Source organism: Pituophis catenifer, unplaced genomic scaffold, assembly GCF_029215685.1.
Source record: "Pituophis catenifer annectens isolate HBS135680 unplaced genomic scaffold, rPitCat1.0.hap2 SCAF_7, whole genome shotgun sequence".
Taxonomy (NCBI): domain Eukaryota; kingdom Metazoa; phylum Chordata; class Lepidosauria; order Squamata; family Colubridae; genus Pituophis; species Pituophis catenifer.
This window is the reverse complement of record NW_027256887.1, coordinates 78,183,497-78,255,585: the sequence shown is the minus strand read 5'-3', so window position 1 is coordinate 78,255,585 and position 72,089 is coordinate 78,183,497. Positions and strand designations below refer to the sequence as shown.

Sequence of the window (72,089 nt, the reverse complement as noted above, 5' to 3'; positions counted from 1 at the left end):
GGATGATTGCATGAAGGTCGAGCAAAGTAGGAACTGAATACTGATACTCCTCAATTTACTTACCACAGTTCATTGTTACAACAGCAGTGGAAAAAAGTGACTTATGGCCATTTTTCACACTTATGACCATTGCAGCATCCTCATGGTCACATGATTGGCTGCTTGGCAATCAACTCATATTTATGATGGTTGTAATGTCCTGGGGGGGGTATCACGTGATCCCCTTTTGCGCCCCTCTGACAACCAAAATCGATGGGGAAGCCAGATTCATTTAACAACTGTGTTACTAATTTAACACCTGCAGTGATTCACTTAACAACTGTGGCAAGAAAGGTTATAAAATGGGGCAAATCTCACTTAACAAATGTCTCACTTAGCAACAGAAATTTTGGGCTCAATTGTGGTTGAGGACTACCTGTAATAACAAAATAGGTCAGTCTTTTTTGACCCAAGACCACAACTTACTGAAGCAACCAACTTACCCTATAAAATTGACAATGTTTTTGATGGAGTTATTTTTTTTAAGAGATTTAACTGGTCTCATTAAGCATCCAAAAACTGCAGAAAAAAACAACTAAATGAATCAAAGATGCAGCTAAAATTGCTTGTCGCTGTATGTAAGCAACAACCTTAATTAAGGGCTCCCTGATCTCAACAGTTTGGAAAGAGCCAATGACAATCAACTTCCGAACCACTGCAAAGAAAACAATATGGAAGCAATCTCTAAAGTCATCAGGAGCCGAGATCAATTTGAGCATCTTTTTATCTTTTATTGATTTCATGATCTTAGTTTAGCCAACTCGCATCATGTCACACACCAAACCCTGCATGTGCCAAATGTATGTTTTATGTTATCACTTCCATGACAAGAAACACATTTCCTTTCTGTTTATAAAAGTGACTTTACTAGCTAGCAAAAAATATAATAATTAATACTCAATACAGCAGTTTTCTAGAAACCAGGATTCTTGCTACTTGCTACTGCTAGGAATTCTGGGAAATGTAGTCTGCACATTTTGAGGGCACTCAGAATGGAAAAGACGGTTCATTATAGATCACTAGACAAGAAATTACATAGGAATTATAGGAAATTACATAACGATAAGTGGCCACTGGTCAATCAGGAAAAGTAGGAGCGCCACTGTTGTGCAAAGCAAACTAAAAGGGCATTACAAATTACTCCTGTTGCAATAAGATGCAGGTACAGCTCCTTAATGAACCATATTTATATCTTCACTAAGAACAGGGGTCAGCAACCTGCAGCTCTGGAGCCGCATGTGGCTCTTTCACCCCTCTGCTGCGGCTCCGTCACTCAAAATATGCGTCACAACAGCCAATGGGTGACACCCACTGGCACGCGATTTATTGAGCTTTTCAACCGCTGGTAGGCCAACCATGGATAAATCCAAGAAAAGAAAAGTTTCAGAAGAAAACAGAATGTTTAATTCAGCTACATATGCTAGTTTTGTGGCCGCTCAAGAAATAGTCAGGCACAGGAAGGGTTTTGTGGCTCCCGGTGTTTTCTTTTCTGTGGGAAATGGGTCCAAATGGCTCTTTGAGTGTTCAAGGTTGCAGACCCCTAACTTAGAAGAGGGAGCTACAGCTATATCCTTACCTTTTTAAAATAACACTCCAAAACACAAATACAATCTTAAAAAAAAAAAATCATAGGAGCCTTACATAGGAAATGTTCTCCAATTTGATATGCATCCAGATGTGCCCCTAATTACAGCCACATCAAGCCCATCCAGCGTATTCAACAGATATTTATTGTGTTACAGGCCAACATTTCTGGGAAATGTTCATTTACACAAATGTTTCTTTCGGATTTGTTTAAGAAATAGTGGGAGATTCAAAAGATGAAAGGGATTGGAAGATGGGTGATCTAGAGTTGTTTTTATTTCCATGAGTGATCACCAGGGATGGAAATCTCTGCTGGGCTAGTTCAGGGGTCAGCAACCTGTGGCTCTGGAGCCGCATGTGGCTCTTTCATCCCTCTGCTGCGGCTCCCTGTTGCTGGTCTGCTCCACAATTGATAGAGCTTCCGGTTAGGACAGGTAGAGGAAAAAGAATGCCGCGCTAAGAGGAGACTCTATGGTGTGGGGAACTGACTTCCACTCGGCTCCAGAATTGAGTGGAGGCTTCCGGTTAGGACCTTTGTGGCTCTTTGAGTGTTTAACGTTGCTGACCCCTGGGCTAGTTCAATATATTAGTGAACTGTTGGTGCAAAACATAAATGTCAACTAAAGTTAGTGTCCAATTACTTCAAATACTTGTAACGTTAACTAGTTGACCTTTCTACATCCATCTACATTACAAAAAAGGTGTTGAGACTTTGGAAAAAGTGCAGAGAAGAGCAACTAAGATGATTAAAGGCCTGGAGACTAAAACATATGAAGAACATAGACATAGCTACAGTATATTTCCTGTATCAAAAGCCGTAAGGCACATTTGGAAGATGCTGAAAGAGACAATGTTCATTTACATGAAAAACTGCATTCCAGAACCATCCGTTTCAAAATAGTTGGTAAACCTTACTGGCACAGGGAAATCATGGGCAAATAGTACTATTAATAATGTAGATCAGCAAGGAGGGGTATTTATTTTAAAGCAATAAAAAAAAATCCTCTTTTTTTCCCCTAGAATGCCCGTTTTCCGTGGGAATTTATCTGCTTCCAGCAGAATTTGGCTGGCAGCATTACCAGATGGACTTTTATTCCCCTTTTCAAACCACTGTCATCCAAGGCAGGAGACATTAATTAAAAGGGAAGAACAGGGTCAGCTTTTGGGAGAAAGCACACAATGCAACTGCGATGGCAGGAAAAGGGAGTGAAAAGGGAAATCCAGGCCAGAACAAAAAGGCAAGTTACCAAGCAGCACTTATGTCCTATTCGAGTCCATCTGCTCTACCTATCCTGGTAGTCTTGACCAAATACAGGTAGTCCTCGACTTACAACCACAATCAAGGCCAAAATTTATGTTGCTAAGTGAGACATTTGTTAGATGAGTTCTGCCCCATTTTAGGACCTTTCTTGCCACAGTTAAGTGAATCATTGTAGTTGTTAAGTTAGTAATACGGTTGTTGACTGAATCTGGCCTTCCCCATGGATTTTGCATGTCGGGAGGTCATAAAAGGGGATCACATGACCCCGGGACATTGCAACCGTCATAAATATAAATCAGTTGCCAAGCATCTGAATTTTGATCCTGTGATCATGGGGATGCTGCAGTGGTCGTTAAGTGAAAAAAAATGGCCATGTCACTTTTTTCAGTGCTGTCACTAAACGTTTATGAACTGTTGTAAATTGAGGACTACCTATATAGTAGTAATTGCTAGGAAACAGCCAGATCAGCGGTGAAATCGTCTGAAGTCTGCTACCGGTTCTGTGAGTCTGCTACTGAGCGCACACTTTGCACGAGTACGCACCTGAGGCACACCCACGCAGCGCTAAAAAAAGGAACATTTTTAAGCCTTCCGAGTCTGCAAAGGTAAGTAGAACAGCGAGGGGGGGAATCCGCTGTGCCACGCGATTTAGATTAGCTAGAAAGCAGGAAATCCGACAATTCTAGCTAATATAAATCGCACGTCACAGTTGATTATCACCCAGCTGATCATCGGAAATACCAGTTCGGACGAACCGATAGCATTTTTTACTAATGGTTCACCCAAACCGGTCCGAACCGGTAGCATTTCACCCCCTGAGCCAAATCTAGATTCTCAGAAATTCTCCAACTCAATATTTTAAGGGATTTCTTCTGAGTTTATTCGTATTTCCCTTTTAGTTCCTTAAACCCACGCTTCGTTTGAAGGAACAGAACAAGAACTGGCACATAGACAATATGCAAGCAACCTGTTTCTAAGCAACCTGCTTCTGTTCTTTCGCTTCTATCTAAGCAACCCATCAGCCACACTAACACCATAATCCAGGATTGAGACACTTTATGGAGGGAGGGATTATGGAGGACTTTGAGAGTAGAAGACATGACCTAAATGTGGTAAGAGCCCCATGTTATAATTCTTAATCAATCTTCACCTTTACAGCATTCCAAAGACTTGCATATGTTTTGCAGCATTAAGACATGCTTATATAATTAGAATTTGACAGGTTGATCCAATATTGGGAAACAGCACGTTTAAGTAAGCTTCACTGAAGAAAATCATCTTAAAATTAACATTACAACACAGAAGATATCGTTTTACTTCTCAGGAGGGAAAAACCTCATCTGAAATAAAAGATGCTACTTGCTCAAGGGGAACAATGATGAACGAAAGCTGGCTCCAGGGATGACCCAAATCAAATAAAAACATGCAAGATTTGGAGACAAAACTAGCATTTATTTACTAGTAAATGAACGCTAGAGTCTGTCTTACTCAATTTCCAAGACTTTGTACAGAAATGGCTTACAGCAGGAGTCTCCAATCCCCGAGTTGTTGGCCCATATCAGTCTGTGGCCTATCAGGAACCAGTTCACGCAAATGAATGAAGCTTTACCTCCACAGGATCTAGGTTAATACCATTTCCAGTCTGTGGAAATATTATTTTCCATGGAACCAGGGATGCTATTCAGCAGGTTCTGACAGGTTCTGGAAAACCAGTAGCGGAAATTTTGAGTAGTTCGGAGAACAGGCAAATACCACCTCTGGCTGGCCCCAGAATGGGATGGGAATGGAGATTTTGCAATATCCTTCCCCCAGGAGTGGGACGGGAATGGAGATTTTGCAGTATCCTTCCCCTGGAGTGGGGAGGAAATGGAGATTTTGCAGTATCCTTCCCCTAGAGTGGGGTGGGAATGGAGATTTTGCAGTATTCTTCCCCTGCCACGCCCACCAAGCCACACCAAGCGCACCAAGCCACACCCATAGAACCAGTAGTAAAAAATATATGAATTCCACCACTGCATGTAACCCATCCTTGGTGCCCCATAGGCTGGGAATTGCTGCCTTGCAGGTAGTCCTCAGGGCTTAGCAACCATTCAAAGTTACAATGGAATATAAAAAAAGTACTTATAACACAGAACAAAAGTTCCAACAGTCGCCCATCTGAACACTCACGTGTTTGAATTTTGGGTGCTTTTATAGCTGTTTGCAGCAATCTATGGTCACATGACCTCCCTTTACATTTCCTACCCCTCCCCCAAATCTGGCATTTGCTTCCAGTTTCCAGCAAAAACGCCCATTGTGAACAATAACTGTGGCAGTTATTAAGAATGTCATTTAATAACGGTGGCATTCGCTTAACAACTGCTGCAAAAAATGTAAAATCAGGTCAATGAGGCAGTAACTTGCTTAACAACCAGCACTGACTTACTACCATCATTTTTGACTCAATTATGGTCATAAGCCGAGGACTAATTGAACCTTCTTGGTGATCAACCTAATTAATGAGACTCCTTGTGACTCCTTCTTTGAGTTTTATTGTTAGTGAAGGACAAGGGAGTAAATTTAAGGAAGCAGTGAAATGATGGTAATAAACACTCCAGAATGTGTTTCCACACCACACACACACACACACACACACACACACACACACAAACACAAACACAAACGTCCAAAGCAGCCAACAGGTGCTGTGGGACTCCCATCCAGAAGCTTTGGATCTGAATGTTACACACCTCTAAAGTCAGGCTTTAAGTAGGCAACAAAAATGAAATCCCTTATATTTTACAGCCGTGATTCTTAATCTGAGGTTAATTTGGACATCCTGGTGGTAATGGAGCTATTTGTAAATTGCTTGTTTGTGAGTTAAGGATCCAGTTTGGGACTTCCACTGCAGAGATGTTTCTGTAAGACTCAAAGGTTTATTTTTCTTCTTTTGTTGGGGCATTATTCAAAACCGTGAAAAGGAGTAATTGGGTCAAACCGTTTAAAGAGCCACTGCTTAAGGAATTGGTCCAGGGGCTACTAAGATGAAAAGCAGTAAAAGTGGAAGCTAAATTGGTGATAAAAAGTTATACAAAAGTTTTGACAGGTTTCGCCCATCAGATCTTTTGTATCTTTCTGGGCGGGCCATAAGTATCTACTGTGTTTCCCCGAAAATACAACCTCCCCCGAAAGTAAGTCCTAGCTTGATTTTTTTACGTGTGCCCAATATAAGCCCTACCTCCCCCCCAAAATAAGCCCTAATTAAGACCCGCCCACTCCAAGGTGCACAGGTAAAAATTAAGATAGGGTGGGGATAGGAGGGTGGAGCCACCCTACTACTTACCTTTGGACAGTTGCAGCCAGGCCTCGCACACCCTGACACCTGCCTTTCCGGCTCATTTCTTCTGCAGCCAGCAAGGCCGGCAAGACTTTCTTGAAGGCCTCTGCAGCCGATAACAGAGCTCCGGAGCTCTATCATCTGCTGCAGAGGCCTTCAGGAAAGCCTTGCTGGCTGCAGAAAAAGTTCCTGAAGGCCTCTGATGGTGAAAAGGAGGCCAGTGGCGATGCACGCAAGTGAGGTAAGTCAATGGATGACATACACACACACACACACTGAAAATAAGAGCTGGTGCCTTTTTTGGAGGCAAAAAAATATAACACAGGGTCTTATTTTCGGGAGAACATGGGTATTACCAATGCTACCCATGGCATCGTTCTTTGCTATCCCCACTTCAAATGGCATACAACAGGAATAGACAAGCTGGTCTCTATTTTTCCCTACAATTTCACCAACTTCGGCCAACAGACTGATCAGGCAGGTTTCTTACAGTTGGCGCTTGATTATTATAAACTATTTCTTACAGAAAATAAATCATGTCTAAGATTAGAGTAGCCTGGTGGAGAGAGAAAAACAAGGATTATATTTAGCTGAAGGAGTTTATGAGCAGAGTTTAGATTCAGGTGTGTTGTTTGCTTTTGGATTAGTATATGAATGCTAATCCAAATGCCATTAGCAGTTTGTAAACCACGAATCAGCTCTTAACTTACGCATAAACCAGGCCATCAATTGCCACCAAAGCAAAAAGTACACACTATATTGCTAGGTATTTATATAAATATTTATATTTATATTTATATGTATATTTATATCTGAAGGTGCAACTGTGCCATAAACAGCACTCTTGAAAGTGCCAAGGGTAAATTGAAAGTTATTCCCAATTCTCACCTCTAAAAATCCCAAAAAAATTTGGAGAGGAGAAACCATCCTAATTAAGCAAATATAACAACAACAGCATGCGTATATACTTTTAACAAGGTTTTCTGGCATTAGAGAGCGCCATAAATGACAAAATGACACCACGTTCCAGTAAGGCTTCCGAATTGCTATATTGAAGAGGCCTCACTAAATCCTGAGTCACAAAGTCTGCAAATAATGTGAAATCTACTCCAATATGAATCTCGATAAGCTCAGAAAACTCTGACTAAAAAGTATATACAACCAACTTTGGCTACAAATATCCCAAGAAAATTCTAAAGTATACATTTTTAAACCAATTATTTTTAACGGTTCTGGGGGAAAGAAACACTTCAGCAGTAGTAATACTACACTCAAAATCTAATGGTACCTTCCAGATGCTTCAGAAGAGCCCTTGTGCTATTTCCATGGGCAGAAATTAACACAGTCTTGCCTCTCTTGACTTCTGGTGCTATCCTTTCATTCCAGTACGGAAGGAGTCTATCCAATACTTCTTTTAAACTCTCAGACTTAGGAAGCTTCTCTTTTGGTACATCACAGTACTTATACCTGCGATCATTATATATTTCGTGATAGTAAGGGTGGACCTCACTGATGGGAGGTGGGCTGACGTCGTAGCTCCTTCTCCACCTTTTCACTTGCTCCTCACCATGGTTCAAAGCCATCTCTGTCCTGTTGAGGCCAATCAGCGCCCCGTAATGTCGTTCGTTCAGCCTCCAGGAAGATTCAGTGGGGACCCACTCCTGCCCCATCTCCTCAAGCACAAGCCACGCAGTCTGAATAGAGCGGCTAAGAATGGAAGTAAACACAAGGTCGAACTCGAAACCCAGCATTTTGAGGTGCCTCCCACAGGTCTGAGCTTCCTTCACCCCATCGGCGCTCAGTTTCTGGTCAACCCAGCTACAGAATCGATTTTCCTTGTTCCAAGCCCCTTCGCCATGTCTCAGCAAGATGAGTCTGTACTTGGCCATCTTGATCGGAGCTCTCTTGAATTTGCAGAATCTACAGAGAAGGCATCTACGTGGAAATAAAAGAAATCAATCCATCAAATGCTTTGGATCACTAGCAATCAACAACAAACTCTTATCTAGAATGTCTTGAGGACATCATGAGTAGTCCAAGGTAAATTGTTACTTGCGACTGATCTTCCCCTGATACAAAGGTTCTTCTAGGAGAGGACCACTTGTGCTCTGGAGCTCATTTATAGTCCCACCAAAGTAACAGCAAGACCTAACAAGGTTAGCCAATGTCACGTGTGAACTGGATGGGAACATGCCCACCATCCAGAATCTTGGGCCAGTTCCTACATATGGTAGATATGCAGCAACTACTCACTGGCAAGTTCCCTCGAGGAGCACCCGGAGGCTCCAGCTGGTCCAGAATGCGGCCGCGCGGGTGGTTATGGGAGCGACATGGTGCTGCACTGGCTCCCGGTGGTCTTCCGGGTGCGCTTCAAGGTTTTGGTTACCACCTTTAGAGCGCTCCATGGCATCGGACCGGGGTATTTACGAGACCGCCTTCTGCTACCAATAGCCTCTCACCGACCAGTACGCTCCCGTAGAGAGGGGCTCCTCAGGGTGCCGTCGGCCAAACAGTGTCGACTGGCGGCCCCCAGGGGGAGAGCCTTCTCTGTGGGGGCACCTACCATCTGGAACGAGCTCCCCCCAGAGATACGGAGGATCCCGGACCTGCGCACGTTTCACCGTGCTCTCAAAAGTTTTTTATTTCAGCAAGCTGGCCTGGCCTAACTCCCCTCTTTTAAATTTTTTAATTCGTGATTTTATAAATTGGGTGTTTTAATCTGTGTTTCGGCCAAAATATTTAATAATTTTAAGGGATTTTTAATATTTGTATTATCTGTATTTTATCTTGGCTGTTCACCGCCCTGAGTCCTTCAGGAGTAGGGCGGTATAGAAATTTGATAATAAATAAATAAATAAATAAATAAATAAATAAATAAATAAATAAATAAATAAATAAATAAAGTTGAGTAAGAATTCTCGGACAAAAATCACTAGGCACAACATACTGCCCTAAAACGGTACATTTTAATACCTTGTTCCAAGATTTTGCTCCTAGAAAGAAACTCAGGGCTGAGCCTGAATGAAATGACAGCAGATTTTACTCTTTACACTTGTGGGTTAGAGGACAATTTTGCTTCCAGATCTAAGCATTCAACCTATGGTCCATTTTTAGCATTCTTTATGGACAAGCCATCTCAATAATAGTGGATTGCATCTGACTCCTTTCAGAAAACAATTAAGAACAACTACAGTCTGCCTGGGATCAAACCATAATTTTCATGGTGATCTATAGAAATCTGAAGAGAAAATTTTCAATTTCTTTTTTGCAGCTTCATAGGGAAAGGCAAGGAAAGGGATAAGGGACTGACACAGTCTTATTTTGGTAAACTATGGTTCTCTATTACAATGAAACAAAGGAAAAGGGCTAATTGGATAGGATCTTCTCCACAAGAGCACCAAGACTTTGGAGATTCTTCTCAGGAAAAATCCAGTGTCTGTTTTTTCTATCAGCTTATTTTTCCCTAGGAGATAATGGGGTCCTCTTCTGTTTAGAGCAAGGGTGGGGAACTACGGTCTTTTATGACTTGTGGACTTCAACTCCCAGAATTCCTGAGTCAGCCATGCTGGTTCAGGAATTATGGGAGTTGAAGTCCACAAGTCATAAAAGGAGCCATAGTTTCCCACCTCTGGTTTAGAGAATAAGTTTCTCTTTTCAGTGATGTTTAATTAGTCCGGCTTCAGGCCTGGGTACAGCACGGAGACGGCATTGGTCGCATTGGTGGATGATCTCTGGAGGGCTCGGGACAGGGGTTGTTCCTCTGTTCTGGTCCTGTTAGACCTCTCAGCGGCTTTTGATACCATCGACCATGGTATCATGCTGCGCCGGCTGGAGGGACTGGGGGTGGGAGGCACCGTGCTGCGGTGGTTCTCCTCCTATCTCTCTGACCGGTCGCAGTCTGTGTTGGCAGGGGGGCAGAGGTCGACCTCGAGGCGCCTTGCTTGCGGGGTGCCGCAAGGGTCGGTCCTCTCGCCGCTCCTGTTCAACATTTATGTGAAGCCGCTGGGTGAGATCATCCGTGGTTTTGGGGTGCGATGCCATCTGTACGCTGATGACACTCAGCTGTACACTTCCACCCCAGACCACCCCAATGATGCCCTCGAAGTGATGTCCCAGTGTCTGGAGGCCGTGCGGGTCTGGATGGGGAGGAACAGGCTTCGGCTCAACCCTTCCAAGACCGAGTGGCTGTGGATGCCGGCGTCCCGGTATAGTCAGCTGGTGCCATCGCTGGCTACTGGGGGCGAGTTACTGACCCCCACAGAGGGGGCTCGCAACTTGGGCGTCCTCCTGGACACACGGCTGTCTTTAGAAGAGCATATGACGGCCGTGGCCAGGGGGGCTTTTTATCAGGTTCGCCTGATACGCCAGTTGCGCCCCTTTCTGGATCGGGACTCCTTGTGCACAGTCACTCATGCCTTGGTTACGTCACGCCTGGACTACTGTAACGCTCTCTACATGGGGCTCCCCCTGAGGAGCACCCGGAGGCTCCAGCTGGTGCAGAATGCGGCCGCGCGGGTGATTATGGGAGCGACGTGGCGCTCCCACGTAACACCTCTCCTGCGCGAGCTGCATTGGCTCCCGGTGGTCTTCCGGGTGCGCTTTAAGGTGTTGGTTCTCATCTTTAAAGCGCTCCATGGCTTAGGGCCAGGGTATTTGCGAGACCGCCTGCTGCTACCGATAACCTCCCACCGGCCAATACGCTCTCACAGAGAGGGCCTCCTCGGGGTGCCGTCGGTCAGGCAATGTCGGCTGGCGGCCCCCAGGGGGCGAGCCTTCTCTGTGGGGGCACCCGCCCTGTGGAATGAGCTGCCTCCTGGAATACGATTGATCCCGGACCTCCGGACCTTCCGTAAAGCCCTGAAGACATTTTTATTTCATCAAGCCGGCCTAGCCTAAATGGTTTTTAATTGGGATTTTAAATTTTATGGATTTGGGGTTTTAAATTGGGTAGCCAATGATTTAATTCTTTTAATTATCTTAACTTTTGCATTTGTATGTTTTTTAATTTTGGCTGTTCACCACCCTGAGTCCCTTCTGGGAGAAGGGCGGTATACAAATTAAATTAAATTAATAAATAAATAAATAAATTGTGCTCAAACCACACTCTACCTCTTCTGGCAGTTTTAGGTATCTTAATGGATTAATTGGTTTTTGATGGATATTTTGTTCATTCACATCTTAACATTGAACAGATGGTGTGCACTGGACTTATCCTTCCCTACATATACAAAGATCATGCTTGCAATTCACTAATCGATACTCATCGCTCTCAGTATGTGGCAATAGCATGGTGAAAGAGGAGTGGAAGTAGCAGAGATAAGAACAAGTACCTCCAGACCAGGGGTGAAATGCTCCCGGTTTGGACCGGATTGCCCGATCCGGTAGCAATGGCGGTGGGTGGTTCGGAGAACCAGTAGCAAAAATCCCTGCGCCCCCTCCTCATGCCCAGCTGAGCCACGCGAGGCATTTTTTTACTTTTAAAAGCATTTTTTCTACAACCTCTTTGGCCGAAGAGGCTGTAGAAAAAAAAAAAGCCTTTAAAAGCCTCTGGCGATCCCAGCTAACTTGCCTGATCGTCAGAGGCTTCTAAAAGCATTTTTTTCTGCAACCTCTTAAGGTTGTAGAAAAAATGCTTTTAAAAGTAAAAAAAAAAAAAAAGTTGGCCACAACCACCCAGTCACATTACCCCCCCACCAAGCCACGCCCACAGAACCGGTAGTAACAAATTTTAGATTTCACCCCTGCTCCAGACTTAGTTATTTGCTTTGTAGCATCTGACGATTCCAATAAAGTTCTTGAATGGCTGCATTGGCAGACAAAAGCAACCAAAATTCTGGAGAAATTACATTTACAGGAACAAGAGAGCTCAGCTGGTTCTATTTAACCATTCCTGCTGACAAAGTTCATCAAAAAAGAAAACCTGAAAGCTTAGAAGAGAGGTGCCCGATCTTGGCAAAATCAAGACCTATGGACTTCAATTCCCAGAATTTCCCAACCAGCCATGAATTCTGGGAGTTGAAGTCCACAAGATTGCCAAAGTTGGACACTCCTGGCTTAGAATGTCATTCTAATTGATTTTCAAGATTGGATGCTCCCAAATAAGCTAGGATGGTTCAAGTAAGAATTATCGGACAGATAAGAGCCAAATCAATTCAGGACCCATCAGCATTCATTTTGGGATTTGTTGGTCACTCATACTAGATGGAGGACCCAACTGAAAACAACTAGCAGAGGGTACCACAGATCACTTGCAATTAGCTAGGATATTCCAGAATTTATTAGGTTTAGAGCTTACAGTAGTAGCAATTTGCTCTTTTGATAAAGGCCACTCAGTCATTTAAAATTATGATATATATTCAATAACTTTAATTTTGAAGAGAGTTGTAAAGTCCCTGTTTATTCACATTGTACTCTATTTTCAATTCTTTTCTTTGGATTACTTTTTTTTCTTAAAATATCTAATAAAAGCCTATTTGGCATATAAGTTTAATAAATAAATGAAAAATATTTTTAAAGATGACACATGGTAGAACATGGCAAACTAAACTCAGTAATTTCTATCGCATGTACTACTTTCCAATTTCTTCCCACGTATTGATGAAAATCAAACCACTTGATCTTTTAATACCTGTTTATTAACCACACCCTATAATTTTATCTTGATGATCCATCAATTAAGAAGAGTACACTGAAGGCACTCTGAGCAAACTCACTCAACTCTTCCACAAGAAAATGCTGTTGATCCCGATTTAAATAATGCAAATAATTTTTACACTTTTCTCACAAAGCTTCGGAAAATAGTTATCTTGCACTATTTTGGGCTTTCTGTTTCAACCTTCTTGACATTTTAAATTATTTGATTATTGGATGCTATTTTTTGTACTCATGCTACATTGAGAATTCTAAGTACTACTTAAAGTAACATTGTACAACTTAACAACCATTCATTTAGCAAACATTCAAAGTTACAACAGCACTGAAGAAAAATGCTTGCAACCTGTCTTTGTACTTAAGACTGTTACAGCATCTCCACAGTTCACATGATCGAAACTCGGCTGGGTGACTTTTTATTTACTTATTTATATCTTGCCCTTATTATTGTTACACGGTAACAATAAACATATTCAAAACACCTTCCTCCTCCTATTTTCCCCACAACCGCCTATGAGGTAAGTTGGGCTGAGAGTGAGTGGCTGACCCAAGGTCAACTAGCTGGTTTTCATGGCTAAGGCGGGATTTGAACTCACAATCTCTTGCTTTCTAGCCTGGTGCTTTAATATTAGACCAAACTGGCTCTCTTTCATTATCAGCCGAGGTGATAATGAAGAGCCCAGGTGGCGCAGTGGTTAGAGTGCAGTACTGCAGGCTACTTCAGCTGACTGCTAGCTGCAGTTCAGCAGTTCAACTCTCACCGGCTCAAGGTTGACTCAGCCTTCCATCCTTCCGAGGTGGGTAAAATGAGGACCCAGATTGTTGGGGGTAATATGCTGACTCTGTAAACCGCTTAGAGAGGGCGGTAAAAGCACTATGAAACGGGATATAAGTCTTACCATATTTTTCAGAGTATAAGACGCACCTTTTTCCCTCCTAAAAGGGGGTGAAAATTTAGGTGTGTTTTATACACCGAATGTAGCCCCGCCCACCGACTGGCCTCCACCTGGCCCCCACCTCCTTGCAAGCAAACAGCAAGAAAAAACAGCTCCTTTCAGCTTCAGCACAGCCTAATTAGCACAAGTTGATTGGATCGCCTCCCGACTCTCAGCTAATTTGCTCTCAGCTGTTTTGCGCAGGGCTCTGCTGCTTGCTGCAAAGAGGTAAATTGCTGGAGCATTTTTTTTTTTCCTTGTGCTAATTCAACACGCTGAAAACGAAAATGAAAGTAAAGCAGGCTGTTTGCTGTAATGAGGCAAAATTGCTCAGAGGCAGAGGCAGAGGCAGAGGCAGAGGGAGATTTCTTTTTCTTCTTTTCCTCACCAAAAAAGGTAGATGCATCTTATACTCCGAAAAATATGGTAAGTGCTATTGCTAAGTGCTATCAGTGCCAGTGCCTCTTGCCAACTCAAGGTAAATCCAATGGACAGGACAAAAACTCAGGATATGTGGCTAAAAAGTCATTCATCAATGCATCCCCTCTCTCTGTTTTTGCAGAAACATACTAAGAGAAGAGCAAGTTCCAAATACAACTAGTCCTTGACTTATGAACGTAATGGTATCTCCCTGTTATAGTCGCAAGTTATGCCAGTTGTAAATCGGGTCACCCAGATGACAGATCCAATTTTCTTACAGCAGTTGTTAAGCAAACCCGCTGTTCGCTATGGGACATTTTTGCCAAAAACTGGAAATAAACACCAGAGTTGTCTTTTTTGCAAAAATGTCATCAATCATAGACACATGACTGCAGGCAATGTTGCTGCAAACAATCATAAATGCAGACTGGATGTTGAGCATCCAAAATGCTGTCACATGACCACAGAGGAGTGCAAGGCAATGGACCAGATTGTAAGTACCTTTTGGGGAATCCATTGTAACTGCAAACAGTTGCTAAGCTACAGGTCATAAATTCAGGATTACTGCATTTCATTTCCTAAAACCGAAGAGGCAAATTTGCCATGTCAGACATTAAAACAGCTAGGAAATAGTTGACACAATGTTTTAACTGATGATGTTCCCTAATTGGGTAATGAAATGTCTGCAAATAACCAAGCTGAGAGCACCCAGAGCCCCAACAAGTTAATCCTGAACTACAAATACCATGTTTCAGGGGTGAAATGCTCCCGGTTTGGACCAGATCACCCAATCCGGTAGCGATGGAGGCGGGTGGTTCAGAGAACCGGTAGCAAAAATCTCCCCCCTCCCCACATGCCCAGCTGAGTTGCACAATTATCAGAGGCTTTTTTTTTTATTTTTAAAAGCATTTTTTCTACAACCTCTTCGGCTGAAAAAATGCTTTTAAGAGTAAAAAAAAAAGCCTCTGATGATCGTGTGGCTCAGCTGGGATCGTCAAAGGCTTTTAAAAGAAAAAAAGCCTCTGCTGATCAGGCAACTCAGCTGGGGTTGTCAGAGCCTTTTGAATGCTTTTTTTCACAACCTCTTTGCCGAAGAGGTTGTAGAAAAAATGGTTTTAAAAGAAAAAAAAATTGGCCACGCCCACCCAGTCACATTACCCCACCACCACCAAGCCACATCCACAGAACCGGTAGTAACAAATTTTAGATTTCACCACTGCCATGTTTCCCCCAAAATAAGACCCTGTCTTATATTTTTTTGAACCCTGAAATAAGTGCTTGGCCTTATTTCCATACACTCAAAAGCCCGATTGGGCTTATTATCAGGGGATGTCTTATTTTGGGGGAAACAGGGTATTTTTTCCAGTGGTAAAGATTTTAACCCACCTCCAGAACTGCAACTATAAGTCACATAAGGAGATTCAGCTCCGAGATACATCTGTTAGGAAGCAACTGCATTTGTGTGAAGCCTTTTCAGGAAAACTGGGGATCAGCTTTAAAACTGTGATTTAATTATTTTTTACTATTTAACTCTCAATAAATCTGTTTTGATCATCTTATTCATATGTGTATGTATGTGTGTAAAAGAGCCGCAGTGGCGCAGTGGTTAGAGTACAGTACTGCGGGCTACTTCTGTTGATCACCGGCTGCCAGCAGTTTGGCAGTTCAAATCTCACCAGGCTCAAGGTTGACTCAGCCTTCCACCCTTCTGAGGTCAGTAAAAATGAGGACCCAGATTGTTAGGGGCAATAGGCTTATTCTGTAAACTGCTTAGAGAGGGCTGTAAAGCACTGTGAAGCGGTATATGTCCAAATGCTATTGTTAATATAGAGAGAGGGGGGGGGGGAGGGAGAGGGAGAGAGAGAGAAACATACATTATGTAACTGAATAACAAACTTCAATGCCAAGTAACAGCTTGGGACTTAAATAATTATTGTACAATTACTTTAATATAAGCTGTAGTAGTTTTTTTCTTAATATAGTCTATCTTGCATGAAAAAGTCAAATATATTTTATAATAGTGACATCCTACACTGCAATTAACACTGACAAAATCTTTATATTCAATACTCTTGTTATCCAATTAATAGAACCTTAATAACCTTAATTATACTGTAGAAATATAATTGTATTGAAACAATATAATGTATTTTAAGGTACATTACAACATAAAGGGAAAAATAAAAATAAAACTGCACGATAAACAAACAATCCTTTGGACATAAAGGTTCCAAAATAATCCATTGAGGTTAGGGAGACCTAACACCATTTTCAGAATAAAGCAAAGCCATGGCAATCTGGCAAGGAAAAATCCAAGCGCTTGGAAGATTACATAATTATGTAAGGAGGAGTGTTCCTGTCAATCAGCCTCAAAATGTGTGCTTTGAAACTCAATCCCTTGTTAGAGCCAAAAATCACACCACAGACGGAGATCTTCCACTAGTGCCAAAGGTCTATCTGGTTACAAATGGATTTCTGTTGGGAACTGATTATCTAAGGCAGTGATGGCTAACCTTTTTGCCATGGTGTGGCAAAGCGAGGGAGGGGGAGGAGTGTCGCGCATGCACGTGCTCACACCCATAATTCTATGCACCTTGCCCCTGCGCGCATGACACCCCCCCCACGTTCCCCACGCTCCCAGCACGCAATGGCACGGTAGGCCCATTTTTTGCTGTCCCCAGCCTCCAGAGCCTTTCTAGGAGTCTGGGGAGGGCGAAAACAGCCTCCCCCCCACCGGAGACCATCCGGAGGCCAAAAATAGCCTGTTTGCCAACTTCCGGTAGGACCGGAAGACCCATTTTTTGCTGTCCCCAGCCTCCAGAGCCTTTCTAGGAGTCTGGGGAGGGTGAAAACTGCCTTCCTCACCCCCCACCCCCGGAGGTGGGACTGGAAGTTGGTAAATGGGCCATTTTTGGCCTCCAGAGGTCCTCGGGGGGGGGGGGGAGACCGTTAATCACTAGACTTAAACCTGTGATTGTCACTAGCTACCATAAGTGTGCTATAATGTCTGGACCAAGATGTTTAAATAATGCTGGAATATTAAAGAACACCAGAAGCAAAATTTGCTGAAAACAATGACTAGAAAAATTACGTACAAGTAGTCTTCAATTTATGACCACAATTGAGCCCAAAATTTCTGTTGCTAAGTGAGACGTTTGTTAAGTGAGTTTTGCCCTGTTTTACAACCTTTTTTGTCATAGTTAGGTGAATCACTGTAGTTGTTAACTGCAACAGTTAACACTGTTGTTAAGTGAATCTGGCTTCCCCATTGTCTTTGCTTGTCAGAAGGCTGCAAAGATGATCACATGACCCCAGGACACTACAACCATCATAAATATGAGTCAGTTGTCAAACGGCCAAATTTTGATCATGTGACCATGGGGATATTGCAATAGTCATAAGTGTGAAAAATAAGCATGTCACTTTTTTCAATGCCGTTATAATTTCAAATGGTCACTAAACGAATTGTTGTAAGTCAAGGACTACCTGTAGTTGAGGGATGAAGAGTAAAATCCATTATTAAAACAGATCCGAAATTTAAAGGAGATCATAAGTGAATACAGAGGGAAATCTAAAGCAAATGAAAAATGGGTGAAAGGAAATGTCAGACCAATGAATTAGCACAATTGCTCAGTAATTATCACAGCTATGTAGTGCTTTGCATTTAAAGCCCAAATGATGTTTTGAAAAGTATAGGGATATAAATTTAACACGTATCTACAAATCTTTCATACCATCTCACAATTGTGCAGACCATAGCTACAAAACAATCATAGGAAAAATAGGGTTTTGCAAACGTACAGTATGCATGTAGCATCATCAGACAAAAAATAATTCAAGATTCAGCATTTATAAAAACCTCAGTCAAAAAATACTGCGTGTTCTGAATGTTTGTTTGTGTGTATATAAGCCCAAAGCATTTGTGAATATGTGATCGCTTTGTGAATTTAAAGAGTGGGAGCATTTTTTCTGTCTGAAATGTCTCATAAAGAATAAATATCACTTCAGTTTTAGCTGTAATAAATACTTTCATTATTCTTCCAATGATGGTTCTACAAACAGATTGTGCACTGGAAAAATATAAACTGATTAGAATAACTTTGCCTCAAATAGCTGATAGAGACTTAGTGTAGGCCAGAAAAATCTGGTGACAGTGACTCATATCTCCTATCAATACAGGCCTAGATTGTCATGCTATCAATGATACCCACTGGAAAGGTATTTTACACTGAAAAATCACCTAAGAGTTATCTGACTTTCCTTTGATCAAATATACACCACCTTTCTTTTCAATGTTATTTTTAGTACAATGCTATTGACAGCTTTGCTTTATTTCACAAAAGCTCTTGCTTTGAGCTGGATAAAAACTCCAACCTCTACGTGATACAATTGTGAAAAACAAACTAAGTTATATATCATATGATTTGACCCAATCAGCCATTCTGAGTTTGCCAACCATGATTGGTTGACATGCAATAAATCACAATTAAGGAAACATCCAGTGTAGTAAAATGGCGCCTAGTGCAACATCAAACTCCATGGCTTAAATAGGATTTGCCTCTCTCTCACCATCCTAATCCCTGAACTCTAAAATGCTATGCCAACCAGGGCTTTTCAAAATGTTTTAAACTACAGTTCCCATTTGCCACAGTCAGAATTGCCGTTAGGGACACAGTAATGAAATTTGAAAAGCCTGTGTTGCAGCTTCCAAACTCTCACACTTTTAATTGGTTTTTTTTTTTTAAAAAAAAAAAAGTCATTTCCAACCATTTGACCAGGATGGTATAAAGTCTACTTTGAGTAGGGACTTGGACTAGAAGACCTTCAAGGTCCCTTCCACCCCTGTTAATCTATGTTCCTTTTGTGATGAAGGCACAAATAGCTATTCCTCATTGGCATCCTTCAGTCTCAAGAGCCTATGGTATCGTGCGCTGGAAAGAGGTCCTAAAACAGCGTCTAGTGTGACTAAAAAGGCCAATTCGAGAGTGGCAATCCCTTCCACCCTGAGGGCAGATACATTCTGTCCCCTGCCCAGCCCCCAGATTTCGCTGGTTCCGGGACTGCCTCTTTGCCTCAGCCTGCCGAACAAGTGTCTCTTCGAATTGGAGAAGGCCATGCTGCGTCTTTATCCTCCAAGCTGAACGATCGGAGGTCAAGGTTTCCCAGTTGTTAATGTCCATTCCCAGGGCCTTTAGGTCCCTCTTGCAGATATCCTTATATCGCAGCTGTGGTCTCCCTCTGAGGCGCTTTCCCTGCACTAATTCTCCATGCAGGAGATCTTTCGGAATCCGACCATCAGCCATTCTCACGACATGCCCCAGCCAGCGTAGACGTCGCTGTTTCAATAGTGTATACATGCTAGAAATTCCAGCACGTTCCAAGACTACGCTATTTGGAACTTTGTCCTGCCAGGGGATGCCAAGAATTCGTCGGAGACAGCGCATATGAAAGGATGCTATTCCTACTGAAATAGTTATTTATGCAAGGTACAGGAAGGACAACTAAAAGTTTTTACCCATACTGACATTGCTAACAAAGAAATTTTAACTTTCCTATGGAGAACATGGTTAGGTTTTCCCCAACCGCATGCATATTTGGGGTGAGAGACTAAGAGACATTCCTGACTTATCTTATTTTTGAGGTATATATTTTCATCTTCGTCCTAACCAGACACTTAAAGCCAGATACGATTTAAAACTTGTCGAAGCTATATTACTGAAAAATACAGAGTATTTGTACTGTATACAACTTGTCCTTAACTTACAACCAAGTCTATCCCCAAGGGGATAGAATTTCTCTTAATAAGCAATGACGTTAGGTGTGTTGCGCCTGATTTTATAACTCTTTTTCTCATGGTTTTTAAGCAAATCACTGTGATTGTTAAGTCAATCGTGCCATTATTAAGCAAATCCGGCTTCCTCCCATAGACTTTGCTTGTTGGAAGCCAGTTGGGACAGTCACAAAGAGTGATCACATGACCCTAGGACACTGCAACTAATGTAAATATATGCTGATTATGTGACCATGGGGCTGCTATGATGGTCGTAAGTGGGAGTCCTGGTTGTAGTAACTTTGAACAGTCACTAAACAAATGGTTTTAAGTTGACTATACCTGTATGGCACAGACAAAATGGATTCAAAAACCAATACCATTTCAACATTCTTCTTTGCAGATATGCATTAATGCTGTGCTTTGAATTTTGCATAAATATATTTATTTCTAGAACATCCCATTGAATTCAGTAACAATATTCATGCATTATGCTACTGTAATTACTAGTATACTTACCCATGGGCTAAGCAAGCAACTCTTGATTTATACAGACCACTAAACCACAAACTACATGGACTGACTTTGCACAATATTAAATCAGAATTAAATATATAATATCATGGGTTCAAGGTAGAGGACAGGATAGCCTGGAGGAACGTTGTCCATGAGGTCGCGATGGGTCGGACACGACTTCACAACTAACAACAACAAAATCATGGGTTCAAAGGCATTCCCAACCTGGCATTCTCCAAATACATTGCATTTTTAGCATCCTCCAGAATTAGAGAATGCATCAGTGGAGAGCAAATTGGGAAAAGATGGCACATAACCAGGACTTCTGATATACTTTTAATTGGTATGTTACATGGCTGTTTGATCAGCACAATCAAGACTAGCAAACACTTTAATACAATTATTCATTGCACACTGAACAGGTGCAAACACCCGGCCAATTCAAAAGCTAAACTATTGCTGGTATCCTCAAAATTTATATTGACTGTTTCCCTATGACTATCATTAAGTGTTGTACCTTATGATTCTTGACGAATATATCTTTTCTTTTATGTACTCCGAGAGTGTATACACCAAGACAAATTCCTTGTGTGTCCAATCACACTTGGCCAATAAAGAATTCAATTCAATTCAATAATATTTCTATTATTTCTATTTCTATTCTATTCTAAATAGGGTGGGATTGTGGCTAGTCGTTAGATGGGGGCCACCAGAAAAAAACAAGGGAATTTGCCTTGAGCCTACATAGTGCTCAACAATATATAAAACAAAATTATATCAAGCTTGAGATGAAGGCAAAAAAATGACCGATTTAAAAGCAGAAGCAAGGGATAGTTGGTAGCTTTAAGGTTACTAAAATAACACAGGTATCCCTACGTCCAAGAATTCTCAATCATGACTGTAGTAATATCTTACCTCTCTGATTTGCTTTTTTAAAGGCTTCTCCCAATTCCAATGCACAGCCTGGAAGGAAAAAAATAAGAAATCCTGCGTTTGACACTTTTTAAAATAGCAGAACCAAAATTAGACTGACATACACACCAAATTCTCTCCAGGGCAGCCAGGTTCAGCCTTCCTCTTCCCTAACTCTAGGGACACCCAAGGTTAGCTGAGTAAGGGGATTCCTCTCCTACTATTTTGCATGCAATTCTCCGAGATCTAATTCCAGGACACACACACACACACACCCCAAAAAACAACAACAGCAGCAAAAGAAACAGAACCCATTGGACCGAAAATAAAGATGCACTTCAAAGGGAAGCTATCGATGCAATTCTCTCCTCTCTCCCAGCTGCGGTTTAATTAAAACACGCGTGCAAAAAAGAAACCTTTTTTAAGGAGGAGGAGGAAAAAGAATTATTCACCTTTACACCGCACAGCTTGGTCTGCAAAATCCAGCAACCACCAGAAATACAGCCCCGCCAAGCTGCAAAGGCTGCGGCTAATAGTTCCTAGCAGCTTCAAGCAGAGTGCTAAAGAAGGGGAAGAGTTAGTCACGCCTCCCGGATTCGCCCTCTGATTGAAGCAGCGAGCTGTCACTCATGGGACACGGCGGCCCTACCTCTTATGGGGAAGAGCATTACACAGATGAAGGGGCGGGAACCGATGGCCTAATAAATCAAACGCTCTCCGGCAAGCTCTGTTGGAAGGTCGGTGCTGATTGGTGGAGGAGGAAGCTGCAGCAGCGCCATGCGGTAAAGCCAGTAAATGGATCACTCCAGGACAAGGGATTTTTAAGCTTGGTGGTTAAAGCGATCCCAAAGGCTTATTTGATGCATGTTTCTCCAACGTTTCAAAATTTGAGAAGCTGGAAGTAAACACTTAGCAGACTCTGCCAAGCAAGATCAGGTGCGATTGGTCCTTGGATGGGAGACCACCTTGAAATCACAGGGCAATAGACTTCAGAGCAGGGGTGAAATCCAAATTTTTTTGCTACCGGTTCTGTGGGCGTGGCTTGATGGGCGTGGAGGGGAAAGGTACTGCAAAATCTCCATTCCAACCCCACTCCAGGGGAAGGATACTGCGAAATCCCCATTCCCACCCTACTCTGGGGCCAGCCAGAGGTGGTATTTGCCGGTTCTCCAAACTACTCATAATTTCCGCTACCGGTTCTCCGAACTGCTCAAAATTTCCGCTTCTGGGTTCTCCAGAACCTGTCAACCTGCTGGATTTCACCCCTGCTTCAGAGTTCAAAATAAACAAAAGGATGCCTGTAGAAAGCAATGTAAGCAATTTCCTTAATGTGCTGAGAAAAAGTACACAGGCGTTTCCATGAAATCTTCAAGGATCAAGATTGACTTGAGGGGTTCAGAGATTATAGTTAAACAGAAGGCATGAAGGAATCCAGGAAATTAATTAAATAGACCCAGGGGTCAGTGTGCCTGGCAAAGTCAAATCTTTAGTAATTGTATAATAGCTAAACCTGAAGATATGGGGAAAAGAAGCTTTTCAAACGACCTTATTTGGTATCTGATCAAGTTGTTGTAAAATTAGCAATAGGATGGGATTGTAAAGTACGGTAGTGTAAAATACCGTAGTACAGTCAAACTCCCAGCCCATGGGCCAGGTGCACCATGCACCGGCCATCCCCACACCCTGTTTAGCTAAAATTCCGGTACGTCACGTGACGCTGCTGTGACAACGTGAGTTTGACACAGTGGTGAAATCCAAATTTTTTTACTACCAGTTCTGTGGGCGTGGCTTGGGCATGGTGTGGCTTAGTGGGCATGGCAGGGGAAGCATACTGCAAAATCTCCATTTCCACCCCACTCCAGGGGAAGAGTACTGCAAAATCTCCATTCCCTCCCCACTCCTGGGGGAAGGATATTGCAAAATCTCCATTCCCACCCCACTCCAGGGGAAGGATACTGCAAAATCCCCATTCCTCCCCACACTGGGGCCAGCCAGAGGTGATATTTGCCGGTTCTCCGAACTACTCAAAATTTCTGCTACCGGTTCTCCGAACTGCTCAAAATTTCCACTACCGGTTCTCCGAACTGCTCAAAATTTCTGCTACCGGTTCTCCGAACTACTCAAAATTTCTGCTACCGGTTCTCCGAACTGCTCAAAATTTCCACTACCGGTTCTCCAGAACCTGCTGGATTTCACCCCTGGTTTGACACCTCTGCTGTAGTGGATAAATGGAAGCCTAATGTTATGCATGCTTACAAGGATAGAAGCCTCAAAAGAGTTTGATAAGACTTCAAATTTTATTTCAAGTAGGAAAAATTCTAAAAATGTAAATTTTGTTCCCAGTAAATCAGTTTGGTGTAGTGGTTAAAGCATCAGGGTCAGAAACTAGGAGATCATGAGATCTAGTCTTGTCTTAGCGATGATGCCAGATGGGTGATCTTGAGCCAGTCATTCCATCAGCCCTATAAAGAAAGCAAGGGCAAACTAGTAACAAAACTATTAACAGGAAAAGTGCAGGAATTTGTCCTGGCATTACCGCAAATCAAAAATTAAGGCTCTAAAATAAAAAATTAAATTGCGTTGCAACCTCATTTCCACCTCATACATTTAGAATAGAATAGGGATCTTGGAGGTCTTCTAATCCAGCTCCCTGCTCAAGCAGTGTTAGGATTACTTCTTTGGGATCTGCTTCTTGGTTGATCTCTATGGGATTTCAGCTTCTGTTTTTTGATGGCCAATAAAAATAATAAAACTCCACATTCAGAAGCATTACCATCAGGTAATTACCATCCTCTAGGCCAGGGGTCAGCAACCTGTGGCTCTGGAGCTGCATGTGGCTCTTTCACCCCTCTGCTGCGGCTCCCTGTCACTCAAAATATGTGTCACCACCACCAATGTGCAACACCCGCCAGCACACGATTTATTGAGTTTTTCAACCCCCGGTCGGCCAACCATGGATAAATCCAAGAAAAGGAAAGTTTCAGAAGAAAACAGAACATTTAATTCAATTACATATGCTAGTTTGTGGCTGCTCAAGAAATAGTCAGGCACAGGAAGGATTTTGTGGCTCCTGGTATTTTCTTTTCTGTGGGAAATGTGTCCAAATGGCTCTTTGAGTGTTTAAGTTTACAGACCCCTGCTCTAGGCTGTTTGTTTATTAAATAATAAAAAAGTATAGTTAGAATTTGTAGGGATGGGAAAATTAGACTTAAAACTATAAATATACAAAATATACAAAATATCAATATACAAAAGTATGAAGGTTATTGCTTAATGCATTGTAAGCCGCCCTGAGTCTCTGGAGAAGGGCGGCATATAAATCAACTAAAAATAAAAATAAATAAAAAATAAATAAATAAAATATGTTTTGGATTATACAATGATCTAGACTTTATATGAATACTTAAAACTGGTATCAGAGCATCGGGAAAGCAGTGGGTCAGCAATTTACCTTAATAGAAGATACCATTCTGAAGAGATATTTTCTTGAAAGCCAATTAAAACATACTATGTACCATGTAGAGCAGTGTTTCTCAACCTTGGAAGCTTGAAGATGGGTGGACTTCAACTCCCAGAATTCCCCAGCCAGGGCTGCTGGCTGGGGGATTCTGGGAGTTGAAGTCCACCCATCTTCAAGCTACCAAGGTTGAGAAACACTGATGTAGAGAAACATTGATCTTTTAAAAATTACCCTTATGGGCCACCAAGTTGATGCTTCCTCTCGGTGACAAAATAGATAGATTTACTGCAGAATAATCTGGTCTTTCAAGTCTTCCAACATTGATAGAGAAACATTCCACCTACCAGTAGTAAAAATTCCAGTTCCTCTATAACTGGATGGAGGAAAGTGAAAAAAACACTGAAATGGTATCCAATCCTTTGTAATATTAGGCTCAGATTATCTACTACTTCAGCCATGGGCCTTTTCACAGAAGCAGTTTAACCTATTTAACCTGTAATCAAGCTAATTAGTGGACGTGGAGTTCCTCGGTGATTTATCTATCGCAAACATTCTTTTTTGCCTGGGGAGTTATGCAATCAGCAATCACAATCCAGATGTTCCTCACCAATGTTTCAAAAGATTATATTTTACCAAACCACAGAAGCTTCATAAAATCAACTCAATCTGTTTACCCCTTGAATGCGCAGCTAGACCTCAATTTATGACCATCATCGGGACCAGCATTTCTGTTGCTATGCAAGGAGATTGTTAAATGAGTCACGCCTAATGTTACAACCTTTTTTTTGCTACTGTTGTTAAGTGAATTGCTGCAGTTCTTAAGTGAATCACATAGTTGTTAAGCGATTCCGGCTTCCATTGGCTTTGCTTGTCAAAAGCTGGTTGAGAAGGTTGCAAATGGCAATCGTGACCCAGAGACACTGAAATCCATGTCGGTGGCCAAACACCTGGGTTTTTCGGTGACAATCAAAATCCCTTTTTTCTGTGCCATAACTTTGATCACTCACTAAACTTAAGTAAGTAGAATAAAATCATTTATAGCAGAGATGAAAGGGAGACCAGAGATTCCTCACTTCTCTGCATTTATTTTGAGACTAAGATACAGCTGGGGGTTATAGAAAACGTTGCAAATGTAGATATCATAGAAATGTACCACTACTCCAGATTATTATAAAGCTATATAATTTATTCCTAAAATACAGCTTTCCAAATCATCTGCTGGTTTGATCTTTAAACCAATATGCCAGAGATGGCTAACCTTTTTGTCGTCGCGTGCCGAAAGCCTGCCCCCATAATACAATGTGTACACCACACACACCCACGCCCTGCCCCCCACACATACATGTGTGACCCCCGCACTCTCCCCCCTGAGCATGCGACCCCACGCATGCGCACGGGACCCTCCCACGGCCCATTTTTGGTCCCAGGAGGCTGCAGGGAGGCCTGCTAGGCCCAAAATGGGCCGTGCGGGGCTTCACCGCACCCCCCCGCGCTCTCCCCCACCGCCACACATGCGCGTGCGACCCCTCGCCCACCATGCATGTACGTACGACCCACCCCCACCCCCAGGCAGGTGTGCATGTGTCCCGCATGCACCTTGCCCTCCACACATGTGCAGCAGAGAGCCAAAAATCAGCTGGCTGGTAGTTGCATGTGCATGTGGGGTGGAGCTGAGCTGAGCGACGGCTCGCGTGCCTGCAGCGAAGACTCTGTGTGCCACCTATGGCATGCATGCCATAGATTTGCCATCACGGCAATATACTAATTAGAGTTTATATACTGTATGTGTATATATGCATACACACACACACATATATGTACATACACCCATAGTACCAAAGTACTTATTTTGCTTAGTAAGAAATAGAAATAACAGCACAGAATTGTAAAATTGCCAATGGCCATGTTTTTAAGTACACAGAGTTAGTCATAAGGCTACATACCACTACTATTCAAAGATCGTCATTCTAAATCAAATAGTCTGACTCCTCTTGAATAACAAGCAGTTCTTCTGTAATATTTAGATGCAAACACACCTACATCCAAGTCCATAAAGAAATACAAGGAACATTGGATTAGTAATCTCTAAAGGAATTTCTTCATGTGGTAGACATTGGCCTACAGAACAAGGTGACATGTCAACTAGAGTTGATTTAAGAGGATAGGTGGCTTACAGTATTGAGACCTAGTTTGGAGATTGATGGAACTCCTTAATGTGAATGCTGGATGAAAGGCCTAGAACTGAGGAAGAGTCTTAACTTCCAAATAATAAATTGAAAGAAATGGTGGAATACCCCCAATTTATGGACCTTCAGAGCTTCAGTACGAGAAAATGCAAGCCAGAAGGCTATCCAAGTAAACAATTCTCAAGAAGAAGAAAAAAACTCTAGAAAAAGGAAGTGATAATGATAAGACCACCTTATTACATTAAAAAGAAATCAAATGGATTCTACCACTCAAAAATCTTACTTCCAAGAGATTAAATTAATCAGTATCTACTTTTGATTTAAGCATCTTATATCACTTCAAGAATTTTGCCCTTGCAGCTATACCAGGAGTCTGCAACCTTAAACACTCAAAGAGCCATTTGGACCCGTTTCCCACAGAAAAGAAAACACCAGGAGCCCCAAAACCCTTCCCTGTGCCTGACTATTATTTCTTGAGTGGCCACAAAACTAGCATATGTAGTTGAATTAAATTTTATTTATTTATTTAACACAAATTTATATGCCGCCCTTCTCCCAAAGGACTCAGGGTGGCGAACACAAGCAAGAAACATGCAATGATAAAAGAAGAGTCTGATTAAAACCAATTAAAATCAAAATAATAAAACCCCAGAATCAAAACTCAGCCCATTTGTTGATATAGCCAAGTCTTTAGGCCCCGATGGAAGGAGCGGAGATCAAATGTTGTGTTTTCTTCTGAAACTTCTTTTCTTGGATTTATCCATGGCTGGCCTACCGGGGGTTGAAAAGCTTAATAAATCACATGCCGACTGGTGTCTCACATTGCCAGTTGTGACGCATATTTTGAGTGATAGTGTCAGCGCTTCAACGCTGGCATAGAGAGCAGAGGAGAGAGAGAGATAAGCTCTGAACTTTTGCCTGCTAAAACCCTTTGAAGTCGGGTTGTCGTGGAAATGAGGAGGGGGGGACATTCCTGGGAAATGACGAGACAAGAAGCCTGAAGAATGACTTGGAAGATAGCCAATGAGAAGCAGAGATTTGGGGATCGGAAAGGGAGGGATTGGGGGGCAAAAGGTCAGTCTTGTCCGCATCGAGTCACGATCCAGTGGCTGTGCTCAATTAAAGAAAAGATTTCCTTAAAGATTGGCAGTTTGGAAATTCATTTATTTTGAGATAGCATCGAAGTCTGACAGACAGACAAGACTCAACTTTCCAAGCCAAACTGGCAAACCTCCAGCCCTCCAGCTCCCTACCAGATGTTTGGACGGATTGGAGGCAAGGTTCTGAAGCCATGGCAGCAAGCCAGCTCTCTACTGAAAGTCTGACTGATAGGGAGCCACAGCAGAGGGGTGAAAAAGCCACATGTGGCTCCAGAGCCGCAGGTTGCTGACCCCTGAGCTATACGAACATGTTTTTGCACCACAAATCACAGTTGCCTTGGTTTCGCTAGGCAGTTGATTAGTTCATGGACATGCCAGAAAGTTAAACGATTCAGTGCCTTATTTTGTCTCTGTGGGAGCCTCATTTTATTTTCATTTACATTTTCCAAACCACGTCAAGCCACCATGAGTACAAATATTCACCTTTATTGGTACTTTTATTTGTGTATATTAACCTTTGATAATTTTATTCAATGTATGTAAAACATTGCTGGACACTCTTCACCCACTAGAGGTCAGGTTCTGATCATTCTGAAGTAAAAGGAGACAATCATCTCAGGTTTAATCTGAATTATGAACTTTAAAGAAACAAATAAAAAGAGTACTGATGCTTTTGAACTTTGGTGCTGGAAAAGATTTCTAAGAGCATCATGGATAGAAGAAAAACCCACCTCTAATTATTTAACAAATCAAAAAGAGTCCATAAGTAAAGCTGTGTCAGAACACTGGGAGAGTAGAATCCCAGTGTAACGCAGTCAGCAGAACAATGTCTTCGAGAGAAATGGATACCCACAAAACTTCATCCAGAGATGACTGCATACAAACTGTAGGAAGTTAGCACCCACCCTTCTCCTAGAAGAATGAAATATTTTAGGAAATATTAAAAAGGCAGAATATTATATTTCCCTGGATGAGAAATGGAGAAACATGTTTTAAAGACAAAGCAGCTTCCTGCCCCCCCCTCCTTTGTCAATGGACCATCATCTGCAACACAATAGGGCCCATCTAGCAACAGAAACTCACCACATGGCACCTGGGAAGATTACATCAGCCAGCAAGGCTAACTAAGACCCCCACCCCCTGGGAGTCTGACAACCAATCAGGATACCCTTCCTGTGCCCCAGGATGTTCAAAGCTCATAGGACATAAAACCCAGGCACGCTCAGCATCTCTGCCCTTTTTCTGCTCAGGAACTCAAACCATGTGATCCTGTTCAGGAACTCAAGCCATGTGATCCTGTCCACCATTAAACCACCTTTCCAAGCAGTCTCCTTGTTTCCAGTGTCTTTTTTCCCAGTTGGAACTGAACCCAGCAGGATATTTCTTCCAACAAAACAATACAAACACTCAAAGCAATACAACAACTACAACAGGAACAACAACGACCAGACGAATCACAATCCCCTACGTGCACAAAGTCTCAGAAATGACAGCAAGACTACTGCATCAACATGATCTCGTAGTAGCCCATAAACCAACCTGAACTCTCAGACCGACCCTGTCAAAACCGAAAGGGCAGACAGAAATAAACCAAAGTTCAGGTATTATATACTGTATCCAATGTAGGAATTGCGAAAAGAACGAGATTGGACAAACAGGAAGAAAGCTATCAACCAGACTGCACAAACACTTCCTGGCTATTTATTTATTTATTTATTTATTATTTATTTATTATTTTATTAAACATATATGTCACCCAACTGTTTGAAAGTATAGTGGAGAATGGAGTGTAGGTAGTACAGATGGAAAAGATTGGACGCCAGAGGGAGCAATCAATTACAATTAAGGGAAAATAACATTTAAATTTGACTTACTAATAGCAAATGGAGCAAAATATTTTAACATTGGATGTATTGAAAAATGTTTGTGAATAATGGAACCAGAAGATAAATTTAAGAGTGTTTGCCTTCATAGATATATTGTGTTTAAAGGATGTTATGGAAGACAACCTGGATAAGTGTCAGTCCTGCCTCAGTTCGAGCCTTTAAATAAGAACGATCCTTGACTCCATTGAGAAAGGTATAGTTTACTGAAGATCAAGCAGAATACAATAAAGCAAAGCCAGAACTGAAATCCGCATGGCAAAATCCCTAATTAACTGCCCCCCCCCCCCCCGAAGCTTCCGCTAGTCATTTCTCACTGTTGGTCCCCATTGTCCAACCTTATTCAAATGAAATGTTTTGAGAACGGTCTCTTCCAAGTGTGGGCTTGCTGGTATGCAGTTGCATGCCATTCCCAGCTGTCTGATCTTGAAGTTTTGCATCTCCAGAAGGTACGGTGAGTAGTGAACTTCCCCCCCCCCCATTCAGCTCTTTCCCCCACCCCCAAGTTCATGACAGACTGGCATCGTGCAAATGCAAAGCGTAGGCATGAGATGACAGTTCTGACAATAATTCTGACACTTGCATGAAAGAGGATTTAAAAATGACAAGGTTCAAGAATGATACGGAAAAAAAATGCAGCAAATGGGCAGCAAACGAATTTAATAAATAATATTAAATTAAATAAAAATATACAAGTGAAACCAGTTGATGTCTTAAGAATTAAAATTTAAGAATTAAACATATAACAGATTTAAAGATTCCTCCGGATAATTTTCCGATATTGCATTTACAAAAGAGACTTGTTACAAGCTTTGAAAAATTTTGTGAGAAGGGACAAAGAACAAATGAAAAACTAAAGTTCTATTTGAAGAGATTTAAGACTAGGATCGTTAGAAATAAAAGGAAGTTGCTTTATTTATCAGGGTTAAAATACGGTAGATACATTGCTATCTCTTGCAATCCTTAATGAACTTCTGCCAATCAGGACTGAAATAATAATAATAATAATAATAATAATAATAATAATAATAATAATAATAATAATAATAATAATAATTTTATTTCTATACCGCCCTTCTCCCGAAGGACTCAGGGCGGTGTACAGCCTATTTAAAAACACAGAACAAAACAACGATTAAAATTTAAAATCATTAAATAATTAGGCTCCAATTAAAATCCCAGAAATTTAAAATACCCCAATTTAAAATCGTTATGTTAATAGCCCGGCCTGGCGGAACAACAGGGTCTTCAGTGCGCAGCGAAACACCCGGAGGTCGGAGATCTTACGTATTTCCGGGGGCAGTTCATTCCACAGGGCTGGGGCTCCCACAGAGAATGCCCTCCCCCTGGGTGTCGCCAGCCGACATAACTTGGCCGATGGCACCCTGAGGAGACCCTCCCTGTGGGAGCGGACTGGTCAGTGGGAGGCTATTGGTGGCAGAAGTCGGTCTCGAAGGTACCCGGGTCCTATGCCATGGAGCGCTTTAAAGGTGGTAACCAACACCTTGAATCGCACCCGGAAGACCACCGGGAGCCAGTGCAGCTCGCGCAGGAGGGGTGTCACGTGGGCGCAGCGAGTTGCACCCATAACCACCCGCGCGGCTGCATTCTGGACCAGTTGGAGCCTCCGAGTGCTCTTCAAGGGGAGCCCTATGTAGAGAACATTACAATAGTCCAGCCGGGAGGTGACAAGGGCGTGAGTGACCGTGCGCAGGGCGTCCCGATCCAGAAAGGGCTGCAACTGGCGAATCAGGCGAACCTGATAAAAGGCCCCCCTGGCCACGGCCGTCATATGCTCTTCTAAAGACAGCTGTGCGTCCAGGAGGACACCCAGATTGCGAACCCTCTCTGTGGGGGGCAAAGATTCACCCCCAATAGTCAGCAATGGCACCTGCTGACTATATCGGGGCGCCGGAAGCCACAGCCACTCGGTCTTGGAGGGGTTGAGTCTGAGCCTGTTCCTCCCCATCCAGGCCCGCACGGCCTCCAGGCAGCGGGACATCACATCAAGGGCATCGTTGGGGTGGTCTGGGGTGGAGATGTACAGCTGAGTATCATCAGCGTACAGATGACACTTCACCACAAAACCACAGATGATCTCACCCAGCGGCTTCACATAAATGTTGAACAGGAGGGGCGAGAGGACTGACCCTTGCGGCACTCCCCATGCGAGATGCCTCGAGGTCGACCTCTGTCCCCCTGCCAACACAAACTGCGAGCGGTCGGAGAGGAAGGAGGAGAACCACCGCAGAACGGTGCCCCCTATTCCATGAGTTTTTAAGGATTTCTTTATAGCTATCAAACAGGGTATGGGAAGAAGAGATAATTTTAAGAAAAGGTAGTAATTTACTAAAATTGTTGATATTTTTGAAGTACGATGAAGGAAGAAGCCATTTATTTTATTTTTCTTTACTTAAATTTTCTTTTCTGCAGTTTTTTTTCCTTTAGTTTGTATTAGTTTTTATCATTTTAATTGTAACAGAGATGCCGTAGTGGATCTTATACCCTGCAAGCGGTTAAGCTAGATGATCTCCAAGAACCTTTCCAACTCTATAGCTATAGTATTCCATTTCCTACATGTAGCAGCGAAGGGGGTTGAGGGTCAACGCAGAACAACACTGCTCTTGCTACTAATTCAAGAGTTATGTTTTCAGCCATAAAAGTTCACCAGGGCAACAAAGCCGTGCGCTCCAAATTTAGCTTTTTCAATTTGTACTTAATATTTTGAAAATGATACTGTAGACTGAAAAGAAATGTAGTCGATATGACATGCAGGTTATCCTCCATTTGTGACCATAATTGGGATCAGAATTCCCATTGGTAAGGAAAGCGGTTGCTAAGTGATTCTTGCCCAATTTTACAATCTTTTTTTGGCACAGTTGTAAAGCGAATCATTGTAGTTAAGTGAATCATGCAGTCATTAACGGCTTCCCCCCATCGGTTTTGCTTGTCAGAAGCTGGCTGCGAAGGCTGCGAAAGGTGACATGACCCTGGGATGCTGCAATCATTGTAAATACATCCTAACTGCCAAGCACCTAAACTCTTGTGACTGTAGAGATGGTGTGATAAGTTGTAACTGAGAGTACCGGTTGTAAGTCACTTTTTCAGTACTGTTGTAGCTTCAAACAGTCATGATTGTAAATTGAAGACTACTTGTATTGTCTGTCCAAATCACACTCAGGTAGCCTCCAGTTGATTTAGCTTTGAATTTCTAAGAGAAAATAAAAGAGAATATCCTCCATGGAGCACGAGAAAAAAAATGTGACTTTCCCCTGAGACAGAACTGCTGTTAAAAGCTCTGAGATCGCTGCTCTATTAATTGCCTTGGCTAAATGGCAGATGAATCTAGGGATTATTTGTGACTAAATGAGGACTATATTTCATTCTTGAAAGAAAGGAGAGGGAGGGAATTAGTCTCGGTCCTTTAAATCAGCGTTTCTCAACAGCTCTAAGATGTTGGGTGGGGAATTCTGGGAGGTGAATTTGTGTGTGTGTGTGTGTGTGTGTGTGTGTCTGTATAATCTCAGATCCCTTTTTAATTCAGAGGCTCTCTCTGTACTCTCCATATGAGGGATGCAGTGGCTCAGTGGCTAAGATGCTGAGTTTATTGATCGAAAGGTCGGACACGAATCCCCAGTGCCACGTAACGGTGTGAGCTCCCGTTACTTGTCCCAGCTTTTGCCAACCTAGCAGTTCGAAAGCACGTTAAAAATGCAAGTAGAAAAATAGGGACCACCTTTGGTGGGAAGGCAACAGTGTTCCGTGCACCTTTGGTGTTGAGTCCTGCCGGCCACATGACCACGGAAACATCTTTGGACAGCGCTGGCTTTGAAACGGAGATGAGCACCACCGCCTAGAGTCGGGAACGACTAGCACATATGTGCGAGGGGAACCTTTACCTTTTACCATATACACCAGTATCGTATTATGGGAGTGTTTGTAACTGGAAAAGGTTTCAAGGTTACCCATGATGCTATTCAAATACAAAGATGTCCTTGTGAACTTGGTTTAGCAGTTAAGGTGCTGGCCTAGAAACCAAGGAGACTCTGAGTTCTAATCCTGCCTTATGCATGAATGCTGCCTGGGAGACTTTGGGCCAGTCACTGTTCGTCAGCCCAACAAGGTTATTGATATAAATTTAATAAATGAATGGTTGTAAATAGAGGACTATCTATACTATGGACAATGACTTCCTGGCTATGCTTTTAAATCCCATATATGTAAAAGCATGGATCAACACCCTTGTAGGCAGAGTTCAGATGACACAGCAACCCACCCACCCCCATCCAACCATAATTTTAGCTACAGTACTGGTAATCCTCAGTTTACAACCATTCATGTAGTGACTGTTCAAAAATACAACAGCACTGGGGGAAAAAATGACTTATGGCCAGGTTTCACTCTTATGACCATTGCAGCATCCCTACAATCCCATGATCAAGATTCAGTGGCAAAATTGTGATGCAGCTCGTAAGGAATGGCTCGCTTAGCAACAGAAATTTTGAGCTCAATTGTGGTCAAATCTGGAGCACAGCCATATTGTGTAAAGAAAGCCTGTCGGGTCCCTAAAATAACTCGGTTTCTAATCTGAAACAGCTTGGTTTTGTGAACAGCCCCAGAATCCCTTACACGAGATGGGCGATTAAATAAATTAAATAAAACTTAAGTTTAACAGGGGGAAAAAAAACACAACCTTTCCCTGGTGTTTGCTCCAACAGCCGCTGGGCTTCTGCCCTGAAAACCTGTGAAGCGCAGTGCCGAGTATTGTGCAATTTATCCACTTTCCTCAACGGTCGCACCATGTGGCATATCCCTGGCGCTAAGCTAAAATAAAATAAAAAAAGGGGGGGAGACTGGCTCCCTTTTGGGGTTCAGAGCATCGTAAGCCCCTAACTCTGTATCGAGGTGTGTGTGTGTGCATGGGGGGGGGGTCCTTGGTGCTCTCTGAAGGTGCTTGTTTTCTTGCCGACGTTTCGTTTCCAAGCCAGGTATCATCAGAGCATCAGTACCAAAGTCTTTCAAAAGTAACAGTAGAGTTGGAAGGGACCTTGGAGGTCATCTAGTCCAACCCCCTGCTCACTCAAGGAGACCCCTACTAGGATCTGGGAGGTGTTGGAAGGAAAAAGAAGCCTTTCCCTTTCTGAATTCAAACTCCAGGCTGGGAGATTACTTCTAAATGATTGGAGGTCAGCTGCTTGAGAGCAGAATCAGTTTATTGTTTATAGGAAGGCAGGCAAGAAACAAATACAAGCACAGCGTTCCGAGGCTAGCCTGTTTGAGCTGTAAGGGTGACCCTTTTTTATATCCTAAAACATCTTTTGATTTTCTATGTGACCCTTTAAAGTCTTTTGAAATTCTTTTGATTTGGTGTGTGAATCCTTTGATTTGTGTGTGTGATTGTTTTATGGTGTTGAAATCCTGTTTTTGTTTGTGATTGGGTTCTTCCATCCTGGATCTGGCAAATAAATAATTGTTTTATAGTCCACTCTCTGTTTTTCCTAGCCCTTTGTAGTTGTTGGTTCCCTATAATTATTCAGTTTGCTATTTCTGTGTTTTCTCCTTTTCTCATGTGTTAAAAATTCTAATTACTTTGGCTTGATTTCTTTTCCTTCTCGGATGTTTGTTTTTCTTTCCTGAGTCCCATATCTGTTTGGATGTTGCAGGCCCCTGTAATTTTGTCCTTCCTTTGTTGTGGAAAATAAGATGGCTTCAGCTTCTTAATGGCCCATTGATAAAGGTGGGGGCTGAAACTCTGCCTGAGTTTCTGCTTATTTCTTTTAGGAGAATTTCACTTCTCTTTTAATATTGAGTTTCTCATATCTTCCAACAGAGGCACACTATAAATACCCATAAGTACAATTTCTCTATCGCCTCACATAAATCTCTCTGGGATCACACAGCCCATCATTCATTACAGATAAAAATCTGGCAGCGGGTAACCGTCCCAGGAGAGGCATTAAAAGATCCCGCTTTTGGGGGGTGGGGTGGGGTAGGGGGTGGGAAACGGCTCCTTTTCACGCCCGCCTTCCGAGGCGGATCCGGCGCGTATAAAAGCCGCTTGCCCCTGCTGTGCCTGCCTGTGTCTTTTTCTCCACACTCGGGCGGCGAAAGGAATTGGGCTGCTGCTATGGCCAAGTATGTGGAGCTGTACACGAAAGCAAAGATGCCTATTTTGGGACTGGGCACGTGGAAGGTAAGCAGTGGCTCACCCGGAGGCGCTTTGTTTTGGCCATCAGTATGGCGCGTCTTCTCTCATTATTTCTTCCTTCCCGTTTTCATACTCCAAGGGTACCAAAGCGGAGGATTAGGGAAGTGGGGGGATGTTTCCTTTCGTTTTTCTTTCTCTTTCTTTCTTTCTTTCTTTTTTTTTCTGCACATGCCTTATAAACCTATTGCAAGCTTGCAAAAATTAGCCACATGTCTTGCAGGCCTGCAAAGTGGATTGCTGGCCTTGCTTGCCTTCCTGTTTCTTTCTCGTTAAACCGTGGGGCGGGTTTGGTTTGGTTTGGTTTTTTTCCTGCCTACATTTTGCAGAAGGCTTTTGTGGGAGGGAAAATGTCTAGAGTCCTGTTCTCTACTCTAAGTGAAGGGGGGGGGGGAAGGAAAAAAAAAAGAACAGAAAGAAGTGGGGGGGGGAATTTTACAATCCAAAATCCTAAAAAAAATCTATAGTTCAATGTCCTGTAGTCCAATGGTTATACATAGGGTGTTTTCAGGTTCTGTGATATCAAAGAATGCTGCTAGTGACCATTGATCTGTTTCAAGATCTTTTCTGAGCTTGATGGGTGAGACTGCTTGTACCGGTGCAGAGCTGTGGTCTATAACCGCTGGTTTGGCATGTGTCCAATGGATCCAGGAATCTCTCTCTGCCACTTTGATAGCTGTTTGTGTGGTTAACAAGACTTGGTAGGGTCCCGTCCACCTGGGTTGTAGTGGTGATGTTCTGGTGAAGAATTTTATCCATACCCAATGTCCTGGTTCAAAGGGATGCAGGGCTTCTTCCAAGGGCAAGGTCTGCGTTAGAGCACTCTGTGTCCACAGGGTCTGTAATCTCTAGTGAAGGGCTGAAAGATAAGAACAGAGAACCATATCCCCCTTATCTAAACTTAGGATGTGGGGATCCAGGCCTTCTAATGTGTCTGGGGGACGACCAAAGAGGATTTCAAAAGGGGGAGATTCCTATATCTTGTCTCGGTCTGGTTCTAATATAAAAGAGGGTGATTGGAAGCACTTGTGACCAAGCCCGATAGGGTCTTTACTTCCCTATTAGCTCTCTCTCTTTGATAACCAGTTGCCCTTGGTAGCCGTATATAATCCACTTGTACTCTTTCGAAGGGTGTTCGTGCCCAGGGTCTCCCTCTCTCAAGGATTGCTTTCCTGGAAGTGGTGTTATTTGCCTGACAAGTTTTATAGATGCTAGCTACCCTTGTTGCTTCACTATAGGCTCCAGGTGCATACCATACTCTTCTTATAGCATCTACCATGGCTTGTGTCCCACAATGCCCTTTGGTGTGTAACCTTTGGCAAATCTATCTAAGGAGGCGGCGTGGAGCTATGGGTCTGCCATCTGGGACTCTCCAAAATCCTTCTTTAAAGACTGCCCCTAATTTTTTGTTCCCATTGCTCAGCTTCTCCTTTATCTAGAAATTCTGTGTATTGTAATTCAGGGTTTATCATTAGTGCTGGAGCCATGAGGTTATGAGGCAGAGGTTCTGGTGCTATCCGTTTGGCTGTTTCATCCGCATATCTGTTTCCTTTTGTCACTGTGGAGTCATCCTTTTGATGGGCTCTACAATGAATGACTGCCAAGGCTTTTGGTAATTGTATGGCTTCCAATAATTGAACCACTAGGTTTGCGTGTATGATCTGTTGACCAGCTGATGTTAAAAAACCTCGTTGTTTCCACAAGGCACCTGTCACATGGCATACCCCAAAAGCATTTTAGAATCAGTATATATCTAGGTAGACTGACCCCTTGCAGCTTTGCAGGCTTTTGTTAAAGCCACAAGCTCAGCTGCTTGAGCGCTGTGGAAGGATATAGCCTTGTGGCAAGCGAGTCCAGGTGTATTTTTGATCTTCCCAGGTAAAAGCAAAGAAATATTGGGATGCCTGGTCTATCAGGATGCTGAAGAAGGCTGAGCACAAGTCTATAACTGTAAAATACATAGCCGAAGCTGGAACTTCAGTTATTATAGTTGCAGGGTTTGGTACTATAGGGGCACGTGGCCTCACATGGTTGTTCAAATCCTGTACAAATCTGAAGATGGGGTTTCCTTCATTATCTAACTTTCCCTTCTTAACTGGAAAGATTGGGGTGTTGCAGGGAGATGTACATTTCTTAAGAACTCCCTGTTCCAGATAAGCCTTTATCAGTTTCCTTATAGTTTGAATTGCCTCAGCTGGAATTTTGTATTGGGGAACACATTGAGGTGGTCCTTTCTTTATCTGAATGGTGACTGGGGTTGCCCCTTTTAATAGTCCCACCTCTGTTGCATCCCAAAAGAGGATGGCAAGATCTTTAGATCCATGTGAAGCCCTGTGTTGTTTGTGGCCAGCATATGGGCGCCTTTTCCTGGAATGTCTACCATAAGGCCCCCCTTTCCACACTTTATGATGGCTCCCATTCTGCATAAGAGGTCCCTTCCCAAGAGGGAGAGTGGGGATTGGGGACAGAGTGTAAAAGAGTGTTTTAAAGTGAACGGTCTCAATTCTACTTGTGGATTCCACAAGAAGGTTTTTTCTCCAACTCCCATTATATTGTCAATGAATCTTTATATGGGGCCTCTGTAATTAATGATGAGGTAGCTCCAGTATCAACCAGGCAGTCATATTTCTTTCCCCCTATGATCAGGGAAACCATGGTTTCCGCTTCTGGGCCATTCCTTAAGGGAATTGCGAGCCCAGTGAAGGTAGCTGTGTATTCAGTGAGTTCATTTTCATGTTCTAGTCAGGAAAATTGTGCCTCCCTTCCTCTTCCCTGCCCCCATCGAGATCTATCACTATCTCTATTGTGGTGGAATGTATCATCTTGGGGAAAAGGGGCTGTAGGTGGCTCGCGATGATGGTTATATCTCTGCTCGCCTTGGTGATGTGAATTATTGCTTGGCATGGGGCCTCTAGGTGAATCTTGGGGCCTGCCACGAAATGAAGCCTGTTTACAGTATTGGCCAAAATGCCCTCCTTTCCCATGTCAATGTGAAACATAACAACATAACGTAACGTAACGTAACGTAACGTAACGTAACGTAACGTAACGTAACGTAACGTAACGTAACGTAACATAACATAACATAACATAACATAACATAACATAACATAACATAACATAACATAACATAACATAACATTGTTATGTTGGCATCCATCTTGGGGCCATCCTTCCTGTCTACATTTCCAGCACCCCTGCCTGATCCCAGCAGTCCTGTGTCAAACTTGTCTGGTATTATGGTACATGGCAGCAAAAACTATTAGCTCTCCATGTCTCTCTATCTTTCTCTTTCTATCTTTTTCTTCCTCTTTTAATTTATCCCTTTTGTCATAGACGAAGTTTGCAATCCTGCGCAACTCCGCTATTTCCAATGTAGGCCTATTAGATACAATACGGTGGAAATGTTCCCTGATGTCACTACTAGCCTGGTCCACGAAGGCTGAGGCTAAAATTCTCTGGTCCTTTTGGCAGCTTGGGTCTAGGTGGGCATATGTCACAGCTGCCTCTGAGAGACGAACCCAAAAGGCGTCAGGATTTTCTTTTTCCCTTTGGGTTGTCTTTTGAAATTCTGACCAGTTGAGGGGCTTTTTTTTCTATTTCTTCTATGGCATCCATTAGATTGCCTTCTTCTACAGCATCCATTAGAATCCCAATCAGGCCGCTGGGTTGGCCATGCAACCCTCATCCGGGCAGCCTCTCCTGGAATAGGTGGTTGGTTGGCTATTTGTGCTGTTTTCTCAAATAGTTTTAATAGTTCATCCTGAGTTAGGAAAACCTGTAGCAACTGATTCATGTCTTACCAGGATGGGTTGTGGCTTTCTATTATAGATTTCAGAGTTCGGATTACTGCCTGAGGGTCTGCCCTGAATGTTGGAGTGTCTTTTTTCCAAATAACAAGGTCTGAGGCAGAGAAGGGCGTATGTGTCAGAATGTAATTGTATTCGCCTCTTCCTGATACTGGTTTGCTCAGCAGGGCAGCCATTTTTTTTTTTACCTCAGTTATTCCTGCCTCAGTTTTCCCTTCCAGAAAATGGATTTCTGCTTTAGCTTGATCTTTTATTTATTTATTTATTAAAGTTATTTATTTATTTTCATATAGTTAGGTCTTTGATTAGTTCAGCCCAGCAACACCAGTAGAGTATTTGGTTGGGCTTAATTCGGGGTCTAAGTGCTTTTAAAATTTTAAAGTCAAAAGTATCGCTGTCAGGCCAAATTTGTCTTCCAGTATCATCCCTTAGCAAAGCCCTTTTTTCTTTTCTTTTTTTTACATATCTTCTTCACTTTTCTCTTTTTCATTCTAAAGGGATATCTACCACCCTCGAGCTGCAACGTCCCATGTTTCCCCTTCCGATATGCGGTTTCACACTTTGGTTCAGCCGGGCGACACAACGTCAGTTTTCAGGAAAAAGGCCTGGAGAGGATGCCGGTTCCTTTACGGCGTATGCGTACCTCTTCTTGTTAGGGAATTCTCCGCCACTGGTTTTCAGACCCCTCTAAAAAACGGGAATCTGGGAGGACCTGCTGCCCCCAAGGCAGATGAGTACGGGCCCCTCCTACAACTTCACAACTTCACAATTACCTAGTTATCTAACTATCTAACTTCACACTGTCCTAAAAATCCTGGGGTTTGCTCTGGGATACACTGGAGTTCCCTTTATTTGTTTGGGTTTTTTCTTCTTTCTTTTATTAACCTCTTCTCTCTTCATAGCCCGTTCAGTTTTTCCTTGTGTTCCTCAGAAGACCCCACACTCCATGATCCCCCCTTGCTTTCCCAATCCTGCCAGTCACTGCTCTTTCGAACTAGCAGCAGGTTGGGGGGCGGCTAGAGATCAACAGAGGAGGTGGGATCCAGCTGTTTTCTGCAGGTAAAACCCACACACACACACACACACACACACACACACACACCCCTTTCCTTTCTCGCTTCCACTCCCCACAGAGTTCCAGGGTTTTAAATATTAAAGCGGTACTCATCTGCTTTCAAGCAGCTGTTGAGTGCAAAGCTCAAGGACTCCCTTTACTACCTGATGCCTGCCGGGCAGGGTCCGTAGATATTTTCCCCGGACAAAGAAGGTCCGTGCCGGCTGGGTTTTGATCTCTGGGCCCTGTCCGGTGGCTCCGTTGGCCGGGAGGCCACCTGGGTCACCAATTGTTGGAAGGAAAAAGAAGCTTTTCCCTTTCTGAATTCAAACTCCAGGCTGGGAGATTACTTCTAAATGATTGGAGGTCAGCTCCTTGAGAGCAGAATCAGTTTATTGTTTATAGGAAGGCAGGCAAGAAACAAATACAAGCACAGCGTTCTGAGGCTAGCCTGTTTGAGCTGTAAGGGTGACCCTTTTTTATATCCTAAAACATCTTTTGATTTTCTATGTGACCCTTTAAAGTCTTTTGAAATTCTTTTGATTTGGTGTGGGAATCCTTTGATTTGTGTGTCTGATTGTTTTATGGTGTTGAAATCCTGTTTTTGTTTGTGATTGGGTTCTTCCATCCTGGATCTGGCAAATAAGTAATTGTTTTATAGTCCAGTCTCTGTTTTTCCTAGCCCTTTGTAGTTGTTAGTTCCCTATAATTATTCAGTTTGCTATTTCTGTGTTTTCTCCTTTTCTCGTGTTAAAAATTGTAATTACTTTGGCTTGATTTCTTTTCCTTCTCGGATGTTTGTTTTTCTTTCCTGGGTCCCATATCTGTTTGGATGTTGCAGGCCCCTGTAATTTTGTCCTTCCTTTGTTGTGAAAAATAAGGTGACTTCAGCTTCTTAATGGCCCATTGATAAAGGTGGGGGCTGAAACTCTGCCTGAGTTTCTGCTTATTTCTTTTAGGAGAATTTCACTGCTCTTTTAATATTGAGTTTCTCATATCTTCCAACAGAGGCACACTATAAATACCCATAAGTGCAATTTCTATCGCCTCACATAAATCTCTCCGGGATCACACAGCCCTTTTCAGCCCGCCTTCTGAAGCGGGTCTGGCGCGTATAAAAGCCGCTTGCCCCTGCCGTGCCTGCCTGTGACTTTTTCTCCGCACTCGGGCAGCGAAAGGATTTGGGGTGCTGCCATGGCCAAGTATGTGGAGCTGTATACGAAAGCAAAGATGCCCATATTGGGACTGGGCACCTGGAAGGTAAGCAGTGGCTCACCCGGAGGCGCTTTGTTTTGGCCATCGGTATGGCGCATCTTCTCCCATTATTTCTTCCTTCCCGTTTTCATACTCCAAGGGTACCAAAGCGTAGGATTAGGGAAGGGGGGGATGTTTCCTTTCATCTTTCTTTCTTTCTTTCTTTCTTTCTTTCTTTCTTTCTTTCTTTCTTTCTTTCTTTCTTTCTTTTGCACATGCCTTATAAACCTATTGCAAGCTTGCAAAAATTAGCCACGTGTCTTGCAGGCCTGCAAAGTGGATTGCTGGCCTTGCTTGCCTTCCCGTTTCTTTCTCGTTAAACCGTGGGGCGGGTTTGGTTTGGTTTGGTTTGGTTTTTTTCCCGCCTACGTTTTGCAGAAGGCTTTTGCAGGAGGGAAGAGGTTCCTCGCTCTCCCGAATGGCAAGCGGCGGTTAGCTAATAGTATCCGTTCTGCTCCTGGAAGGAGGCCTCTCTTCTTTTAATCCCTGATGCCTAAATAAAATTGGACAACCAGACGGATATTACATAAAACAGATTAAAGTTGCTTGGGCTTCGGATTTGATAAGGGTTGTCTGGAAAGTTCTTTGCTTGCAAGGTTTGGGTACCGACTTTTCCTTTATAGATGCTGAAGTTTCACTCCCAGGAGTCTGAGCTAGCGTGGCTTATGGCTAAGGATGCTGGGAGTTGTAGTTTGGTATCCTGCAAAGGCTTGATTGCTCACTCCTGCATATTTTATATATATATATATATATATATATATTGCTTTCTTGGGTAGCACTTAGGAGCCGGTATTCTTGTCTTGGCCGCTAGCATTTAATACCACTTTATAATGCCTTGGTAAGACTTGAAATACTACATACAGTTTTGCTCACTCCTGCATTATATATAGTTGCTTCCTTGGGGAACACTTGGGAGCCAGTATTCTTGTCTTACCACCAGCATTTAATACCACTTTATAACACCTTGGTAAGACCACACTTGGAATACTGCATACAATTTTTGTTGCCATGATGTAAAAAAGATATTGAGATATCTAGAAAGAGCGCAGATAAGACCAACAAAGATGATTAGGGGACCGGAGACTAAAACATATAAATAATGGTTGCTGGAATTTATGTCCAGTTTAATGAAAAGAAAGACTTGGGGAGACGTGATAGCAGTGTTCCAATATCTCAGGGGCTGCCACAAAGAAGAGGGAGTCAAGCTATTCTCCAAAGCACCTGAGGGCAGGACAAGAAGCAATGGATGAAAACTAATCGAGGAGAGATGCAACCTAGAACTAACACGAAATTTCCTGACAGAACAATTAATCAGTGGAACAACTTGCCTCCAGAAGTTGTAAATGTTCCAACACTGGACGTTTTAAAGAAGAGATTGGACAATCATTTGTTTGAAATAGTATAGGGTTTCCTGCCTGAGCAGGGGGTTGGACTAGAAGATCTCCAAGGTCTCTTCCAACTCTGTTATCCAAATTCTATTTGAGGTTTCTGTCTTGGGAGATAGTCTTAACTCTGTTGATAGTAATTTTTTTTGAGCTGGATAAAAGCCACTATGGTCAAGTGGCTAAAATAAAGAGAGTAAGAATATGTTTCTCCCTGCTTCCATCTTTGCACACTTTAAACTGATATGAAGAGAAGTGATATTAGTGAAAATTGTGGTTTTCTGATGTGTATATTTTTGTCCCAATAGTTGCAATAGGGAGCCCTTTATATTTTAACCTGCTGCATAATTTATTCATAAATTAATCTGGTTAACATCATTTGGTCCCTTTTGTGAAAATAAATACTTGTCAATCTAGTTCCTTAATTGACTTCGTTGTATTGTCTTTATAAAATCCCATGAGATCTGTTTCTATGGCTAATTTCAACTATTACAGGATTTAGAGGCTCTTTTTACTGAAGTTAAGAAAGTATTTAATGGAATATCCCCATTCTTTAAAAAAAAAAAAAACTGCATTTTTCGCATTAGAAGCTTCTATTCAAGGGCCCTTCCTCTATATACCCAAAATGATGGCACCTGGCTGGAGAATTCTGGGAGTTGCAGGCCACCCATCTGAAAAGTTACCAAGTTTGAATAAAAGTGCTCTAAATCATTTGTGCTGTTTATTCCATGTTTGCAGCAGGTTTCTGACCTCATCTAGGCACTACATGTGTTCCCTCAGGTGAATGCCTTGGAAGAAAATGGGCCTTTTATTTTCTTGAGTGGCCTTTCATACAATTTATGACCATTCATTTAACAACTTTTTGAAGTTACAATAGTGAAAAAAGTGACTTGCAACTGGTCCTTGCAACATCCCACCCTCGTGTGATCAAAATTTGAGTGCTTGGCAACTGGCATGTGACAGTTGCAGTGTCCCGAGATCACGTAATAGCCATTTGTGACTTCCCCAGAGGGATTCTGACAAAGACAGTGGAGGAGCAGGATTAATTTTAATGACTATGGCAAAAGTCATAAAATCCGGCATTTAACAACTGCGTCGCTTAGGAATTGAGGTTCCTGTCCAGGGGTGAAATCCAGCAGGTTCTGAACGGTAGCAAAAATTTTGAGTAGTTTAGAGAACCAGCAAATACCACCTCTGGCTGGCCCCAGAGTGGGGTGGGAATGGAGATTTTGCAGTATCCTTCCCCTGCCACACCCACCAAGCCACGCCATGCCCACCAAGCCACGCCCATAGAACCAGTAGTAAAAAAATTTTGATTTCACCACTGTTCCTGTCCCAATTGTAGTCTTAAATCGAGGGCTATCTGTAATCTTAAACCACCATGCAAAGAGAGTTAATAGCATTGGTCAAATTATTTTCAATAATTAGCAGTGACAGAGTCATTTCAGCAGGAGCTTTTGCTATAAAAATCGTCTGTTCCAAACAAGGTTTTCTTCTGTTAATTCTATTTTCTAATAAAACTGCAGCCTGTAGCTTTATCTTTGCAAGAGCCTTGCTACCTAAATCAAATATGCGTTATTTGCCCTTAGGAGCAGAAGAATTTGTTCCAGGAACCCTCAGATGCCTCAGATAATTTGCTTTCTTTATAGTTCTTGACATTTTGTTGTTTTTACAAAAGAACTACCAGTGCTTATTACTTGAAAAATGGTTATGGTACATGAAGATCTAATTAAGATAACTACAGTCAGGTCCAGAAATATTGGGACATCAACACAATTCTAACATCTTTGGCTCTATACACCACCACAATGGAGTTGGAATGAAACAAACACAATGTGCGTTAACTGCAGACTGTCAGCTTTAATTTGAGGGTATGTACATCCAACTCAGGTGAACGGTGTAGGATTTACAGCAGTTTGTATATGTGCCTCCCACTTGTTAAGGGACCAAAAGTAATGGGACAATTGGCTTCTCAGCTGTTCCATGGCCAGGTGTGTGATATTCCCTCATTACCCCAATTACAATGTGCAGATAAAAGGCCCAGAGTTCATTTCAAGTGTGCTATTTGCATTTGGAATCTGTTGCTGTCAACTCTCAAGATGAGATCCAAAGAGCTGTCACTATCAGTGAAGCAAGCCATCATTAGGCTGAAGAAACAAAACAAACCCATCAGAGAGATAGCAAGAACATTAGGCATGGCCAAAACAACTGTTTGAAACATTCTCAAGAAGAAGGAATGCACTGGTGAGCTCAGCAACACCAAAAGATCTGGGAGACCATGGAAAACAAGTGTGGTGGATGACTAATTCTTTCCCTGGTGAAGAAAACACCCTTCACAACAGTTGGTCAAATCAAGAACACTCTCCAGGAGGTAGGTGTATGTGTGTCAAAGTCAACAATCAAGAGAAGACTTCACCAGAATGAATACAGAGGGTTCACCACAAGATGTAAACCATTGGTGAGCTTCAAAAACAGGAAGGCCAGATTATAGTTTGCCAAACAACATCTAACAAAGCCTTCACAGTTCTGGAACAAGATCCTATGGACAGATGAGACCAAGATCAACTTGTACCAGATTGATGGGAAGAGAAGAGTATGGAGAAGGAAAGGAATTGCTCATGATCCTAAGCATGCCACCTCATCAGTGAAGCATGGTGGTGGTAGTGTCATGGCCTGGGCATGTATGGCTGCCAATGGAACTGGTTCTCTTGTATTTATTGATGATGTGACTGCTGACAAAAGCAGCAGGATGAATTCTGAAGTGTTTTGGGCAATTTTATCTGCTCACATTCAGCCAAATGCTGCAGAACTCATTGGATGGCACTTCACAGTGCAGATGGACAATGACCCAAAGCATACTGCAAAAGCAACCAAAGAGTTTTTGAAGGGACAGAAGTGGAATGTTATGCAATGGCCAAGTCAATCACCTGACCTGAATCCCATTGAGCATGCATTTCACTTGCTGAAGACAAAACTGAAGGGAAAATGCCCCAAGAACAAGCAGGAACTGAAGACAGTTGCAGTAGAGGCCTGGCAGAGCATCACCAGGGATGAAACCCAGTGTCTGGTGATGTCTACACGTTCCAGACTTCAGGCTGTGATTGACTGCAAAGGATTTGCAACCAAGTATTAAGAAGGGAAAGTTTGATTTATGATTATTATTCTGTCCCATTACTTTTGGTCCCTTAACAAGTGGGAAGCACATATGCAAACTGCTGTAAGTCCTACACCGTTCACCTGAGTTGGATGTACATACCCTCAAATTAAAGCTGACAGTCTGCAGTTAACGCACATTGTATTTGTTTCATTCCAACTCCATTGTGGTGGTGTATAGAGCCAAAGATGTTAGAATTGTGTCGATGTCCCAATATTTCTGGACCTGACTGTATATATTTTGGGTTCAATTTTCATTGGAAGTGCCAGCTGCACATCTGCAGAGTGGGAATTGATACCAGCTGCATACTGGTGGTGCCCAGGCTATTAAATTTCTACTTATAAATAAACAAATAGCATTAGAGCCTCCCATGCTATATAGCATATCAGGCAGCAAGGGATCCTCCAGTATTTTCGGTTTTGGGCGAATACGTCAGCATCTTCCCATGTGAAATAAATAAATCCTTAGTGTAGATAATATCCTAAACAATTTCTGCTTTAACTAAGGATAAGCAGTGTGGTATCCTCCAAGTGTTTTGGGTTACAACTTCTACAGTTGTAGAATTCCCCAGCATGCTGAACACTTCGGAAAATTGCCAAGGTTGAGAAACATTGAAGGCATTACTGCACACTATGTTTCATCAGTGGCCTGATTTGCACAGAGAAGTAATCAAGTTCTGGCATCCTAATTAATTGGGAACAAGCTGCATGTTATTGAACCTTTTGTACCTCCCACTACCACGAATGTCTACATCAATAATGAACAACACAGAATCAGTCCAGGTGCATTGGACTGATATCACAGTAGCCCAACCAGAACAGTACATTCGCAAAGAACTGATCAACTGAAGGATCATGCACATCATCAGCAAAAGAGTGGTGACATCAAAGTAAGCAGTATTTCAAGGTTGTTGTTATTTTAAAAGGTCAGAATAGGGGTTGGGAGACAAATTGTTCCCATTTGTACAATCAAAAATCCTTCATCCTGTCAAGAAATAGCCTTGAGTCCACCCATCAGAGAAGTTGCCAAGGCTGAGAAATACTGTTTTAGCCAATAACTAATAAATGTATCTAAAAATAAATAAAAGAGCCAGTTTGGTCTAGTGATAAAGGCACCACTCTAGAAATCAGGAAACTCGGTTCTAGTCTCACCTTACTAGAACTCACCTTATTAGAACACCTTACTAGAACTAATCAGCTTACAGGCCAAATTCACCTCACAGGGTTGTTGTGGGGATAATAGGGGGAGGAAGGAGCGTTAGGTATGTTCACCACCTTGAGTTATTTACAAAAATAAAGGTGGGTCTAAAACAATTCAAAACTAATAAACATATTGAATTACATTTCCCATTATCCCCAAACAACAAGGCTAACACATAAGGAATTCCGGGAATCTTGAAGCTTAGCGTTTTTTCTGCTCTCTTCTCATGTTTGCTATTGCAGAGTATTGAATTGTATCAGTATTTCCGTCAAAAATTGTAAATAAATTATATCGTAAGTAGGACTTAGAAATGACAGTCATTCCTTGTTTACCAAAGAAGAGGCTAAGCGTTAATAACTCTCCCATCCAAGATAGTATAACCCAGGAGTCCCCAAACTTGGCAGCTTTAAGACTTGTGGACTTCAACTCCCAGAATTCTCCAGCCAGCTATGATTTCTGGGAGTTGAAGTCCACAAGTCTTAAAGCTGCCAAGTTTGAAGACCTCTGGTATAAGCAATCAAGAGCTAAAATGCAGCATTCTGACTTTTTACTCTCTATTCCTTTGAAAGCTAGCACCCCTCCTTAAGATATCTGCCGTGGTTTATTGGCACTCGTGTTTGTAATATAGTTTCTCACTAATGAAGGTTGCAAAGTTGGCCTATGTAGATGTGACAGTTTTCATTTTCCTTGCCTAGAGATATGCCTAGACGCTTCACTGTACATATTGTGATTAAATGTTGGCTGCAAATCAAGATGGGAAACCATGATTAGAAAGATTAAGAAACCCTATTTTGTATCATGGTCTTTGTTAGCCATGGTTAAGTATAAGTACTTTCTATTACTAATAAACTTTGTTTTCAAATTGACAAAAGGCAGGGTTGATGTGTGTTTTTGCATCATCTTTGTTAGCATGATAGACAAGCTGAATAATAATTAACTGGAATCACATATCATCCTATACTGTAAAATGATTTTCTTTATGGCTTAGCTTTAGGTGCAGATCAAAGGTTGCCATCTTAAGAAATATACCATTTTTGGATCTTGCCCAAAACAACCAACTGTGGTTAAATATTAAACTAATATCATCTTACTTTTTCATAGGTAAGTTGCTTGCTATGTGACAAATTAGCCAAATAAGATTCTTGACTAGGATTCTTCTGTTGTCCAGTCTCCACCAGGAAAAGTAAAAGATGCTGTGAAGAAGGCCATTGATGTAGGCTATCGCCATATAGACTGTGCCTACGTGTACCAGAATGAAGAAGAAGTTGGCAACGGTATTCAGGATGCAATCAAGGGTGGGGTTGTAAAGCGTGAGGATCTTTTTATCGTCAGCAAGGTATATATATTTACATCTTAAAGTGGGGGGGGGACCCTTAATTCTGAATGTTTTTTAAATACCCTGGATATTTGTAATCTCCCTGGAGTTTAGGAAGATTCAGCAGGATACAAATTAAATAAATAAATAACTGTTGTAGACATTAAAAATTATTTATGTCAAATCATGCTGATTAGTTCCAGAGTTATATAAAGAGTGCAAGATTAGAACTAGAATGTCCACAATAGAATGTCCTGCTAGAAAGTGGCAGGCAGCGAATTCTAGTTCTGACTTAATAGTGAAAAGGAAGATGTGTTGGATATGTTCGCTCCCTTGAGTTATTTGTAAAAATGATTAAAGGTGGGATACAAATAGATAAATAAAATAAACATTACCAATGGTTGTATAAATCACACTTAAGAAATTTTCTATCCATCCAGTTAATAACCTTGTGGCAGGGATGAAATCCAGCAGGTTCTGACAGGTTCTTGAGAACCGGCAGCGGAAATTTTGAGTAGTTTGGAGAACCGGCAAATACCACTTCCGGCTGGCCCCAGAGTGGGGTGGGAATGGAGATTTTGCAGTTTCCTTCCCCCAGGAGTGGGGAGGGAATGAAGATTTTGCAGTATGCTTCCCCTGCCACACCCACCAAGCCACACCACACCACACCCACCAAACTACACCCACAGAACCGGTAGTAAAAAAATTTGGATTTCACCACTGCCGTGTGGGGTTTATTTTTGTACTGGTCATAGTTTTTGAACTACTTTTCAAGGCCATTTTTTGTAATGTGGATTGTGGCAGCAACTGCAGCTAGGCATCTCCAACCTCCTGATGGGATTGACCTGAAATTTAGTGCCCCTATCCAGTCTATTCTTGAGTTGAAGAATGGAGTGGTAATTTAAGGAAGTTGGTCTTTTTCTTGAAAGTTTCCACCCTCCAGATTTTTCATGTTTCTTATGTAAATCTGATTAATAGTCTGATTTTTAAATAATTCCTTATAATCCAGGGGAGTTATTATGGAGACGTTGACACCCATGTGTGCAATTTAGGGAACACGGGAACTAACTTCTCCACATGGTGTTTTTCTTACAGCTTTGGTGCACGTTCCATGAGAAGTCTTTGGTCAAGGGTGCCTGTCAGGCAACTCTGAAGGCCTTGAAGTTGAATTACCTGGACCTTTACCTTATCCACTGGCCAATAGGATGTAAGGTACTCCATATGGCTTCTCTTTTCTTTTTGGTGGGAGGAAAACTGATGCACAGGTACTGTAGGCTTCCCCATCCTTTCAGTATGTTTAGATTACAGCTCCCAGACTTCTGAAGCTGTTCAGCTTTTCTCCTGGTCAATCACCTGGGAACACAAGGCCCACAAGAAGATCATTGACGGTCCATCCCACACTTTCCCCATTGCTATCTGATTGGCATCAGAAAACTGAAGGGGGAACATGCAATGAAAAGCCTATGCTAAGCACCTCCATTCCCACGCATTTTATTTATTGGTTCAATTTATATGCCGCCCTTCTCGGGAGATTCAGGGCAGCTTACAATGCGTTAAGCAATAGCCTTCATACTTTTGTATATACCTGCTTAGTAGGGCTTTTGCCCCCACCCCCCCCAAGCGGTGTTCTCTTTTTTATACAAAGTCAGCTTATTGCCCCCACAATCCGGGTCCTCATTTTACCTACCTCGAAAGGATGGAAGGCTGAGTCAACCTTGAGCCTGGTGAGATTCGAACTTGCAATAATTGCAGGCAGCTGGTGCTAGTTAACTGCACTTTAATCTGCTGCGGCACCAAGGCTCTTGTTGGCGCCATTTGGATAAGTGGATGTGAAGAAGTCTTGAGTATGTAAAAGTGTAATAAGAAAAGTCATGTACAGAATACGGCCAGGGGGAGAAAACCCAGCTCCACAAGCAGCTCTAATCAAAACATTTTTTTTTTTTGTGGGGTGGATTTTTCTGTTGTTCGAGTGAATCTGTGCTTGAACGGGTTTCTTGTTTCTGTGATTTAATTCTGGCCATAAATTTGGCACTCGGTATTTAGAACACCAAGCTTGTAAGGATCCTATCAAAGGTACTTTTAATGGCAACTAGAACACAATTAACCCTGAAGTCCTTGAGTGATTACAGTTGAAGGATGGTGGTATAAACCTGGGGCTAGCCAAGTAAAGCCCATGAAACACCTAGATGGCATCTACACAGCCACAAACCATGATTTTTAATTATTAGAAAATTTAAAAATGACTAACATCTCTTTTGAGAATTTCAGGGTGAAATATTCAAAACCTAGTAAGGTGTGGTGGTGTTAACTATTACATATTTTTATTTTGGGGTGCCAGTAGCATCTTAAGAGGCTGAACCATGGAATCTGCCTTCTAAAACCTATTGCTGATGCCCTCTCTGGACTTTTTATATTTTCAAGTTCATTTTTAACTTTTATTTAAGTAACTGGCTGAATAGCTTCTTATGAATGTAAGAAAGTGCTTTTTTTAGTTTGTGAAAGGAATGTACAACAATGTGCTCTTGCTTGGGGGACATAGATTATGGTATCTGTTTTGCAATCAGTACATTCCGTGTTTAGCCTCTGGTATCTCAAGGTAAAGCTATGAAAAATTACTGCAAGGAATTTAGAGAATCATTATTTAATTAACTGGATACTGCTTTGATTTTTTTTTTAAAGCATCTTCCCAAATTCAGAACCAAGCACATCCTATTACAGATAGTCCTTGCTTACCAACTACCTCATTTAGCAATCACTCAAAATTACGACAATGTAAAAAAAAAAAAGTAGCCAATCCTTACATTTACAGCCATTGCAGTGTCCCACAATCACTATTTGTGCTTCCCAACTTGCTACTGACCAAAAAAAAAAAAAAAAAAAAGAATGGAGATGTGGAGGTAAAATTGTAAGTCACAGTCATGTGATGTCTTGCTAAACAACCGAATGGGAAATAATGTTGTAAACTTATCATAGTCACATGACTTTCAACTTGTCAGATCCAATTGCAGTCATTAAACGAGGACAAGTTGAGCAGATTGTGAACTACTTATAGTTCCTTGATGAGGCCCCTAAAAATGGCCTTTCTGACTTTTCCTAAAAGGGTTGAAATAGGAACAGGAAACTTCTGGGAGTCAGTGTTCACCTAGACCTCTCAAAGGACCCTAAATTCAGCTATTTAATTGCTGAGATCCAGTGGGGGCAGTTTCAGACCATTTCTTGGACGGGTGAAAGATTTTTGATCAAATGGAAGCAGTTTGGCCGTGACCTTCAAAAAATAGAAATGATGTTTACTTTGATGTCACCACTCTTTTGGCTGACGATGTGCATAGTCCTTCAGCTGATCAGGGGCATGATGTAGGAAAAGAAGCAGAGCCAGGGGACGGAGTTAAATGAGTAATTAGTCTAGAGTCATTACATTGTCACAAATGATCCAACTACCCCTCCCGAATTCCGTAAATTCTTATGTAGCACCAGTTTAGAATTCACCATTAGTTGATTAGATTATTGTCTATAGGCTGAGCAGTAAATCCTTTTGTATTGCAACATAATGTATGGTTCAGATACTTTGCGCCTGACATGAAATCTTTCAGCATTGTCTACCGGTAGTTTTTGCATACTGAATAACACCACTAAGGAAAGCTCCACTGCTTGGTTCTTATATACCTTTTTTATTCAAAAAGTTAAGATACAAACCTCCCAAAAGATTTTTTTTTTAAAGAAAACAAACAAAACATTAAAATGTATGCATAAAAACACACACACACAAATATATGTATATGTATATGTATATACATATACAAACATACACACACACACACATATATATACAAACACACACACACACACACACATAAACACACACACACACACACACACACACATATATATATATATATATATATATATATATATATATATATATATATTCTTACTCTTCGTAGGTTTTATGTGTGTTTTTCTTTTAGCCAGGTTTTTCCTACGTAACCAAGATTTTTCTGCAGCCCTAGCTCAGTGGAGTCACATCCACTCGATTCTGGGCTTTTTTCTTCTGGCCCTATGGCCTGCTGGCTGCCAGAATATATTGTTCTTTTATTCGTAGGTTTATATGTGCATTGCTGTTCTAGCCAGGGTTTTTCCTACGTAAATCAAGATGTTTGTATTGCCATAGTTGGGTGGCATCTCAAATCACCACTTTCCAGGCTTTATCAGACATTTTGTGTTGTCTGCTGTGAGACTTATACGTGTATGTGTGTGTGTATATATATATAATATATCTATATCTATATCTATATCTATATCTATATCTATATATCTATATCTATATCTATATCTATATCTATCTATCTATCTATCTATCTATCTATATCCACATTTTTATTTGTAAAATGCACATATTTGATGCTCAGTTCTGACTAAGGCAGCGTCACCTGTTTAGAAGTAAACTGACTTGGGCTCTTGCTATATTGACAGGCAGGAGATAATCTGTTTCCTGTGGATGATAAAGGCATGATGATATCCAGTAACACAAATATTTTAGACACATGGGAGGTATGTTCAATTTCAATTAAAGATGTTTCTTCCCTGTATGCCAGAGGGGTGTCAAACTGGATTTCTTGGAGGGCTGAATCTGCAATGTAGTCCTCTGCGGGCCGGAAAGGGGGAGGAGACGGGCCGGCTGGCCTCCTGCAGTACCCTGCTGGACCTGCAGCCCGTTTTCGCTAGCAGAGGCACTGCAAGTTGGTCCTTTGTATTTTCCTTGGGCCTTGAGTTTGACATCCCGGCTGTATGCAGTAGGTTGAATGTGGATATTTTATACCTTGTACTTTTATATTGCAAATATTATAACTGCATTAGTTGAAATTATAACATAAATTTTATGTCCTGGAGATTTTTCTGTTCATGATTTATTTTATAAACTTGCTTAATTATGGATCCCTTTTGATTTTTTGATGATATTTACCAAAAATGAAAAATATTTTTGGTTAGAAATGCAGACTAGGATTTCCTTGGCTATTGCAAACTTTTAAGAGGAAGAGATTAAGGTATTTAAATCTCACTGTTCTCCCTCCTGTTTAAGATAAGCAAAAGAACCCCCCCAAAAAAACAAAACAGCTGGAATTTTATATGTATATTTATATTAGACAGGCTTTGTGTAATAATTCTTTGTCCAGGAATGTTTGATGTTAATGTAATCTAATCTTCAATTTATTTCAATATGAAATGCACCAAGCATATGAATATGCAAAATAGGAATCAATAAAGGTGAATCTTACAATTAGTTTATTCCTTTTTTTGAGAGAGAGAGAAAGCATCCTGAAAAGTCATATATGTGCAATTCAATTTCTATTAGCTGCACACCTTCTATTCTATGATAGTTTGAAGCATATCGAAATAACAAATGGAGATAGTCCTCAACTTACAACAGTTCATTTAGTGACTGTATAAAGTTACAGCAGCACTGAAAAAAGTGACAACTATTTTTCACGCTTATGACCATTGCAGCATCCCAAAGCAAGGTTCGGATGCTTGACAACTGGTTCATTTTTATGACGGTTGCAGTGTCCCTTTTGTGACCTTCTGACAAGCAAAGTCAGTGGGGAAGCCAGATTCACTTAACAGCTGTTATACTAAGTTAACAACTAGAGTGATTCACTTAATAAATGTGGCAAGAAAAGTCATAAATTTTATGCTCAATTGTGGTCGTAAGTCGAAGACTACCTGTAGGATGTCATAACTGGAATTGGCTGACCTATTCACCTAGTGCCGTGATGGCGAACCTATGGCAGGCATGCTGGAAGTGGCACGCAGAGCCATCTCTCTGGGCACGCCAGCCGTGCCCGTTGCTCTTCCGGGTTCCAGAGTGCATGCTGGTCTTCGCGCACATGGGAGCACCGGAAACTGGGGGAACAGCTCCCTGGCATCATGTGCGCGCTGGGAAACTGAGCTTCCGGTTTCCGGTGTGTGCATGTGTGCCAGCCAACTGGTCTTCGTACACTCATGCGTGCCAGAAACAGGAAGACCAGGTAGCTGGCATGCATGTGCACACGGGAAACCAGAAGCTCAGTTTCCCAGCAAGCTTCTCTTGCAGTTTCTGGTGCTCCTCTGAGCGTGTGTGTGCTCCCGTTTCGGCACTCGGTGCCAAAAAGGTTCGCCAACACTGACATAGTGGGTATTTATATTTATACTCTTAACTGCTGGCAAAGTTATAACCCAGTCCTCTAACTTCAGAAATTGAATTGCTTATCTTCCTCTTCCTCTGAAACTCTCTTGTAGCCATTCCCTATGATTGGGACATTTATGACAAAATGTGCTTTACTTTCAACTTATGTATGAACTCAACCAGATTTGACTTACAGAACAAATCATGGCTTACAGCAATTGTGACCCAGGCGCTTTAAGAGAGGGCCTTGGAAAATATCAACTCTCTCTCAGTACATGCTGTAATAATCAGTTCATTATTATTATACAAAAAGAATGAAAATAATCATCGACTGCCTTTCACAGCCTGATGTTTTTCAGAAGTTTGCTTGTTGTGAAGTGGTAGAATTCCAGGAAGGTTGTACTAAGTGATGTTTCTGAATGCAAACCTCTTTATAATGGTTCTTCTCTTGCTGGTCTTGGGAAATCCTAAAAAGACTAACATCGACAGATTTTTCTGTTGATATATGTTTTATCTCTTTATCTGCTTTATCTCCTATTTGGTCTTTGGTATGTCCTTAGGCAATGGAGGAACTAGTAGATACTGGATTGGTGAAGGCAATTGGTGTTTCCAACTTCAACCATGAACAGTTGGAGAGAATCTTGAAGAAGCCCAAATTGAAATACAAACCTGCAAATAACCAGGTAAATTCATAAGAAGTGTTTTGGGGATTACAAAGAATTATTTAAATAAAGAGAGATAAGTATAAAAACAATGTACCGATAGAATATTTCTAACTCAGGGGTCCTTGGTGATTGCTGAACTTGTTGAGTTGTTGAGGGATTAGAGGAAATTTCTGAATGTACAATTGCCCTACATCTTCCCTCTGTTTAATCCACCATTCTGACAGCTGATCTCAACATTTTAAAGTGATTTGTCATTCTGATTTGAATTTCAGAGCAAGCTTGTTGATTGAAATTATAAATTGAAATTTAACATGATATACACTAACTGAATGGTTTGTTTGTTTATTATCATTGAACTTGTAAAAAATTGAATCTACCAGTTTGTATGGCATTAGAAAAATACACTATCTTACAGACACTGGAATTAGATATTTTACAGTAACCTATTTACAGCTCGATAAATTAAAAATATTGAAACAAAAGATGCTGTAGAGGAGATGCTTATGGTATCTGCTTTAAAAATATATTTGAGAACATTAGGAATCAAAACCAACTTGAAGGCACATCATCATCTATTGAAATATCAAATTTATCTATAAATTTGCAATCACAAATTCAAATTGATTAGAAACTGTAACAGTTGCCTTTTTGCATTTCTACAGTCCATGATATATTCTGAAAGGAGGTATTGGATGACAGAGAAGAGTAAAATGATATTCTAAATATAGTTTGCCTGTTCTGTCGGATTCTGCTTGTGCACTGTCTTCTCCTGTATCTGTTTTGCAAATAAATTTTGAATTTCTAGACGTTTTTGAAATAAGGTATCTTGCAAACCCCATCCAGTCAGCAGCTCCTGATTAATAATCAAGATTCATACAGGGAATTTTTGGGAACTTTCAATGGTGTCTCTTTAATAAGCATTTCAGCCAGAAATAGAAGTAAATTCTTATGTAACCCTATACAGTACAGTAACAGTACCCTTTTTGTACACTTGCAAGTAAGTGAAGAACTCAACACATGAAGGCTGTAAAAACAATGCTCTTTTCAGAGTCTCAGTGAAAGTGAGAAATATTCACATATTTCTCAGTGAAATATGGCATGAATGACATATTTTTATCAGTTAAGTTACATATTCTTTTGACTTTCGTGTTAGGATTTCCAAATTTATTTTTTCCTTTGTGACACAAAAATCCTATCTATTTACAATTAATATTATTGTGAAATTTCTCTTGGCTAGAGGATGAAGTATTTAGCATCACATTAACCTGACATTTAATCATAATTTATTCACTAAACAAGACGTGGTTGATGTCACACAACCTGCTGAGTTACAAATCAAACAAATCATGGTGTAACATGGTAGAATTGCCAGGTCAACAAATAAAGTTGGAGGTTTTTTTAAGGGAAAGCATTGGGCTTACCTGTTAATTTTTCTTAAGCAGCAGTAAGGAAATTCAGCATTAAAATCCTGCTAACCATTAAGTAAGGGCTGCAGTGTGATGCAGTTACCGTATTTTTCAGAATATAAGACGCACCTTTTCCCCCCCTAAAAGGGGGTGAAAATTTAGATGCGTCTTATACACCGAATGTAGCCCTGCCCAACCACTGGCCCCCACCCTTTGGCCTGTGCCTTGCAGCAGTTACCTCCTTGCAAGCAAACAGCAAGAAAAAACAGCTCCTTCCAGCTTCAGCATAGACTAATTAGCACAAGTTGATTAGATCGGCCTCCCAACTCTCAGCTGATTTGCTCTCAGCTGTTTTGCACAGGGCTCTGCTGCTTGCTTCAAGGAAAAAAATTGCTGGAGCAGATTTTTTTTTCCCCTTGTGCTAATCAAGTTATGCTGAAAACGAAACTAAAAGTAAAGCAGGCTGTTTGCTGTTTGGTGCAAGGAGGCAAAATTAGGCAGAGGGAGATTACTTTTTCTTCTTTTTCCTCACCAAAAAAGGTAGGTGCAAACAATGGGAAATTTAGGGCAAAAAAGGAGAGTTCAAGATTTTAAACACAAAAGAAAAAAAGGAGAAAAAAAAGGCAAAAATAAAAATGGGAAGGGAGAAAAAGAAAAAGAAATGAAAGAGAAAAATGTTATACATATTTAGAATTGAAATATGAATAGTAGTAAGAAATAAATGGGAAATCATGATTGTAAAAATGAAATGAATAATAATTGGAATATTTGTCTTTGTATTTTTGAAATCTAGACAATGATAAGTTTTTAATTTTTATTTTTTTTAGAAATATGAATAAGTATAAACTGTAACACTTGAAATACCTTTAATGGTATATGGTGGTGAAAGTAAAAAGGATTAAATTATAGCTTGGATAACAGCTAGAACATTTTTAAATTTAATTAGGGAAATTGTAATGATTGAAATATTTTTAATTATATATTGTGATGAAAGTAGAAATGATTAAGGTGTGATTTGGAGGATTATATGGGCAAAACTATGTGGGTTATTGGGAGAGTTTAAGATGTGAAAATGAGTAACATAAGAGGGGAAAATTATTTGGTTTATTATTGGTAAATATAATTAATTGATTTGTAAGAAATTGGATTGCATGGAAATAATTGGAATATTCATGTTCATATTGATTAATATACAAAAAAAGATAGTTATATAACTAATTGATTTATATTAAAATGTTGAATTTGTATTAAACAATTGTAATATTACATAATTAACCAATGTGAGGATGGATATAAAAATAGATGACAATGGGAAGGGGTATAATATAGAATAGAAGGGAAAAATTGAATTTGATTATGATTAGAGATGAGGATGAAGGGTAATATTGGTTTTTTTAAAAAAATAGATGAGGAATAAATATGGCAAAAAAGAAATATAGAAATTGTAAATTTAATTGAAATGACTAAACATTGTTTAAATTTGTGAACCAGCCAAATACTCTGTTCAAAGAAAATACATTGTATGTTTGTATGTGTGTGTCTAAAAACTAAAAAAAAACTTTAAAAAAAAACCACCCAAAAAAGGTAGGTGCGTCTTATACTCCGAAAAATATGGTACATAGGGAAGTCTTGTGATTGAAATTTAACATGGATGGCAATGTAGCTTTAAAAAAGGCAATCATGTTTTCTGAAGAAACAAGCTGTTTGAAACGGGACATGGTTTTTCTCTCCCACAGTGAAAAGAAACTGGCTGGCTGAGTCCACAGTTGAACTTGACCCAAATGCAGATTGTATATTTTTTTTAAGGGAAACATTTTGAATTTCAACCTGTTTCGGGATAATAAACATAGACTGACATCCATTTTTGTATATGTTGTAGGTTGAATGCCACCCGTACCTTACTCAGGAAAAGCTGATTGAATACTGTCAGTCCAAAGGGATCTCCATCACGGCCTATAGTCCTCTTGGCTCTCCGGATAGACCCTGGTGAGAATATTTGGTCTTTTACTCCTACACTGAGCAAAAGATGCCGGAGCTGAGAGTTCTTGAACATCTGATTTGCTAATCATTAACCGCACATTGGAATGCATAAATGGGAAATGGAAATGACTCAAGAGCTAATGCGCGCCCTGAAATTATTTTATTTTATTTAATTATTAAATTTATTTACCACAATTCTCCCTACCCAGCACCTCTGGACAGCTTACAGCACAGTATAAAACAATGAGACCATTAAAAACATTCAGCATTAAAATTAAAACATACTGCCACCAATTTGTCCCTTTTATCTAATCTATTAACCACCTCCAAATTGGGATGCCTACATCAAGCCATCAAACCAGTTGGCAAAGGCAGTGGGGCAGTGGTTGAGTGCAGTACTGCAGGCTACTTCAGCTGACTGCTAGCTGCAGTTTAGCAGTTCAAATCTCACCAGCTCAAGGTTGTCTCAGCTTTCCATCCTTCCAAGGTGGGTAAAATGAAGACCCAGATTGTTGGGGGCAATACGCTGACTCTGTTAGAGAGGGCTATAAAGCACTGTGAAGCGGTATATAAATCTTATTGGTATTGCTACTTCTGCTGCCTGCCGGCTGCCTGCAATTTGACAGTTCAAATCTCACCAGGCTCAAGGTTGTCTCAGCCTTCCATCCTTCCAAGGTGGGTAAAATGAGGATCCAGATTGTTGGGGGCAATACGCTAACTCTGTAAACTGCTTAGAGAGGGCTGTAAAGCACTGTGAAGCGATATATAAGTCTAAGTACTATTGCTATTTTCAGGCCCTTTCGGAAGGCCAAGAGAGTGGGGGCAGATCTCACCTCGAGGGGCATGACGTTCCAAAGGGTGGGAGCCACACTATAAGAAGCTCTCTGCCACCCTTTGGCCTGTCGGGGTCCACAGCATACAAAGCAAGTGAGCTAATCCCAAATTATAAAGCAAAATGGAGAAATGTAGTTCTCAGGGTATTTCTGAATCAAGACCAAACATTCCCAGCCATCATAATCTGCAAAAAAAAAAAAAAGATGATGGACAACACATAGTTCAACAGATGAACCCCCACTTCATCTACTTGTGGAAACCTGGAAATATTAGGAGACCTTTTTTGCAAGTTATAACATAGCTATCTATAGATGGATGAGTTGAATCTTTTTTTATTGTCTCTACAAAAATTGTATTTGTGATTAGTAGGAGGAATCTGGAAACTTTAGAAAAATAATTACAATGATTATTAATGGTGACCATTCATAATGTAATATAACAGTAAATAACAGAAGCAATAGTAATTATTAGAGAAACATGTAAGGTAACGCAGGTAACAGATTACATGTAAGGTAGTGACAGATTTGATACAGAGAGAAAAGATTAGAAAGTTGGATGCATACAACGTGATGCCTAAAATCACATCAAGTGTGTTTATTGTTTAAACCTAAGGACACTATACTGTGCTGGGTGAGCCTACCCATTTTTATACATTTTTTAAATACAAAAAAATGTATTTATACAAATAATTTATACAAAACACACAGGATCATAAGAATTTATTTATTTGTTTGTTTGTTTGTTTGTTAAATTTATTTGCTGCCTACTTTTCTGGTGGGGCTACTTTAGGCAGCTTACTTAGTTTACTTAGCCTGTTCTGTTATACAAATTTACCCAATGTGTTTTATAAATTATTTCTGGTTGGGTGATCTTCATTAATTATACTTTAACTGAATAGACGAGATTCAGGTAAATATTATGTACGTGTGAGAAAGCTCTCCAAGATCACCAGATGCATTCAGGGCTAATGAGATGTTAAGCCGTATGCTTATCATCTCACTGCCAAACCCCTGAACTAAAAACAAGAACTTTTCTTCTTTTTTGAAATCTGTAGAGGATGAAATCATATATTAGGAAGAAAAGCTGCTTTGGGAAAATGTTACAAGATACTGTAGTGATGCATTATTTTCCATTCTAGCTAGTTAGCCTTGCATCTGGATAACAATACTTTTATTCCTACTAAATGTAAATTTTCTTAGTGTTATTAATTATTTGCTAACCTTGGTTTCCTTTAATGCTAGGGCCAAGCCTGAAGACCCTTCACTCCTGGATGATCCAAAAATTAAAGAGATTGCAGCTAAACACAATAAAACAGCAGCTCAGGTGGGTATATGTGCAGTTAAGTAGGAAATCTCATAGATCAAATGGTTATTGGAAGGACAGATCCTCTAAGGCAGGAGTCCCCAACTCCCAGTCCGTGGACTGGCACCAAGCCACGGCATGCCAAAAACAAGGTCGCGCAAACAAGCAAAGCTCCATCCATGGGATGCAGGCAGCATACGAAACTATGTCCTCTCCAGTCTGTGGAAAAACCTCTCTCCATGGAACCAGTCCTTGCTGCCTAAAAGGTCGGGGGCCACTGCTCTAAGAAGCAACATATAACTCCTAGGTAGACTGTACTAACCAAGATACCAAATAATGTAGAAAAGAATGGTCCATTTTGCTGGGGCATGGGCAGGGGTGAAATCCAGCAGATTCTGGAGAACCGGTAGCAGAAATTTTGAGTAGTTCGGAGAACCGGCAAATGCCACCTCTGGCTGGCCCCAGAGAGGGGTGGGAATGGAGATTTTACAATATCCTTTACCCAGGAGTGGGGTGGGAATGGAGATTTTGCGGTATCCTTCTCTTGCCATGCCCACCAAGCCATACCACGCCCATAGAACCAGTAGTAAAAAAATTTGGATTTCACCACTGGGTGTGGAGCGATGAGTTCTTGGAAGAGTTTGTATGTCAGCCTGTTAATATACATGCATGAGTTAGTGGGAGTAGGATACAATTTTTCCGATGAGTAATCCTTACTTGGTTTGGCCTGGTCTTGGTTCTCAGGTCCTGATCCGGTTTCATATCCAGAGAAATACAATTGTGATTCCAAAGTCCATCACTCCATCGCGGATTGAAGAAAACTTCAAGGTAAAAATAATACTCACTTCTGGATTAGTTGGTTCCTACATAGCATATTGTGGTTGGTCATACAGTCAGCCAGATGTTTAGATTGGATTTGGCATTTTTATCAACCTATCGGGTGCTTCCCAAGGACCTGGGATAGGCAGATGTTTATTATTATTATTATTATTATTATTATTATTATTATTATTATTATTATTATTATTATTATTATTATTTACTTTATTCATTAAACATGAAACTCAGTCAACTGAACATTCAAAAATGCATCACAAATACCATTGACTGGTGCTAATGGTTGATAGGGGTTGCTGCCAGCGTCCTAGGTATCAACCAAGTACCTTCTTAAGATGTACGATGTTCCAAGTAGCGCAGTTTTTTGAAGTTCCGCTAGTGTTATTGCAGGAAGTTGCAATTTGTTGATGTATCTTATAAAATTCTTGGACATAGTACCAAGTGCCCCGATGACAATGGGTATCACTGTTACATGTTTCACTTTATTATGCAACATGTAAAATTTTACTATGTAACATGTAACATATTACATGTTACTATTATATTATTATTTTTGTTGTTGTTGTTATTATTATTATTATCAGCAACCCAGGTCAATCCAAGATAGGATGAAGAGTTCTTCATTGGAGATTATGGATTAATGTGTGCGATTGGTATGGTTTGGGTTGGTAGATGGATATTTTTTGACTTCCCAGTGACTGACTCCAAATCACAAGGCTGATGTGGTATGATATAAATATAATGCTGCTTTGAACACTAAAAAAATGGTTATTTGCAATTATATTCCCTGCTAAGGATAGTTATGAGTCACTTTTGTAGTTTAACTAAAGCAAAGTGCAGCCAACACCTGACTTGCTTCCCTCCCTAAGAGATTATTAGAACTTGGTCTTCCTTGTTTTAACATACTAATTGTTTTATTCTACACTCAGAGTCACTCGTCAGTGAAATGGATGGCATATAAATTTAATAAATAAATACATCATCATGGCTCTCATGTGGGATATGTTTGTTATTCATTAAATGCAGATTTTTCTGTTTATTAAAGATTCCAAATTTGATGCTTTAGATCAGGGGTGTCAAACTCGATTTCATTGAGGGCCGCATCAGAGTTGTGTTTGACCTCGGGGGGGGCCTGGGGTGGGTGTGGCCAGAGTGGGCATGGCCTGCTCAATGTCACTCAGGTCAGGGGCGCCTGTGACAGCCCATGCGCTCTGCCAGAGAAAACTGGCTCCCAAGCTCGGTTTCCGGCTGCGATGGCCTCCTTTTCGCTGGCAGAGGGTTGCAGGAGGCCATCGCAGCTGGAAACCGAGCTCGGGAGCCCGTTTTCTCTGGCAGTGGCACCACGGGCCAGTCCCTCACTGTTTCCAGGATGGGCCCGCAGGCCAGATCTAAGCACCTTGTGGGCCAGATCCAGCCCACAGGCCTTGAGTTTCATAGCAAAATTCATAGCAGATTCCATTGATATTATTTGACCAAAGTGACAAGAATATATTGCTTTTTTAATAATGATCTCACTCCCCTGCTTTAGGTTCTTCCAACAGATGGAAGAGCATATATTTTGTGATGTTTTCTCTACTAACTCCTGCAATTTACAGGAAGTCCTTGATCTACAGCCATTCATTTAGTGACTCTTCAAAGTTAGATCAACACTGGGGGGAAAAAATGACCGATGACCAGTTTTCACACTTACAACGCTTGCAGCATCCCCATGGTCGTGTGATCAAAATTCAGACGCTTGGCATATCTATGACATTTTGCAGAGTCCTGGGATCATGTGCTCACCTTTTACGACCTGACAAGCAAAGTCAATGGGGAAGCCAGATTTACTTAATAGCCATGTAATTTAATAACTGCAGTGATTCACTTAACAACTGCAGCAAGAAAGGTCATAAAATAGGGCAAAATTCACTTAACAACTATCTCACATAGCAACAGAAATTTTGGGCTAAATTTTAGTCATCAGCCGAGGCTTATTATCTGTAATAGGATTTCATAGCAGAAGTTGGAAAGACCCCAAGACTTAGAAAAACAACTTCTAATCCAAATAGATGCTTCAGAAAAAGATGGACAATGTCATAAAGCCTAGCTGGGTTTTACACTGAGCCATCATGTGTTTTATTAGATTAGTGATTTAGTGCATCAGATGAATCATCATTGAGACTTGTTAATAAACTAGGGGGTGAAAATAAATGAGGTATTAGAATGCGTGGGTGCAATTACTCTCGGCTTTCCTCTTCTGAACTTAGTTTGTCAAATAGAACAGAACAACAGAACAGAACAGAACAGAATAACAGAGTTGGAAGGGACCTTGGAGGTCTTCTAGTCCAACCCCTGTTCAGGCAGGAAATCTATACCATTTCAGACAAATGGTTATCCAACCTCTTCTTAAAAACGTCCAGTGTTGGGGCATTCACAACTTCTGCAGGCAAGTTGTTCCACTGATTAATTCTTCTAACTGTCAGGAAATTTCTGCTTAGCTCTAGGTTGCTTCTCTTCTTGATTAGTTTCCACCCGTTGCTTCTTGTCCTACCCTCAGGTGCTTTGGAGAATAGCTTGACTCCCTCTTCTTTGTGGGAGATATTGGAAGACTGCTATCTTGTCTCCCCTAGTCCTTCTTTTCATTAAACTAGACAGACCCAGTTCCAGCAACTGTTCTTTATGTGTTTTAGCATTCAGTTCCCTAATCATCTTTGTTGCTCATGAGTTGACTAAGAGTGAGAAAATATAAATAAGATTCGGCTTGAAGACTCTTCTTTCACTCCCAAGAACAAAACCGCTCACCCCAATTGTGAAATGACGGATATTACTGAAAGGTGGCTTTGAATGAATTATAAAACACTTGAGCCCTGCTAGCATTGTTTGATACAGTTCCTATTTTTCTTGATCGTCGGGTGGAGCAGATTGGAGTTAACAGAAGACATGTCTGAACAGGCAAATGTTTCCCAACCCAGCTGTAGCTTCTTATAATTGCTTTGGGCCTCTTTGTGTATGTGGCAGTTATTGCATTTCTCATTAAAGATGAGCTACGCTGATAGTCAAAGAGTTACCTGCATGGAGGTTTGTAGTGATCAGCAAAAAAGAATACATGTGCACTCAACTATTGGCATTGTAGGACTTGATGGGAACTGGCTAATGTAGAAATTAATTGCATTCCTTTTCTCCTTTACCTTTCTTCTGGTCTGGTTGGCTCACCCATCCCTTGCCTATGCCAGTGTTTCACAACCGTGGCGACTTTAAGATCTGTGGACTTCAACTCCCAGAATTCTAGGAGTTAAATTCCACAGATTTTAAAGTCACCAAGGTTGAGAAACACTGATCTATGCCATCTAATGCAGTGGTCCCCAACCTTTTTATTGCCGCGGCCCGCTGAGCGCGCGCAGGGGTGGGGCCGCGGCCCACTGAGCGCGCGCAGGGGTGGGGCCACGGCCCAGGAGCCTTTGCGCAGGCCCATTGCGCACGGCCCAGGAGCCTTTGCGCAGGCCCATTGCGCACGGCCCAGGAGCCTGAGCCTTTGCGCAGGCCCATTGCGCACGGCCCAGGAGCCTTTGTGCTGAAGCGTTCCTGTCCCCCGGCCGCTGCGCGGCCCGGTGCCAGGTACTTCACGGCCCTGCACCGGTCCGCGGACCGGGGGTTGGGGACCACTGATCTAATGGACTACTTAGGGCCATCCTGCTACATTTTTGTAATCCTCAGGATATCATCAATTTTGGCACCTCAATTCCCACTAAAAAGGATCTTTTTTGTGAAATGTTTATTCTGACTGATAACAGTTATACATGAACACAGAGATGGAAAGAAAATTGGCTAAGAGTAGGGCTATATTGTATAAAATGATAATTTCCGTGTGTCATTTGTTCCAAAATTACAGTCTTTGGGGAAGAAGGAACACGAACAGTAACCTGCAACTCTATAATTACTCTAATTATGCTGTGGCTTTGAGATCACTATTAAAAAAGTGAATATATTCTTATTGCTCAGGTCAAATAATATCAATGGAATCTACTATGAATTTTCAACAGAGTTGCCAAATAGTTGCCCAAGCCAACTATAAACTTTCAAGTGCTGGGAATGGATTGTGCTTAAATGTCGTCCTTATTTTTGTTAGCCTGCTTGTTTTGATCAGGGCAAACAGAAGCGTTCTGTTTATTTTTAATTTAACTGCTTTCAAGAAGCAGAGGATTACAGATATAGGTTGATACAAATGTGTGCTGCTGAAATATTTCTGTAGGCAGCAAAACCAGGCACAGAATGGCATTGAACTGTACTTGACAATGGCAGAAAATCAATTTCTTCTTAAATATAAATGAAAAACAGGAGTGTACTTCCTTAGACCTTCAGAAATTTTGGATAATAATTGTACGAAACGGGATTCATATAGTATATGGCACCCAGTGTTAAAGGTTTCTCAAGCATGTCATTCCACAGAAATATCGTTTTGGGAGTTCTTATAATTTCTTATTGTTATTTTTTCCCCTGCCTGCTAGGTATTTGACTTTGAGTTGTCTAAGCAGGACATGGAAACCATCCTCAGTTTCAACAGGAACTGGAGGGCATGTGCAATGACTTCGTAAGTATGATTTGGAGAAAATGTTGGGAGTGTTGTCCAATTCAGTACTAACTAGAGCTATGATGCTTTCTTGGGCAACAGCTTCTAAAAAGCCCTTGTATGATTTTATGGACAGCTGAACAATTGAGATTTATTTTGTGCAATTTTTTTTAACACAACTAGAATTCGGGTTTTGTATGATTTTTTTTTCTGTAAAATTATACATGCTTTGGATATTTAGATTATCTTGAAACAAAATAAAAGGCTACTCTTTTTGGAATTAGTTTTGCTGTCATTTTTATGACCATTTTTGAAATTAGAATTGATCTAAATTAATATAGTTGCACAACATGATTTTTGAATTCCCGGTTAACCATGGATCAAACCATAACATGGTATGAGTGGTAAATTATTAGTTATACTAAGTAAAAAGTTTCCTCAATATAAACAATATGTTCAACCTAATCCATTTTACTAGAAACAAGGCTTCCTAGTTGGATTCCCATGTTACACCAAGCCACCATGTCATTTCTTTGATTTAACAAATCCAAACAAAGCTAGCTCTTACGATCTATAAACTGCTGTTTTTCAATCAGTAAGTTGCACAAACCAACTGATTTCTTATTTATTTAACAAATCAGCAGACGCAGGGCTGTCAAACTCGATTTCATTGAGGGCTGCATCAGGGTTGTGTTTGACCTTGTGGTGGGGGGGCATGGCCAGCTTGACGTCATTCCTGGGGGCATCTGTGGTGGCCTGAGTGCTCTGCCAGTGAAAACAGGCTCCCGGGATCCATTTTTTGGCTGTAACGGCCTCCTGCAACCCTCTGCCAGTGGAAACAGAGCTCGGGAGGCCCGCATGCAGCTCTCCCCAGCTCCGTTTTCACTGGCAGAGGCACTGTGGGCCGGTCTTTCGTTGTTTCCAGGGCAGCCCCGCGGGCCAGATCTAAGCACCCTGCGGGATGGATGTTAGATGAGGCTACATTTGTTTGATGATTACAGTTTGTGCAAACTCGTGCTAGATGATATCAAGGACTTTTGAAACAGCAAGTTTAGGGCATTAGCATACAATTCTTGTTTTGGCCTGCCCTCCCACGACAGACTTAAGTATCATTTAATTCCAATGTCTGATTCTTTCTCTCTTCAGGTGTATCAATCACAAGGAATATCCTTTCAGCATTGAATACTAAAAGTCCTGAAAAAGAAAGGAGTACCCAGTGGATTGTTGGTGTTGATTTTGTTGGCATTTCTTTTGGGATCAGCCTCTCCATGCAATCTTTATAAACTTTTTTCTGCCTAAATTGGATATAATGTGATTATTTTTATAAGCATATATTTCTCTGGCAAGATCATAAGTGGCTGGAGCTTTAGAAAAATCAGCCGTAATTTAATTTGTCTTATATGTCTTCTGAAACCATTTCAAATTAATGTCTCCTGTTTGAAAAAGCAGAACATCTTTTTAATATTTGGGGTGGGGTGGGGAAGTTTAATGATTTGTGTGTATACTTGTATTGCACTTAACTTTTTCTCTGGCTCCAGACTTGATGCATTAAACCTTTGGTGGAGTTGTATGTTTTTGTTGTTAACTCTGTGGAATTCTCATTCAAAAATTTGGAGTGTATTCTTCTAAGAGTGTTACGTTTAATAAAACTGTTTGGTTATTCTAGTAGCTCTAGTAGCTCTTCTGTTTCCTGATGATAGAAATCGTATTAGCCATGAATAATTTCAAAAGCCACATGTTTAAAACAGATATATTAAAAGCCTATATTTGGAGCCCTGGTAGCACAGTGATTAGAATGCAGTATTGCAGGCTAACTCTGCCCACAGTCTGGAGTTTGATCCTGAAAACTCACGGTTGACTCAGCCTTCCATCTTTCCAAGGTTGGTAAAAATGAGGATCCAGATTTATTTTTTTATAAAAGTTTTTTTATTTTATAGACAAACAAACATACAATACGTAATCAATCATTCAGTGTATCATCTAAGTACATTTATTTTGTGTCTTCTTCCTACTCCTCCACTATTTATCATATCTTAATATTATTATTTCATTTATTATAACATTTCTCCCACATTTCTTGCTTTTCTATTAATACATTTATCTATCTTCTTTCTCTTCTTTCTTCTTCACTCATTTCATTACATTACCCTATATATATCTCTTCTCTAACCAATGATAAAATTGTCCCCATCTTAAAATATTCCGATTCCTCTCTTTCTTTAATTGTCAAAGTCAATCTATTCATTTCTGCACAATCCAATATTTTCTTAATTACTTCTCCCTCTGTAGGGATTTTCTCTGCTCTCCATCTTTGTGCAAATACTATCCTCGCTGCAGGTAAAACATGTATAATCAAATATGTATTTTCTTTACTAAATTTCTCTGGTAAGATACCCAATAGGAACAGTTCAGGTTTTAAATCCATATGTTGTTGTATCATTTCTTCTAACCAAGTTTTAATTTTAATCCAATAATTTCTTGTTTGTGGACACGTCCACCACATATGATAATACGATCCTGGTGTCTGATGGCATTTCCAACATTTAGCTGATTTACCTTTAAACATTTTTGCCAATTTTTCAGGTGGCATGTGCCATCTGTAAAACATTTTGCATTGATTCAGTGAGGATCCAGATTGTTGGGGCAATATTGTAAACCTCTCAGAGAGTGCTATAAAAGCAATATGGAGTGGTATATAAATTTTAAGTGCTACTGTTATTGCTATAATATTCAAAGGAAATACCTTATGGTTTCCAGGTCAGAATGGTTACCAATATACCTCACCCCAAAAGGGATGAAGACTTAGATCAGCAGCACACTATATGGATAAAGGGTTGGCAGGCCTTCAGAGATAGGTTTTCTGTTGGAATCTCTGTGAGTCTCGATATTCCAGTTGCTTTTTGGGAAGACACACAACTCTAGTCAAGGAAGGAATCCTATTTGGACCTTAAGGGACATTGCAAGGTGCAGAATAGAGGAAAGGTCCTTCATTCTAACCTCTTGCTCAATGCAGGGGTCCAACTTAAAACATCCCAAATGGATGGCTAGCTAATCTTTGCTGGTATACCTCTGATAAAGAGCACCCCACCACTACCTGACTGAATACTTGGTTCAACAGTCACTACTTTTCATTATTGCAAAGTTTTTTCTAACAATGTACCTTACATCCTGCAAGTAAGTCACTCTATGGAGTAAGAGAAAATGTTTCAACCTTCTAGGTGACATCCTATCAGGTATCTGAAGAATCATTGTACCTTCCCCTTTTCTCAAAACTAAATGTGCAATTTGACTCTGGAAAGAGTGCAGAGAATAGCAACTTCTCTGTTGTTCTCTGCACTCTTTCTAGAGTCCCTTTACTTTATAGGCAGGGTCTCCCAAGCCAGGCAGGCCATATCCAAGAAAACTATGAAACAAACCTCTATTACTGGGTCAGTCAACATTCGGGTCAACATGGATTGCATTTAATGGTAGAGTTCCTGGACACCGTGTGACAAGGAAATAACAATACTCAGCTCCATTTGTTAGGCAACCAGGATAAGGAACTGCGAAGCCGCTTGAAATTATAAAATACTATTATATATCAAGTCCATCAACTTCTGCCTTGTTTTTGTTTTTTAATTTAGAGGCTGCCTGTTACTATCCAAGTATCTCTGGGCAATTTACAGGTACAAATAAACCATATGAAAGACATACAGTTAAAAACAAAATAAAAAAATAAAATAAGGACAAGGTTAAAAGACAAGTTAAAAAGGCAGAGGGCGTGTGTCAGCATTGAAGACTCAAAATGGCCTCAGCCATTTTGGTGGCTATGGGTAAGTTACTTGGAATCCTGACAGCGTGACCTCAAGCCACCAGCCAACTCCTGGATTGGGTGCCATTTTTTTGATCCCATGACGATTAGCGGAGCCAGGTCTTCACACTATATCAAAAGGCCTAAAGAGTAGAGGCCAACCTCATTTCTGGGGGCAAGATATTCCATAAGGTAGGGGCAATGGCTGAGAAGGCTCTTTTCCTACCCTTCCAACCACATCCGCTCCCATGATGGACATGGCCACATAGCCCGCCTATGAGGCCCACTGAGGTTGATACGCCCACTGAGACTCCTTGGCTCCTAAAAGTAAATGCATGAAATTGGGAAAATTTCTGGAATCAGATTTCACAGAATAATGACTCACGGGGTCAGATTTTTCATACTCTTAAAAAAGTTTTTTATAGATACCAATTTTATTTAATTACCAAATGTATTTAATTATTTTAAATTTATTTTAACTTTTGTATATAAAATGTTTTATTTTTTGGCTGTTCACTGCCCTGAGTCCGAAAGGAGAAGGGCGGTATAGAAATTTGAATAAAGATAAAGAAAGATACCAAACTTAATGAATTAGAACAACCAATCAGAAAACACTGAAAACAAGGCTTGAAACTAAAAGTGAAAAGACGGGCCAACATAAACATTCACTGGTTGCAGCCGAGGAAAATTTTGAACAGGCAATTCAATATAAGGAAACTGAACCACAATCCTCGGATATAAACAACCACTTAAGATAAAATGTTTTGGAATGAATGAAAGACATGCAAAAAAAACCCCTGCAACTTTTGAAATAGATAAATAAAAGTTTGGCTCTAATATGCTTGACCAATCAATTAGGTTGATTGATCAACCAACTGATCAAACGAATCTGCTGAAGTACAGCCTCACAAAAATGATAACATTACTAATTATAAAAAGCCATCAAACTGATAATCACATGTCAAGGGAGAGACTTAGACTGGAAAAAAAACCTATTACACCAAAGAAGAAGTCATGGCAGAATTAAAGAATGGTGTCAAACTCTTATGAAAATTGAGGAGGACATCTGAGAAGATCATGTGGCCAGACCAGAGGAGTAACATGGAGAAGGAGTAAATGAATATTAGAAGAACCTGATTGAACTTCCAGGGACATTAAAGCAC

General features: G+C 41.1%; 2 protein-coding genes across 4 annotated transcripts in view; one reads left to right on the top strand and one right to left on the bottom strand.

The window, feature by feature from the left end:
* The window catches only part of BPGM (bisphosphoglycerate mutase), a 24,832-nt gene extending 2,889 nt beyond the window's left edge, over positions 1-21,943 (bottom strand). The window contains exons 1-3 of one of the 2 annotated variants that reach the window (XM_070946840.1): positions 21,857-21,943; positions 21,408-21,455; positions 7,489-8,135 (exon numbers count right to left, since the gene is read on the bottom strand). In XM_070946840.1, coding sequence (XP_070802941.1) covers positions 7,489-8,089 — 601 coding nt within the window. In that variant the 5' untranslated portion in view covers positions 8,090-8,135; positions 21,408-21,455; positions 21,857-21,943. The remainder of the gene's footprint in view (positions 1-7,488; positions 8,136-21,407; positions 21,456-21,856) is intronic. The other variant, XM_070946841.1, reaches the window with a different exon arrangement.
* Positions 21,944-36,046: 14,103 nt separating this feature from the next.
* LOC139319983 (aldo-keto reductase family 1 member B1-like) lies at positions 36,047-68,730 on the top strand. 2 transcript variants are annotated; one of them, XM_070948094.1, is made up of 10 exons: positions 36,047-36,226; positions 49,260-49,427; positions 50,502-50,618; positions 53,877-53,954; positions 56,127-56,249; positions 59,517-59,623; positions 61,693-61,774; positions 62,498-62,581; positions 67,075-67,157; positions 68,283-68,730. In XM_070948094.1, exons 1-10 carry the CDS (start codon positions 36,161-36,163, stop codon positions 68,323-68,325), a joined length of 951 nt encoding a protein of 316 aa, XP_070804195.1. In that variant the 5' UTR covers positions 36,047-36,160; the 3' UTR covers positions 68,326-68,730. The 2 variants fall into 2 exon arrangements, with proteins under 2 accessions (XP_070804195.1, XP_070804194.1); XM_070948093.1 differs by lacking the exon at positions 36,047-36,226 and adding an exon at positions 42,296-42,361.
* The last annotated feature ends 3,359 nt before the right edge of the window (positions 68,731-72,089 follow it).

Excerpts from the sequence above, each read along its gene's own strand:
- LOC139319983 (XM_070948094.1), top strand. The coding sequence starts at position 36,161 with ATGGCCAAGTATGTGGAGCTGTACACGAAAGCAAAGATGCCTATTTTG. Across the intron at positions 36,227-49,259 it reads TGGGACTGGGCACGTGGAAG|TCTCCACCAGGAAAAGTAAA; the intron begins GTAAGCAGTGGC and ends TCTGTTGTCCAG. Across the intron at positions 67,158-68,282 it reads AGGGCATGTGCAATGACTTC|GTGTATCAATCACAAGGAAT; the intron begins GTAAGTATGATT and ends TTCTCTCTTCAG.